Here is a 72,089-nt window from a genome sequence, read left to right on the forward strand (position 1 = left end):
TGGCTGATTCCGTCACATCACTCCTGGACTCCCGACATCGTGGTGGTCAGCTCCAATACCTGGTGTATTGGGAGGCGTACGGTCCAGAAGGGCGGTGCTGTGTTCCGGTGGACGACATTCTAGATCCCAAGATCATCCTAGAGTTCCTCCTTTGCTGTCTGGACCGGCCCGCTCCTCGCCCTCGGGGCCTTCCTCCTCCTGGCTGGCGTCATCCTGCAGCAGTGGCCGTGCGTCGGGGGGAGGGGGGGGTACTGCCACGTCTACTCCCACTACCCCTCTCCGGTGCTCGACATTGCCGGTCTACTAACCACCAGTCCTGGCATCCCATCATTACGCACACCTGCCAACCCTCATTACGCACTCTTGCGCCCCATCATGAAGCACACCTGGACTCCATCACTACCCTGATTACTCCCTCTTTATCTAGCACTCCCTAGCATCACTCTTCAGGCAGTATTGATTATGTTTCCTTTGTCTGACGTTTCTCTTGTTTTTGTATCGTTCTACCTTCATTATTATTAAACTCACTAACTGCACCTGCTTCCTGACTCCCTGTGTCGACATTACACTATAGCAAGTACTAAAGGTAGTATGGCACTGCACAGGTCCAGCACTGCAGTGCAGACTGAATCACAGACTGGACTCAGAGAGTTGGCCTCTGCTGTTGAATCTCCTCTGTTTTCCTCTGTAATATAATAACTATTCATCTCTGTTAGACTATGTCCTGCCAGGGACTTTCACAAAGATGTATTCTTTTTTTGATTACTATAACATGATTCTAAGAATTTCCCCAATCTAAACTTTGTGTCAGAGGAATTTGCTCCATTCCTCCCTCCCTCTGTCTGTCCCTAGAGGGTAAAACTTCAGCAAAATGATTTGCAAAGATACCAATCATAACAAAATATTACAGTCTAATAGTAAAGTGAGTAAGTCAATATACAGAATGACCCTGGTGATGAGAACATGATGGGGGTAAATACAGTAATAAAGATTGACCGCAACCCAAATCAACATGCTTTTAAGCAAGATTGTGAAATAGCTTTCTGACACAGGGATGAATTCCAACTGATTCAGGACTCTTTTATAAACGTATAGATTTTATCATATGATAGATTTATTATATAATAAATTGTTAGATTATTAGTTTTGAGCCATTACTATGTCATGTTTTTATCATCAATTTGAAATCAGGGTCCTTTACATATAAATCCTCTAATCTAGTCCATTTTGACCACTACTCAATCTGTCTGGTCATACATCTGTATGAGCGCTGTAGCTTTGATTGCAGCCCTGTCCTTATTAACTAGACCCAGACCTGCATGCTATAATACCACCATAGACTGTGTGAGTTCTTCTCTCTCTGTGAGTGAATGTATGTGAATTGGTGCAGTCCCCTGGTTGGTCCGTCATTGTCATTCAGGCAGCTGTAGCATGGCTTTGATTCCCCCGATAAACATTCCAGGCCAAACAATGGTTGTGTTTGTTTAGCCTCAAACAAACACCTGAGACAGGTACACTGTGGGGATCCCACAGGAAGTTATTGACGGCCTCCTGTCTCCCGTCTCTCACGGCCTCATTAGGGGAACAGGGACCAGTGCACCTGAAACCCCTCTAAACAGGACCCCAAGACCCCTGTGGCAGCCGGTACAATAGACTACCTAATGAGGGATTGAGGAGAGTGTACGAGAATGTGGTGGAGATGGTAGTGCTGGTGTGTGTGTGTCCTCCAGGTGAGCAGTAGTGAGAGGATGTCTCCTAAATCCTGTCCTGCTGAGAACACAGCCAACACACAACACACCAATGAGGGTTAAGACAATGTGGTTGGTCCAGACTCCTGTGTGAAAATCTGAGATATAATAGAGAAAAGACTCAGGGTGTAATTACTCATATTGCACAAACCCCTTGACAGACAGACAGACAGACAGACAGACAGACAGACAGACAGACAGACAGACAGACAGACAGACAGACAGACAGACAGACAGACAGACAGACAGACAGACAGACAGACAGACAGACAGACAGACAGACAGACAGACAGACAGACAGACAGACAGACAGACAGACAGAGAATGAGTCAACACATGGCACTTATTTCTCACATGGCTATATTAGGTATGTTTTTATAAATACCTTTTAAAAACTAGGCTATTGCATATTGTTAGTTTATATGGGACAATAGGCATCTAGCTTCCCAAGGGTCATTATGATCCAATAAACCAGTCCATAATGGCCTGTCAATGCTCTAATGTGATGGATGAATTAAACAGCACTAATGATATCCATCATCATTCTGTTTCTCACACCTCTGTGCTACTTGTCACTTTCACTCAGGTGGATTTCACACCTTGCACACCCTGCATCTGATAGATATAATAACACAAAGCCCACATAGTCAATTTATTGCACATAATAAAATAATATGTGATTACTGCCTGTGATATCAGTGTGATATGACATTTAGATTTAGAAGTTATGTGCTGGGCCCTTGGGGTAAAGAGTTACCAGCTTTATGTATAATGATACATAATGACAACATCTAACACACAGAGATCCTATTTAATTGGAATTGAATCATTATATCTGATCCTGTCTACCTATGTGTTCTATATCATTGTCATATTTCATAACAACATCAAAAGCAGATGAAATGTTATAAGGGCTTAATTAATGAATCTGTACTTAATTCCTTAAAAATGACTACACATTTACCTGCAGGAAGAGGCATCATCAGCTAAATCGCATGTCTGGCAATCATAGAAAGTCTCAGGGTTATGTGAAATGAAAGGAGACGGACAGTATGATTAATAGCTTTGAAGAACAAGCCTGACCTGACTGGTCTGGTCCGTCTGAAGAGATGTAATATTCCGTACATGACGGACTTCAGAGACAGGCTGTGACTCAGAAGTTGCTATAGTTTCTCCAGACAATTAATTTTAAACTTTGTGTCTACTGAGTGGCTTATTAAGTTGGCACAGTTGTAAAGAGTTGATTCTAATGAAGAAGAAAACACATTGTAGTTGTTGGCCTGGATTGGATCAGCAACATAAAGGAGAGTAGAGAGACAAGTCAAATATGTTGAAATAACAGGACAAAGTGTCTAGAAACTATGTTTATAGTTGTCTTTTTAAAATAAAAACACAAATGGGAATGTATCTTGCAAACGCTACAAAAATGAATTAAAATGAGCATGAGAATGAAATATTTGGATCCCTGCTACTCTCTCTCTCTCACACACACACACACACACACACACACACACACACACACACACACACACACACACACACACACACACACACACACACACACACACACACACACACACACACACACACACACACACACACACATACACACTTGGCATCCCTCTCCTGCACTTGGCTGAGGGATCCAGGCTCGTACCAGGAGGCGAATGAGGCGTGTCTGCCGCGTGAGCACAGAGGACAGCTCAGCTGGGAAATATTCATTGTTCGATGTGATCATGCCCATTCCCCATTCTGTCCTCTGAAGCCGGAGTCCACCTCCCTCTTGACATGACAGCCGTCTGGGGAGAAACAGAGGCGCCTGTCACCATAAACACGTATTTTAGTAGCGGCAATGCTGGCTAAAGCACTGGCAGCAAGGGCACCACACCTACATCACTGTTTGAACGTCAAACAAGCTACATGTAAAGATTGTCTCATGTTTGTTAAGCAGTAAACTGCACAACTGATGGAGTTTCATCCTCAATCTGTGTCTCCTCCATGTTTATTAGTGAAGGAATGGGATGTACTGTTGAGGAGAAAGCAAAAATATATGCCTAGATACATTTCAATCAGTAATAGGCTTTTTCATTAGAAGAACAGTTCATAGTGCTATACATATAGCTGAAGATGATTAACAGGTCATATAAGTAAGGCTTGTTGAGTTAGCAAAAAAAGTAGTTTCTACTTGGAAGACGACCGTAAAGAGCCACAGATAGCAGAGGGAGTAAGGAGGGTGAGCAGAGCAGGGGGGATGTTTGTGTGCTGAATGTATGTCCTCTGGTGGCTGATAAGGATGTGGGCTAGAAGGTGTGGAGGTGGTTTGGTGGGAGGTCCACAGCCATGTGCCAAATGGCCGCTTCTCCAATAAATCACCAGCAGGTCAAAGTCACTTCTGTCGTCCAAGAATTCCACAAAACTCCAGAGAAAAAGTAAAAAACCCTCCTTTTTGGCCGTGTGCTCAGTGTTACAGAGCAGTGTGCCAGAATAACTCAGAGTATGGGAAATTTAGATTTACTGCATCACAAACACCCTGTCAACAGCTGTATCAATCACACATACTCGCCTTGCCGCAAACTATGGAAACCTGGGGCTTGGCAAGAGTCAGGAAATCACTTTTCCCAAACGATGGGATCGCCTGGAATAGCTCTGGCGTGCATCAGCACCTGAGATACCACTGATGAGCTATCTGATAACGAGTGTCTGATAACGTAAGATAATAAGGTTCAAGGGTCAACCAGCGGAGAAAAATACAACTGGAGATGGAAGATATCCCTGATGTACCTCAGGAGATCCAACCCACACACAGTGAATGAACACATGGCAGCAATACTGTCCAAATGTTCTCCTTTCTTATGAAAATAAACTGAGGGTCTGAAAGCAAACAATCGTTTTCAGGGGAATACGTCCAATAAACTGGAAAACAGATCTCCTGAGACCCAAGTCAGACATTCACCAATACTATACAGGTCTATTAGGCCATGTCTTTTTCTGGTCTGTGAGAACCTCAGCTCAACTGGAGAGTATAAAGTATGAACTTTACACTCCATAGACCTAGCATGCTGTTGTTTGTTGGGACAATAACATTATGACTGGTAATCACCCTTAGTGCACAAATAGTTAGAGCAAGAGCCAAGGTGCTTATTAGCGTCTTAAGCTTGTAATTGGCTGCTAGCTGCCTCCAGAGGAAAGCATCCAGTGTTCCCCTTACCAAAGCAGAATAGGCAGTCTGTAATTGGTCAGGAGGGATTACAGAAATGACATTAGGACAGCAAGTTTCCCAAACAATGCAGGAAATTTGAAACGTGTAGTGCATTTGAGGTTTAAAAAGACTTCTGAAGTTTGTAATTTTGATTTTTTAAATTGTATCAACCTCTACAAAAAATGTCCATGAATTATAATCCACATAATAATTCACATTTCCTGTTGCTGCAGGATTATTTTCCTTCTGTAGCAAACTAGTTTAAATTAAGATCTTGCACCTGTACAATGTAAGCTAGTTTGATTGCAAATGCAGAGTATGCAATAGCATTAATTTCATTACACACAATCACATTACTGACCTTGATAGTACAGTCCTTCTACAGCACAGTCTGTAATTACACTGATTGTCTAGAGATTTGTCATAGCATTAAAGAGCTATCCCCATGCCCACTACTAATGAAAAGGGGTTCCAGGGTGACGCTTGGTGCCAAGTCCCTCTGTTTTTCATTCATCGTCATTTTAGCCAAACAATCCATCCGAGCATGAATCAGACCGGGCCAAGTGCTTTATGAAAATGTTCCCAAAATATGCCCATTACCTCTCCACTACTCTCATGAGCCCCATAGGAACAATGCATTCCTGCTATGAAGCAAAGACTAAAGAGATCCCTTTAGCAGAGCTGACTATTTTACTCTTGGAAGAAGTTAGCTAGCACACACAGAGCTGTGTCTGAAGGCCTTAGCGGATTCACAAGCAGTTTAATAATAAAAATGACGGCCCCTTCGACTGCAGTATCTCTGGACACTGAGCCAAATAGTGGATATTGAGGTTTTGTTGAACACCTGGAGGTGGATTGAGTCTGTGCCTGCATGCGTGTGTCTTGGAATGGAGGGATCTGTATCGGTAAAACAGTAATCATAGTCACATTCTAAGTGACTTGAGGATGAAGGCACAGTGAGAAAGCATCCTCTCATGACACAGGCTGCAATATGATCTCCCAATCATCCCAAAGGAAGGCAAATGAGGCACTAAAAGTCTAGGGATAAAATGAAACTGTGCCTTATGATTAAAGATGCAGCTATAATCAGGTCCATTTAGAGTCAAAGTGAAATTCCATATGTGGCTTTTGGATGGGTTTTCTCCTCTCATCCACAGTTGGCCCAGGGGCTGCTTCTACCGATGAATCAAAGGGAATGCCTTCATATTAGGGCCCAAAAGAGATGATAGAAAATCCCCACCACCGGTGTGTGTGTGTTACATTCAGATGTGCCTGCATGTATGTGTGTATGTGTGTGTGTGTATAGCAGACATTATGGCCCTCTTCTTCAACAACAGAAGAGAGGGGGTAGGAGGTGAGAGAGGGGAGGAGAGAAATGGGAAGAGAGGGAGAAAGGGCAGAGAAAAGGGAGAAAAGGTAGAGTTAGAGAAAAACAAAGAGAGAGAGAGCGAGAGAGAGAGAGAGAGAGAGAGAGAGATGGTGGGAGAGAAAGAAGAGTGCTGCCAATATGATCAGGATGCCATGGAGCCCCTGCCAGAACACAGATCCATGTGGGACTGATTAGGGTGTTACACCGTGCTGGGAAACCCCACTGGACAGGATCAATGTCACGCTCTCAGCTGCACACCAACCTAAGGGACGGGAGGGACCAGAGAGTGTGTGTGGAGAGGGGGATTCTCCATAAGCCCACACTACTCTCCAATAACAACCAAGAGTGTGGTTAGTGGAGAGTTCAGAGAGGACCCCAGTCCATTTGCTGTGGTCAACACACGCATGCACATGTAATGCACACACACTTATGCACACGTGTACAGATACATACATACAGTGCCTTCGGAAAGTATTCAGACCCCTTGACTTTTTTCACATTTTGTTACGTTATTATTCTAAAACAGCCTCATTCTAAAATTGATTAAATCGTTTTTTCCAATCATCAATCTACACACAATACCCCATAATGACAAAGACAATTAAAAATATTTTTTTTGCTAATTTATATAAAACATTTTTTTTATATATTACATTTACGCAAGTATTCAGACCATTTACACAGTACTTTGTTGAAGCACCTTTGCAGCCTCGAGTCTTCTTGGGTTTGACGCTACAAGCTTGGCATGCCTGTATTTGGGGAGTTTCTCTCATTCTTCTCTGCAGATCCTCTCAAGCTCTGTCAGGTTGGATGGGGAGCGTTACTTCACAGCTATTTTCAGGTCTCTCCAGATATGTTTGATCGGGTTCAAGTCTCTGGCTGGACCACTCAATGATATTCAGAGACTTGTCCTGAAGCAACTCCTGCATTGTCTTGGCTGTGTGCTTAGGATTGTTGTCCTGTTGGAAGGTGAACCTTTGCCTCAGTATGAGGTCCTGAACGCTCTGGAGCAGGTTTTCATCAAGGATCTTTCTGTACTTTGCTCCGTTCATCTTTGCCTCGATCCTGACTAGTCTCCCAGTCCCTGCCGCTGAAAAACATCCCCACAGCATGATGCTGCCACCACAATGCTTCAACGTAGGGATGGTGCCAGGTTTCCTTCAGACGTGACGCTTGGCATTCAGGCCAAAGAGTAGCGTGCTGTCATGTGCCTTTTACTGAGGAGTGGCTTCCGTCTGGCCACTCTACCATAAAGACCTGATTGGTGGAGTCCTGCAGAGATGGTTGTCCTTCTGGAAGGTTAACCCATCTCCACATAGGAACTCTAGAGCACCGGCAGAGTGACCATCGGTTTCTTGGTCACCTCCCTGACCAAGACCCTTCTCCCCCGATTGCTCAGTTTGGCCGGGCTGCCAGCTCTAGGAAGAGTCTTGGTGGTTCCAAACTTCTTCAATTTAAGAATGATGGAGGCCACTGTGTTCTTGGGGATCTTCATGATGCAGAAATGTTTTGGTACACTTCCCCAGATCTGTGCCTTGACACAATCCTGTCTTGGAGCTCTACGGAAAATTCGTTCAACCTCATGGCTTGGTTTTTGCTCTGAAGTGCACTGTCAACTGTGGGACCTTATATAAACAGGTGTGTGCCTTTCCAAATCATGTCCAATCAATTGAATTTACCACAGGTGGACTCTAATCAAGTTGTAGAAACATGTCAAGGAGGATCAATGGAAACAGGAAGCACCTGAGCTCAATTTCGAGTCTCTTAGCAAAGAGTCTGAATACTTAAGTAAATAAGCTATTTCTGTTTTTAATTTTTAACAAATTTGCTAAAATTCTAAATTCCGGTTTTCGCTTGGTCATTATGGGGTATTGTGTGTAGATTGATGAGGAAATTGTTTTATTTAATCAATTTTAGAATAAGGCTGTAACGTAACAAAATCAAGGGATCTGAATACTTTCTGAAGGCACTGTATGCACGTTCACGCACACATGCAAACATACATATGCACCACAGGGGGCTGCTGAGGGGAGGATGGCTGATAATAATGGCTGGAATGGAGTGAATGAAATGGCATTAAACACATGGTTTCCATGTTGATACCTTTTAATTTACTCCGTTCCAGCCATTACTATGAGCCCGTCCACCCCAATTAAGGTGCCACCGGCTGCCTGTGATATGCACACTGGTCCAGCTGCCTGCATTAAAGCAAAGGGGAGTTCCCGTCAGCTGGCTATAGTGTGTATGGTGACCTCAGTCTGATGCGTTCCTCTCTGGGCAGCCCAGCCCATCCCAGCCCAGCCCAGCTCAGCCCATCCTAGCCCAGCCCAGCCCAGCTCCACCCATCCCAGCCCAGCCCAGCTCCGCCCATCCTAGCCCAGCCCAGCCCAGCTCCACCCAGCATCCTAATTCACCCTAACAACACTGCGGCTAAGGCAGGCAGGTCACACCTGATACAAGTCAATATCTGACGTCCATCCATGTCTGAGGACGTTGGGAGATGACGTGGAAGACGGCCACTAGGGGCAACATTGAGCATTGTTACCTTCAAGTAGGTTTGGGTTTTGATAGGGCGTTGTGGATGGGATGGCGGATGGGCATAAGCATCTGCCTCTGGTTGAAAAGAAAAGTTTGCACGTTCGAATCAAGCGATAGAAAGTTGTTTTAGTATATTTTTGTTTTAAGCCTATCCCAAACCATAACACTTACCTTAACAATTCAGAGTTAATGTCTAACCTTAACAATGCAGAGTTAATGCTTAAACTTAACCATAACCTTAAAAATGTGGAGTTGATGCATAATTGGAACCTTAAACCACTTCGAAATTTGAAGTTTGAGAAACATGTATGAACGACTAATTCTGACATAAGACTGTGAGAGCTTGTTGGGCCTAGGACAGCACTGACGTCCCCCAAACAAGAATCCCTCTCCCCACTTTATGTATTTATTGCTATTTGCTGTGGTTTGGTATGCAGTCACTCTGACATTTAAGCCTGTCAGGGCTGTTGCGACATATCAAGATCAACAATTATTTACAACCAATCTAATAGAGGTAGAGCGATTGGAAAATACCCTGGTTCTGCTGGAAATCTTCTTCTCGCCATGCCTGGGCTCTCGAAGGATTTGGAATTGTGAGGGCGCCGCTGTTGTTGCAAAAATGTGAGCTAGAGAAATGGACTGTGTGTCAAATCTCTTTTCTCCTGTTTGGGTCTGGCTCTCCCTGGCAACAGCAAAACATGCACATTTTTTCATTAAGGCCTGAGATCCTCAACATATGAGCCAAGCGAGGAAATATGCACTATACGTTTCCTGGTGGTAATTAATTTGCTGGGCCGCATTTTCTTTTCGCCATCACATGCCCACGTGCATGCGGCTCATGTGGATTTGATTTGGATACCTGTTCCTCGTTCATGCAATATAAGGCTTGGATGATGATTTAACAGGGCAGGGCAGTAAAATCACTCAGTACCTCAGGCCTGCCTGCAAAGTGATGAGCACCTATGATTTACACTAAGAACCATAAAGCTGTCCCATTAGCTTAGCCTGGGGGCTAGCATTGGCACTCTGGCCTCTGATAATCCAGCAGTACTGTAACGCCCTGGCCATAGAGAGGGGTTTTTTGTTCTTTATTTTGGTTAGGCCAGGGTGTTACATTGGGTGGGCGTTCTATGTTCCTTTTTCTATGTTTTTGTATTTCTTTGTTTTGGGCCGTGTGTGGCTCCCAATCAGGCACAGCTGAAGCTCGTTGTTGCTGATTGGGAGTCACACATAAGGAGCATGTTTTTCCTTTGGGTTTTGTGGGTAATTGTTTCTGTTAGTGTTTGCACCTGACAGGACTGTTGGCTGTCGGTTTTCTTGTTTTTGTATAGTGTTCACGTTGTTCAATTAAATGATGAACACTAACTCCGCTGCGTTTTGGTCCACTCTCTCTTCAGACAGCCCTTACAAGTATGCACAGGTGTAGGATCTTAATTTGATCAGCCATGTTGTCGCAGGGTTCTAAAGTTTGTAATTTCCACTTTAAAATTACAGACTTGATTTGCCCTAACTAAAAATGTATCACAAAAATGTAAATTAATTATAATCCACAAAATAATTTACATTTCCTGTTGCTGCAGGAGTTTTTCCTGCTGTGAGAAACTGGTCAAATTAAGATCCTGGAACTGTATAACTGTTCTAGGGCCAATGTGTAATGTGGGGCCAATGTGTAATGTGGGGCCAATCTAGGGCCAATGTGTAATGTGTTTCTGTGTAACAGAAAGTCCATGTACAGTGCTGTACATTGCAGTGCCCGCTGTTCTAGCATCAGTGGCTATCCCTCTCTTTCACTTTCACTCTGTCAGATGAGTCCCTCTCGGCTGATCACAGATATCCTGTTTTAACATACTCTGCCTTCCCTGGGCTGGACTGTTTTTTATGTTAGGGGGAATAGGACTGGAAGGCAGCGGCTGACGCTGCTCAAGGTGCAGAGCTGGGTGTGTGTGTGGTGTGTGTGTGTGTGTGTGTGTGTGTGTGTGTGTGTGTGTGTGTGTGTGTGTGTGTGTGTGTGTGTGTGTGTGTGTGCATGCGTGTGCATGCACGTGTGTAGAGCCCAGGCCCAGGGGATGCCTGTAGGGAGAGATGGTGTTCTCAATACAGGGGAAACAGCAAGGCTGCTGGTGTCACATACAGAAGAGAGCTCAGGGGTCGAAGGTCAGGGGAGGAAAGGTAGAGCCATACCACTGTCCAGCGGTGCACTCTAATTGCCAGGTGCTGTTTGCCGCTGTTGAGCAAGCAAAGGCTATGAAATTGGGCTCCCTCACGGATACGCCTGGCATACATGTGACATGCAAAGACCTTGAGAAATATTTGACTGCCATAGCAATCACTTTCATTCAACAATTCTGTTTTATAAATCTGGACATGGTCCTCATGAATCCATTCACAACACAAAGTGTTATATTTTGCCAGGAAGTCATACAAAACACAATGAGGAATAAAACGGGTTTTATAAACATAATCTCTCCAATTAGATTATTTTCAGATACCAATGTTACCAGCATAGGTAGGCTTTTCAGCAATAATACCCTTTTGACTGAAATATGACTTTCTCCAGGGGTACTCTGTCTGTAAATGAGTTATGATAGCTAAATGCCTGTCGCTAGCAAACTTTGCTCAGCTTTGTTCCACGTGTGGCTTCTTTGACGATGCATATTGCTACTAAAGTATAACACAGGCATGCTCTGTTTGGAACTAGGGAAGACAGGATGATCTAAATAAATGCCAAAACTGAGGATGCCAAAAAGGAGGACAGTTTTATTTAAAGACTGACTGGCAAATCTAAAGCAGTAGTAGTAGGCTATACTATGCTTTAATGAAACCAAAGTCCAGGAATAAGAACACTCCAGACATATTGGTCTGTCTGACATTTTTCCCAAGAATATGCAAAGTTTGGATACAGAATTCAAACATTAATAGCCAAGGTATAAAAACATCACTTATAGAACTAAGTATAAATGCCGGTCACCTATAATTAACTGAAGAACTAAGTTTAGTGACTGTAATTGGTCTTGTCTAGGCATAGGGCTGTGAGGATACATTTATAGTTTACCGCTCTCTTTGTTTTATGGGAGGCCAGGATGACATCAGAGGCTTAGGGATCTCACACAGTCAGCCATTTGTAAATGCAGTCAATTACAGAAGAGGGTGCAGCCTTTAGGCCTAGAGAGAGCAGCGGTGACTACCTCGTCAAACCAAATTTCTCAAAATAATGAACTTCAGCTTCACATTTTAATGATATGTAGAGAGGCACTGTAAAACGTAGCCACTCATTTTCCAGGACTATAGGAATCAGGAATGGAAATATCCTATTTCACAATATTTGTACTTTCTGATCAAACCATAGATACACACAGAGTCAGAGTTGGGTTTGTTCTCACAGTGTTGCTACAGAGCACCTGTCTCTCTTGACCAGGGATGGGCAACTTTGATGGGGGGTGGGGGCCACAAAAAATCTGAACTCCTCATGAGGGGCTGCACTGGCTCGCGGGTCTGTGTACCCACATCGATACCAACACATGCAGTCAGAGCCGGCCCTAGCCTTTTGAAGGACCTAAGTTGAGACGCCAACTGAGACAGGAAAACCCCAGACAGACCCTAGCAAGTAAATGAGAAATGCATTAGATGTGTATTTTTGGGGGGGTTGTTTGTTTTTTGGGAGGTAAGATTGTTATATCACTTGGTTTTACTGGTAAAAAGGGGTTGGAAATAACCTTTGGAGGTATAATAACCTCAGGAGGGCCTACTTCATGGCCAGTTGGGCAAACTTTCTACTGGAAACCGTGGCTCTGCCAATTTAGGGCTTCTGCTATTTTCAGGTCCTTTTTGTGAGTGGCGTCTCCAGTCTGTCTGAAAGGTTTGGGGAGAAAAAGCTCTTAGCGGGCCTAATCTCCTAGTGTTACAGTGGGGCAGTTTGGATCGGAGTGTCTGATTGGCCGATTCCTGTCTGTGGGGAGATGTTATCATATGGGAAAGAAGACATGGCGCGAGGGCAAGGTGGGTTGAGGACGGTGTGGGGTGTGTGTGTGTGTGTGTGTGTGTGTGTGTGTGTGTGTGTGTGTGTGTGTGTGTGTGTGTGTGTGTGTGTGTGTGTGTGTGTGTGTGTGTGTGTGTGTGTGTGTGTGTGTGTGTGCGTGTGAGGGGAATCCTGATTGCTCAGTATTTACCTACAGTAGCTCTCTCGATAATTATAGAGGTCAATCTGACAGACTACTGGTAACAAATCACAATGGCAACCCCATTGGCTTTGAAGTTATCTTGGTCATTGCAGAGCTGAGCTCCCAATTTCCCAATGTTGTTAGCAATTAAGGTGAAAAAATACATATATTTGCTCCAAACACAGAAGCCCATTCTAATAAAGTTTGTTAAATTGCATCTTAAAACACACTGGTTCTTTTATGTTACTTGAGCCACTGGTCTTCCTAAAGCGAGCAGTTTGAAAGGGAATACAGTGGAAATCTATTTAGCGGCAAGCAGACTGGATTCTCTGAATCCCTGGTGTTGTTAGATTTCAGCAGGCTCTACTGACACACTGTAAAATCTGCCAGTGGTCTGAGAACATCAACACCGGTTTGTGGTGAACTATGTTGTTTAAGCGGTCCGAAGTAGCCTTATTGTTGCCCCTAATCATAAGAGCTCTCCTGGTTTCTGATGTTACACTCTTACAAAAATGGTTCCAAAATGGTTCTTCGGCTGTCCTCATAGGATAACCCTTTTAGGTTCCAGGTAGAATCCTCTGTGAAAAGGGTTTTACATAGAACCAAAAAAGGTTCTATATGGAATCCAAAAGGGTTTTACCTGGAACCAAAAAAGGTCCTCCAAAGGGTTATGCTATAGGGATAGCCGAAGAACCATTTTAGGGTCTAGATAGCACCTTCTAAGAGTGTAGGCTACTGGTGACTTAACCCTATCCAAACTAGGCAGGTTTGGTAAGTGCAACAACTGAATTTTTCCCTATAAAGAATTGACAGTGGTCAATGGACATTTTTATTTATTGGATTCTATTGCTTAGCATCCCTGTTTCGGTCAGTGGTTTAAACCCTAAATTAGATGAAGAATTTGATTTAAAAAAGATCGGAAACCATGTCCAGCTACTGTAGTTACTTATAAAGAGAGACATATGTATTTTAACTGGGTCTTACTGGATATGAGGGAAAATTGGTGAATATAGATATTTCCATCTGAAAGACCATTTTAGTTATTCAAATGAGGAAAGCATTTAACAGGTCAATCATGGAAAACAAACCTGCTTTGACTGTTTGAAATTCAAAACTGCTTTATAAACCAGTAAACCAGTCCCCCCCCCCCCCCCCCCCTCCTAGCCATCAGCAATTATGTCATTATACACACGTGATAGTTTTGTTAACCTGGACATCTGCTCCACATCTTTGGTTTAACCAATAGGTATTCCATTTTGGAAGGTCAAAAAGGGACCAAAACTGACATATCTTTTGTTAAGCTAACAGGGCATTTTCTGAGGGAGTTTCATGTCAAATCCACATTGATCAACCTAAAGCATATCATTTCACAGAATAATGGCAACATTGCTTAAGACAAGTAAAAGACAAAGTGTTTGTGGTTCCTCAAATATATTTGTCTCCTTGGGTATTGATGAGGTATGTGAAAGCTAGACCACACACATACAGCAGTGTAAACCAACTACAACAGAAGCACACCATGAAATATCACCAATATATGGTTTAAAATTGTGCACTGCTTTACATAACGGTGTGGAACGTATGTCTCCAGCAATGACATCCTTCCATATTCTTTAGTGTTCTTTAGAAGTTCCAGAGGTCCACCCATACCATTACAAAAACCCATCCTCTATTTCAAAATCCTCAGCACATCCTCAGTTTACTATTCTCTTCCCCCATTATCATGTTTCAAACTGGACATAAACCACTGGCACACAGCTGCAGTTTCATAGCAACTGCTTTGCTGACTGGTTGGCAGTGCCGTGTGTTTGTTGGTTTCTGTCAAATTTGGGCCAAGCTACAGTCATGGAGTTATTTGATCAAACATTGCAATGGTTCACCAAATATGGCCGCCGGCACACCCACCAGGCAGCGTCGATGTGAATTACAATGTCAGATCTATTTGTTTTTTTCCTATGGCTGCGGTATCTTTGTCCATGTATCTGTCTATTATTGTGTCTGTCTGTGTCTAAGTCTGCATGTGTTTGTACCAAGCCAATATCTTTGTCTCTGTCTATGTTCGCCCACTCCTCTTGCCATCCTGTGTGCAGTTGAACCTGGACTGTAGCTCTGCCATCCCTAAAGACAGCCAAACCAAATATTTTCCCCTCCGCAGGTTTCCAGTGGGAGTCTGTGGGAACCAGGCTGGAATCAGCTCACCAGGAAATGCACTGTCTGCTCTACACGCTCTCCTGTTTATTGTCTTAACCTAAACACTCCACACAATACCCTCTCTCTCACCCAGAACTCTCTCCCCCACCTTTATCCCACTATCTCCTCTCTCAGTCCCCCCCACACTCTCTTCATGCTCTTCTCCCCCTCTCTCATGTATCAGGATTCAGATCTCTCCTTCCCTTCACAGACCCACTGAGCCAGTATCAACAGGGGAGAAATGGAGGTGGTTTAGGGATTTTGCTTCTCATCAGCAAACACTTCCTTGAGAGCTGTGAGAGTGTGTGCAGATGGGCTTCAGGAGAGACAGGCGATGACCCGTAGGTCATATGACCTCACACACCGGCTTTAGTCAGGTAATCTGCTGAGCACATCGTTCCTGTTATAAAAGGATGGTTGAGGAAAAAACGCAACTTGGGAGGGATTCTGGAGAACTATAGCCCTGGAACCATGACTCTGAATTATCTCTGGCAGTGAAAGGGTCAAAGGAATCGCTGATTGGCCAGAGTTGGCATTTGACTTCCTCACACCCCTGCATGTATTTGAAATGTAAAGAGATTACAAAGACAAATGGGCCATAAATGCCATAAATCTCTATACCATCTCTATTGGCAAACAGTACAATGAGAGACATATCCTAAACCTTAGTTGAAGTATTTTGGAACCAAACTGGCAGATATGATACCCCTGAAGGTTACACTCTAAATGGAGACTAATACACAACCTTAACATCAATTAAGCTTTTTAAAACGAGAGTTAAATGGCTCACTCCATTAACTGGATTAAGACAATGATTTACAGAAAGATAAATTATGACACTTCCGTAAGACAAATGCTAGATGTAATTCACGTACCCTTTCCAACCTCAAATGTACTACATTTTCAGTTTGCATGCCTAATGATCATAATTACAAGGGTTCATTACATGTTTAAACTTCACTCAGTGAACAGAAGGACTTGCCTTCAAAGGAGTCATATGAGAAACATAACTCCTGGTGGCTGAGGAACAATTACACAGCTTCATGCAATGCCCTTTTCTCTCTCTTCATATCTGTCATTGTGGCTCTCATACATTTTCCCCCTGTAATTTCCAAAAGATAATTTCTTTGGCATTGATTGACTGAATAATAGCGGGCCTTCCGTGTCTCAAGCTTTGTAATCAGTTTAGGTATTTTAGTGTGCTCGGGACAAAATAATTGACACACCAGGATCACCCTGTTCTCATACCACACCATTCTCCCTGAAGGCCAAATAGCAGTCAGATGGGTTGTGACATGGGATTTATCCATTTTACATGGCATCAGCACGCTACCAAGCAGAACTAAGATGATACCAGACAGGTAGTTATGGCTATACATAACTATTTATCTGCTTTCTTTAAAAATTAAAAAATTATATTATTACATCAGATGTGAGGACTTGTTGCCCAAAATCATGTAGATTGTCTCTGAAAGTGATTTATTTCATATTCTAAATACCTCCTACTCCTAAAGCATGACTAATCAATTAGTTAGAACTATTACTCCACCCTTGAAAACATTACATAGGAATGCTAACAAAATTAGCACTGCTGATAAACTGCTGTCAACGTCTACCATTAATTTTGTATTTATTGCGGACGCCTCCGAGCAGTCTGGAAGGTTGTTTGGAGTGTTGATCGGACTGGATATTTTTATTTATTTTTATAATTAAAAAAAAAATGTCCCACTCACTTCTAAAACCAAATTTGTATTTTTTTGGTATTTTATTTAACCTTTATTTAACTAGGCAAATCAGTTAGAACACAACGATAAGAGAAAGAAAACACAACACTACATAAAGAGAGACCTAAGACAACAACATAGCATGGCAGCAACACATGACAACACACCATGGTAGCAACACAACATGACAACAACATGGTTGCAGCACAAAACAGGGTACAAACATTATTGGGCACAAACAACAGCACAGAGGGCGAAGGGAGAGACAACAATACATCATGCAAAGAAGCCACAACTGTCAGTAAGAGTGTCCATGATTGAGTCTTTGAATGAAGAGATTGAGAAAAAACTGTCCAGTTTGAGTGTTTGTTGCAGCTCGTTCCAGTCGCTAGCTGCAGCAAACTGAAAAGACGAGCGACCCAGGGATGTGTGTGCTTTGGGGACCTTTAACAGAATGTGACTGGCAGAACGGGTGTTGTATGTGGAGGATGAAGGCTGCAGTAGATATCTCAGATAGGGGGGAGTGAGGCCTAAGAGGGATTTATAAATAAGCATTAACCAGTGGGTCTTGCGACGGGTATACAGAGATGACCAGTTTACAGAGGAGTATAGAGTGCAGTGATGGGTCCTATAAGGAGCATTGGTTGCAAAAGAAGCTGGTGTCCATAAAGTTAATGTAGGTCTACTGGCTCTATAAGACCTTAACTGACCTTCTACTGTGAACCTATGGCCTTAATACTGATATGTTAATTATTACAAGTTTGTAACCAGAGTATTACCTTATCAGAACAGGTGTTTTTTTTTTACAGATACAACTTTTCTCCATTCATCTTTTCCAGTAATATTTTTGTCATGCAAACATATCATTCAGCAGTGCTAAAGTATAAAGGGGTTTATTTAACTTTTCTCTTAGATATTTGATGTGTCTCTGAAGTTGGTTATGTGTGATGTTGATATGAATCATATTAATGATATTAGCTCATCTTCCTCTCTTTCTACTGGTACAGGTTTGACTATACGAGGGGGGGGGGACATATCCTCTTCCCAGTTTTATCATTGGAATGTGATACAAAACGAGGCAACAGTGTGCTTTAGGACCATGCGGACCACTCCGAGCATTCTGGAAGGCTGTTTGGAGTGTTTATCTGACTGGATAAAAAAAATAGATAATTAAAAAAAATTAAATGTCCCCTCCACTTCTAAAACCAAAGTTGCTCCCCTGCAATTAGAGCAGTATAATGAGTTTAATCAGAGTATCATCTCAATGAAAGGATAGGCTTCCCAGTGTGCTCATTCCCATGTAATGTAATTCCTCACACACAGCAGAGGCGCTGATGCTTTCACGTTCATAATGCTGGAGGACTGGAATATCTGTTACCTTAGACACCAGAGGCCTTGCTGCTTTCCTCCAGGATTAGGAAATAATAAACATGACATGCACCAAATGACCAGCACTGACCTCATTCACTGCAAATAGGTATAGTGATTACATACATAAAGATTGATTTATATATTATTTATGTTAACTTCAACCAGTACTTTAGCATCTTTAAAGTACAACTTATGCAGAAAATGGGACATACACACATACCCTATTATCAAAAGGTATATGAAATATTCTTATTTTACATTTTTAAATTATATTATTTCTTATTGTTGTTGCATTGTCAAGAAGGAACCTGCAGGTAAGCATTTGGTTGGACAGTGTATACCATGTGTATCCTGTAAATACAACTAATGCGATTTGAAACTTGAAACTATTGTGTGTTCACTTATTGCTCTATGTAAATTGTATATTTTGCATCAGTTCATAACAAAGAGCTTGATCAAGTCAGTTTGACCTGAAAGACCACGAGGATGTCTGGAGTTACCCCACTGCCCATACAACTCCAGAGGTAAAGCAGTGACATAAAAAATGGGTCTGTTTTGATGACCTCGATTCAGTTGTGAAATCTGTTCTTGAGGGAAGTAAAGCTTCACTGATGCTAGCATTCATTTATTTGTATCTGTGCTTTTAGCACAAGATCTTTTGTCAAGACAACACACTTATATGTCTCCAACAAACTGTCTGTTTATCAGATCTGTTGATAAGACCAGATAAACAACTCTTGATCAAATAGTATTTGCAGCCTTGGAAACCAGATCATAAAAGATAGCCTATCTGTTCAATTAATTATCACCATATAACACCATAAATGCCTTCAATAGTAGGCCTGTGGGACATATGCAGTAGCTGACTTTGAGTCTGTAGCTGTGCCTACCTTTCACAATACCCACTGCAACCTCCCAAGCCTACCCTCTACCTGTCCTCTATTCTGTTTTGGGGCTGTGTGGTCCTGACTCCCCTCTCCCCTTCCTGCTGTGATCTCCCAGGCTGCCCCAGGCTCTCTCTGTCTGGGAAGTCTAAGCCCCGGGGTCACCCTAACTCTCAAGGGTCAGCCTCCACACACTGGGGAGACAAGAGAGCATGACAAAGCTTTGGAACTAAACAACAGCCAAAGCAAAGCTGCTGTCAAATCTGGGAAAATACCTACAAATCCATTTCACCAAGAGAGGAGCCTCTCCTTCACCTCCCTCTTCCTCCAGAGCCAGTCTGAGAGATGGGGGAAGGTAGGTCTGAAAGCCAGACACTACTAAATTACCTCCAGAGCCTTCCTCAGGCTGACTACACAGGCTACAGGCCTTTAGAGTGGTGGAGATTATTGTAAACAGGGATTGGAACAATCTTTTGGATAGACTGACAGAGCTTGTGAAGTACTTCAAGACTGACATGCTTCATCAAAGTCAGAATACCAAATCAACACCTTGAGGTCCAAATAAAAGCTGGGAAAGTGATTTAAGCAAAAGGTAGTCTGGCTCACTGCATAGAAGAGCCTAAAAGCTTGGCATGCGAGGCAAGAGGAAACTGAACCTATTTGACTGAAGAATAAATGATACTGACCCTAAAAATACAGTTTTAAAATAAGAAATCAAACAGAAATAACCTGTTACGAGAGCTGATTATATTTCTGTGGATGTTCATGTATGATAGCTGTTTTTATCTGAGTTATCTGTGGTGTTGGGCTGAGAAACAGGAGGACCACAAGGCTGGACAGGCCGATGGACCAGCCTGCTGACAAAAATCTTGAGATGAAGGGTTGACTTAATTTGCTGTGGAGGAACTCATGAGATACATTGATAATATCTTACAATACTTAGAAACTCAAATGCGTCAATTAATCAAAGAGATTTAGAAAGTTCTTCGTGATAGTTTTTAAATCCCTTTAAGAAACCTTGTGTCAGTGGTGACAGATAGATGGATAAAATTCATATACACCAATATCTATCGCTACCCGAGGCATGTTATATAATTAAACATCAAAACTATGTTTTATGTGAGAAGTAGGGATTGGTATGAAGCCAAAAAGGAAAGGAAATTCACATGAGCACCACAATGCCTACTTCACCCATGACCTAACAAGGTTTTCCAGCATACAGTTTTGACCAACTACAGTAGATACGTTGGTCTAATGTACTTCAAATGACGTGTAGGCAGGTTGCTTAGTATTCAAACCTTCTCAAATGGCCTAATTCATACTGTTCAGACTCAGAGGGATAATGGACTCGAGTGTACTGCTATTAAAATAATATATATATACAGTTGAAGTCGGAAGTTAACATACACTTAGGTTGGAGTCATTAAAACTTGTTTTTCAACCACTCCACAAATGTATTGTTAACAAACTATTGTTTTGGCAAGTCGGTTAGGACATCTACTTTGTGGATGACACAAGTAATTTTTCCAACAATTGTTTACAGACAGATTATTTCACTTAAAATTCACTGTATCACAATTCCAGTGGGTCAGAAGTTTGCATACACTAAGTTGACTGGGAAAATCAAAAGAAATCAGCCAAGTCTGTTTCATCCTTGGGAGCAATTTCCAAACGCCTGAAGGTACCACGTTCATCTGTACAAACAATAGTACGCAAGTATAAACACCATGGGACCACACAGCCGTCTTACCGCTCAGGAAGGAGATGCGTTCTGTCTCCTAGAGACAAAAATAAAGTGGTGATCCTAACTGACGTAAGACAGGGAAATTTTACTAGGATTAAATGTCAGGAATTGTGAAAAACTGAGTTTAAATGTATTTGGCTAAGGTGTATGTAAACTTCCGACTTCAACTGTATATACAGTACCAGTGAAAAGTTTGGACACACCTACTCATTCAAGGGTTTTTCTTTATTTTTACTTTTTCTACGTGTAGAATAATAATGAAGACATCAAAACTATGTAATAACACATATGGAATCATGTACCGACCAAAAAAGTGTTAAAAAGCCACCCTTTGCACACTCTGGCATTCTCTCAACCAGCTTTACCTGGAATGCTTTTCCAACAGTCTTGAAGGAGTTCTCATATATGCTGAGCACTTGTTGGCTGCTTTTCCTTCACTCTGGGGTCCGACTCATCCCAAACCATCTCAATTGGGTTGAGGTCGTGGGATTGTGGAAGCCAGGTCATCTGATGCACCACTCCATCACTCTCCTTCTTGGTCAAATAGCCCTTACACAGCCTGGAGGTGTGTTGCATCATTGTCCTGTTGAAAGACAAATGATTGTGCTACTAAGCGCAATCCAGATGGGATGGCGTATCGCTGCAGAATGCTGTGGTAGCCAAGCTGGTTATGTATGCCTTGAATTCTAAATAAATCACAGACAGCGTCACCAGCAAAGCACCCCCACACCATCACACCTCCTCCTCCATCCTTCACGGTGGGAACCACACATGCAGAGATTTTCTGTTCACCTACTCTGCGTCTCATAAAGACACTGCGGTTGGAAGCAAAAATCTCAAATTTGGATTCATCAGACCAAAGGACAGATTTCCACCGGTCCATTGCTTGTGTTCTTGGCCCAAGCAAATCTCTTCTTCTTGGTGTCCTTAAGTACTGGTTTCTTGTCTCCTCTGAACAGTTAATGTTGATATGTGTTTGATACTTGAACTCTGTGAAGAACTTATTTGGGGTGCAATTTCTGAGGCTGGAAACTCTAATGAACTTATCCTCTGCAGCAGAGGTAACTCTGGGTCTTCCTTTCCTGTGGTGGTCCTCATGAGAGCCAGTTTCATCATAGCGCTTGATGGTTTTTGCGACTACACTTGAAGAAACTTTCAAAGTTCTTGAAATTTTCCATATTGACTGACCTTCATGTCTTAAAGTAATGATGGACTGTCGTTTCTCGTTGCTCATTTCAGCAAGGCAAAGGGTGGCTACTGTCACACCATGATCTGTTTCACCTGTCTTTGTGCTTTGTGCTTCAGGTGTCACCCCTCTAACCCCAGTGTATTTATTCCTGTGTTCTCTGTTTGTCTGTTGCCAGTTCATTTTGTTTCGTCAAGCCTACCAGCATTTTTCCCATGCTCGGGTCTTTCTCTAGTTCCTGTTTTCTTGTTTTCCCGGTTTTGACCATTTTGCCTTCCCTGACCCTGAGCCTGCCTGCCGCTCTGTACCTTGTCACACCACCCTGGATTACTGACATCTGCCTGCCCTGACCCTGAGTCTGCCTGCCGTTCTGTACCTTTCGGACTCTGCTCTGGATTATTGACCTCTGCCTGCCCTTGACCTGTCGTTTGCCTGCCCCCCTGTTTTTGAAATACACTTTTGTTACTGCGAAACTGATTGCATCTGGATCTTCTCTTGAGCTTTGATAGTACTAACTGGCCTTGACGGACCCAACAGACTCGGACCAGCTCCACAACACCGTCTCCTCCCAAGGAGCCACCCTTGGAAGACACGAAGAGTTGCTTTATGGTCTTATGGAGGGGTTCCAGACCTTCACCGAATGCCATGACCGCGCATTGAACACATTTCTGGAACAATTCCGCAGGTTGTCCGTCAGGCAGCCTACCACAACGGTAACCTCTCAGCCCCTCAGTAACACAGCTGTTTGCATCCTGTCCACCCCGGTTTCCTGAGAACCCCGTTTACCTCCCCCAGAACGCTTCACTGCAGAGTCGGGAAACTGTCGGGCGTTTCACGCTCAGTGTTCTCTCATCATCGAGCTGCAGTTCTCCTGCTTTCCCTCGGACCGCTCAAAGATAGCGTACCTCATCACGCTGTTGTCCGGGAGGGCTCTCGGCTTGGCTACAATAGGCTGTATGCTTCAGTCTGGAGGAGTTCATGTAGGAGGTGAAGAAGGTTTTTGATTCTCCATTGTCCGGGAGAGAGGCTTCCCGGAAGATACTCCAGCAAGACTCCGACAGTGTGGCAGACTATGCAATGGATTTCTGCACATTGGCAGCTGAGAGTGCCTGGAACCCGCAATCGCTGTTCGACACATTCCTGCACGGATTATTGGAGGAAATGAAGGACGAGCTAGCAGCCCGGGAACTACCGACGGATCTCGACTCGCTCATTGCCTTGACCATCTGGATCGATGGGCGGCTAAGGGAACAAAGGAAGGAGAGGAGGTCCAATTCCATCTCGCCTCCGAGGCATCCTGGAAGTCCCCGACGTTTCCGAGGCCGAAAGGACCCGAGGCAACCCGAGTTCCCACGAGAGTCTCCGAAGTCTGCCGATTCACCTCTTCCTGAGCCGATGCAACTAGGCAAAGCTAGGCTGTCCGCGGCCGAACGTCTACACCGGCTTTAAAAGTTGCCTGTAATGCGAGACTACTGGTCATTCAGTGTCCTCCTGTCCACTAATAGACCAGGCTCACCTGTAGGGGCGAGTTCGCTGGTAGGGCATACGGAAAGCTTTTCCTCGCTCCTTACTCGCACCCTTTTCCATGCCATCCTGCTGTGGGGGAACCAGTCGAAATCTCTCTGGGTACTCATCGACTTTGGGGCCGATGAGAGTTTTATGGACGCACCCTGGCATCCGAGCTGGGCATCCCCATTCTGCCCCTCTCCGTTCCTAAGGACGATAGAGTGCTGGACGGGCGCTCTATAGTCAACCACAATACCACTCCCATCAACCTACGAGTGTCAGGGAACCACAGCGAGACTCCACCTTCGCCTCTCCCGAGCCCGTTGGGGAATTAAAGCGATGAAACAAGATCAAAACTGGGGAGAAAAAGGGTGGTAAAATACAAAGAAATAAAAAGAAATACCTTATTTACATAAATATTCAGACCCTTTGCTATGAGACTGTGAATTGAGCTCATGTGTTTCCATTGATCATCCTTGAGATGTCTCTACAACTTGGAGTCCATCTGTGGTAAATTCAATTGATTGGAAAGGCACACACCTGTTTATATAAGTTCCCACAGTTGACAGTGCATGCCAGAGCAAAAACCAAGCCGTGAGGTCGAAGGAATTTTCTGTAGAGCTCAGAGTATCACGGCTCAGGATGAGACACAGATGCAGACACAGGAGGTGGATAGTTAGAATCTCAGATATTTATTATAACACAGGGGGCAGGCAAATGGCAGGTTGAGGGCAGGCAGAGGTTCGTAGTTCAGGTCAGAGTCAGGCAGGTGCAGGACGGCAGGCAGGCTCAGGGTCAGGACAGGCAGAAAGGTCAGAACCGGGAAGATAAGAAACAGAATTTGAGAACAGGAAAATGGGAAACACGCTGGTACAACCTGTCAAGACAAGACATACTGGCAACAGACAAACAGAAAACCCAGGTATAAATAGACAGGAGATAATGGGGAAAAATGGGAGACACCTGGTGGGTGTTGGAGACAAGCACAAGACAGGTGAAACAGATCAGGGTGTGACATTATCCCCCCTCTAGGATACAGAAGACAAAGGGCTGTGAAAGAGAGGTTTAATCCTAGACACATGAAAAGTGGGATGTATACGGAGGGTGCAGGGCAACAGAAGATGAACAGCAGAGGGGCTAAGGATTTTAGAGATGGGGAAATGGAGGGAAAGTTTACGGGACTCCACACGGAGGGGCAGATCCCGAGTGGAAAGCCATACCCTTAGCCTGAGACGAAAGCGGGGAGCAGGGATCCAGTGGCGGTCCACTTGTCGTGATTCCTAGAGGTGGTCTTAAGAGTGGACCGGGCTCTCTTCCAGGTATGGCGACAGCGGCGGACGAACATCTGGGCAGAGGGTATGCTAACTTCTTCCTCTTGCTCAGGGAAGAGTGGGGGCTGATATCCCAAGGAACACTCGAAGACCGAGAGGCCAGTGGCCAAGCATGGAAGGGTGTTGCGGGCGTATTCCACCCACACAAGTTGCTGGCTCCTGGCGGTGTGGTTGGCAGAGACGAGGCAACGTAGAGCCGTCTCTAGGTCCTGATTGGCTCGCTCTGACTGGCCGTTAGACTGGGGATGAAAACCGGAGGACAGGCTGGCCAACGACCCAATGAGGGTGCAGAACGCCTTCCAGAACCGGGATGAGAACTGAGGACCGAGATCAGAAATCATATCAACCGAAAGTCCATGGATCCGGAAGACGTGCTGCTTGGAAAACTTATCCACCACTGTTAAGATAGTGGTGTTGCCATCTGACGAAAGGAGACCAGTGACAAATTCCAGGGATATATGACCAGGGACAGTGAGGAATAGGGAGTGGTTGATGGCCAGCCGGAGCTTGCCGCATAGTCTTATTCAGCACACACACAGTGCAGGCAGCACCAAATGTGGAGACGCCACGAACCATGGTGGGCCACCAAAAACGTTGTCGGACGAAAGCCAGGGTCTGACAGGAGCCGAGATGGCAGGTAAGTCTAGAGGAATGTGCCCATTCCAGGACCGGGGCACAGGCGGATTCTGGGACAAACATCCGGTTAGCCGCCCCCTGGTCTTACGGACCAGTCTCAGTGAGGTTAAGATGATGGGAAAGGAAAGAGCAGGGATGCAGCTTTTGGTCCTGGGCAGAACGCTGAGACAGGACGGCCCACACTCCGACTTCCGAGGCGTCAACCTCCACCACGAACTGACGGGACGGGTCCGGATGGATTAAGATGGGAGCTGTAGTGAATCGATGCTTGAGGTCCGAGAATGCCCGGTCAGCTGCTGGAGACCAAGTGAACAGAACCTTGGGAGACGTGAGTGCTGAGAGGGGGGAAGCCAGGTTGCTGCAACCCCGGACGAAACAGCTGTAGAAATGAGCAAACCCCAGGAAACGTTGCAGCTGCACTCTGGATGTGGGTTGATACCAATCCACCACCGCTCTCACCTTGTCAGAATCCATCTGCATATTTCCTGCAGTGATGACGTATCCTAGGAAGGAGATGGTGGAGTAATAGAATTCACATTTCTCTGTTTTCACAAAAAGCTGGTTCTCCAGGAGTTGCTGGAAGACCTGTCGAATGTGGAGGACGTGTTCTTGAGCTGAACCGGAAAAAACGAGGATGTCGTCGAAGTAGACAAGCATGAACTGGTTCAACATGTCATGGAGCACATCGCTGACCAGGGCCTGGAACACTGCGGGAGCGTTGGTCAGTCTGAATGGCATCTGAATGGCACAAAGTACTCATAGTGCCCACTAGCCATGTTAAAGGCTGTCTACCATTCATCTCCTTCCCATATCCGAAACAGATGGTAGGCGTTCCAAAGCTCCAACTTCGGGAAGATAATCGCCCCTTCAAGAGGATCGAAAGCCGAGGAGATGAGTAATGTTTTTTTAAGGCCCTGGAAGTCGATAAACGGGCGCATGGTTTTGTCTTTCTTCAGATACGAATACTCCCTTCAGCAAGAAAGTCCTCAATATACCCTTCCATCGTCTTGGTCTCCGGACCCGACAGGGAATAAAGCCGCCCCCGAGGTGGTGTTGTGCCCGGGAGAAGGTAGATAGTGCAATCATAGGGTCGATGCAGAGGAAAAGATGTGTTGCGAGCCTTGTTGAAAAACTCCTGGAGGTCCTGGTACTCCGCAGGAACGGAGGAGAGATCAGAGGCTTTTCCCAAGCCTGCGAATTCATCTTTAACCACCTCCGATAATCCATGAAGGAACATGTCGAACAGGGATTCCGGGTTCAAGGCGCTCTTGGCGGCCAAAGTGCAAAAATCTACCATGTAGTCTGCCACACTACGGGAGTCTTGAAGCAGTTGGATTAGCTTCCAAGCAGCCTCTCTCCCAAACAACGGAGAATCAGACACCTTTCTTACCTCCGCCATGAACTCCTCCAGACTGAGGCAAATGGTGGATTGTTGCTCCCACACCGCCATAGCCCAGGTGAGTGCCCTCCTGGGCATCAGCATAATCAGGTACGCTATCTTCAAGCGATCCGAGGGAAACGAAGAGGTCTGCAGCTCGAAGATGAGGGCGCACTGGGAGAGAAACACCCGGCAGGTTCCTGGATTTCCAGCCTAGCAGTCCGGAGGAGGTAAGCATGATTCTCGGGAAGCAGGGGAGAAACGCCGCTGGTAGCGGAGTCTGGGAGGTTACCATTGTGGCTTGCTGCCTTGTACATAATCCGAGGAATTGCTCCAGCAATGCATTGAAAGCATGGTCATGGCGTTCCGCCAAGGTCTGGAGTCCATCCATAAGGTTTTGAAGTAACTCCTCGTGTCTTCTAACGGTGGCTCCTTGGAAGGAGACAGCGTTGCGGAGCTGGTCCGAGTCTGCAGGGTCTGTCATGGCCAGTTCGTACTATCACGGCTCAGGATAAGACCCAGATGCAGACACAGGAGGCGGATAGTTCGGGTCATGACGAGAGGCAGGGTGTGTGTTGTGTACCTCGAATCAGGTTGATTTGCAAAGTTTCATCGACATTGGTGTCATATTGGCTTAAATATGATGGTACAAAAATACATGCCTTATACATGTTGTCCTTTATAGTGTTCCTTCATCCAATGTTTATTAAAACATAAAGACTATACCATGTAGTGTTGCCCACCACAGAATCCAGCGAAGCATCTAGTCATGCCACATTGTTCATACCTCTCCATCTCTTCGTTCCAGCAACATGCCTTTCATTTCAGGGAGCTGCATCCTGTCTGTCTCCCTCTGTGGTTTTCTCCACCTGTAATCTACTTATTATTATTTAGATGTACAGGAGAGAGAAAAAAAACATGAATAGCCACTGGAACGTAGCTCCCCCCCTCAAAATTGGACACACTTAAAAGGAAGAACATTACGGCCCGTAACAGGAGACTGGTGCATTGAGTCCATACAGTAATTATGTGTCTACACTTGACTTGAGAAATAAAGAGGAGACAAGGGGTGAAGAATTGTTTCCAGAGCCCACCAAGGTTGAAGCAGCAGGAGAGAGAAAAAAGCTAAGCGAAAATGACTTTTGCTGCAGCAGACACGTATGAAAATGTTTGCTTCACTGTTGGGTCCAAACATCTCTATGTAAAAACATTATGGTAATTACACTTATTTAGCTAAATATAGCCGTCACAATCAGTTACTTAGAGAGTGTATGACGGTACTGGCTAGACGACTGCAACTGAGAGAATGAGGCCATCCATCCTGGCTCTGCATACTCAGAGAAAATAACTATCAGACAATGAGTCATTGTGAACTTGTTGCTTTCCATAATTTCTATCAGAAATGGTACCTTATTTTATCAGAACTCTAAACACGACCCATTTCACAATTCAACACACAAGTCCAAATGAAATACATCATATCATCGCACTCAAACTCTCTTTGAGGTAGGTGAATTATTTCAAGCATGACAAAAAACCTTGACCATATTTGTCCATATCAATCAGTCAGTAGGACAGATTAATCAAGATTAGAACTCAGAAGCGATGTTTACTTAAATGCATGTGGTTGCCATATAGTGGAGCTCACATTTGGCTGTCTCAATATTTACTACATTTACGCTAGATGTAAATTCCTTTCAGCACCACTCCAAAGCCAGAAAAGTCTCCCACCTCCATCCCTCTCTCTCTCCCTTCCTGCTTTGCTCGCTCGCTTTCTCTCCCTCACTCTCCCTACCTCAGTTAAAGCTGAAACTGTCAAATAAAAGCGTTACCAGTTTCTGAGTGAGACCCAACATACTCCATTGAGGTTGAATTCCTTTAGCCCTCTGTATAGTCTAAGCTCCTCTCTCAGGTGGAGGGGAATCCATTGTGGCAACCCAGTGCCCTCCTGGGGTTCCTAGTAGGTTCTCACAGAGAAAGTCAGTAGCCAACAGAGTCCAGTATAATGGGACAAATATGAGCTGAGGGCAGTCATTCTGGTCCTGGTTCATTCAGTTCACTGCAGCCCAGGGTGCTCACTGTAGGGACAGGCCTGGTGTGGATTGGATGTTGTGTTTTGGCTATGGAGAACTAATGCTTAGGAGCTGTAATAGATCTTATCCTGGCCTCTTGAGAACCCACAGGTAGGGGTTGTCTTCAGCACAGGCAAGAGGTCTGCTAATGCTCACAGGATTAGTATGGATTAATTAAGGTACTGGTGGAACTGAAGTTAGCAAAACTTTGGAGCATTAGCTTATACACGATAAGCCATGTTTGTGTGCTCTGAATGCATAAAAAAATGATGAGATGAGTGCACTGATCCCTTTGTCCAAAAATGTGCCCTGTTGCATAAGCCCATTTACCTGGAGAAATATAAATGAGGTCGTAATCATGAACTCTCTTTCAGGTAGACAGAAAAAGAGGGAGGCAAAATTAACAAAATAATCTGAGGGAGTTATAACTGTCTGCATAAGGTATGTCCTACAGACAACTGACAACTTCAACCAGAAGGTAATGTACACAATGAGACAAGACATTAAACATTTAATTACAAAACCAAAATAATGTCAATCAAACATGTTGCGTTTACCACATGATCCAACCTAAAGTGTTACCAAATTGACAACCAGAAACGAATTGGTTTTGCTTAGTTTCTGCATTGTTCTTTTACACCATGATCTTATGGCCTTAGGATATCTCTATTGTCTAACTCAGGGGTGGGCAACTCCAGTCCTCGGGGGCCTGATTGGTGTCACACTTTTTTTCCCTTCCCTAGCAAACACAGCTGATTAATCAAATTGCATTCTAAACTGAAGATCCTGATTAGGTGATTATTGGAGTCAGGTGTGTTAGCTGGGGCTGGGACAAAACTGACACCAATCAGGCCCTCGAGGACTGGATTTGCTGATGCAGAATACGACACTGAATCCGGCATTGGGGCCAATCCGTTGGACAGTCCAAGGTCATGGGTGCACTTAGAGCCAGGAGTCAAACACATTTAGATCTAGTGATGCACCTTACAATCCTCCATAAGCATTTAATCATCAACCTTAAACCATGCATGTGTGATCAGTAGTGACTTGTAAATATACAGTGCCTTCGGAAAGTATTCAGACCCATTTACTTTTCCACATTTTGTTACATTTCACCCTTATTCTAAAATTGATTAAATAAATACAAAAATCCTCAGCAATCTACACACAATACCCCATAATGACAAAGTGAAAACAGGTACGTAGGAATGTTTGCAAATTTATAAAAAATTAAAAAACAGAAATACCTTAATTACTTAAGTATTCAGACCCTTTGCAATGAGACTCGAAATTGAGCTCAGGTGCATCCTGTGTTCATTGATCATCCTTGAGATGTTTCTACAACTTGATTAGATTTGACATGATTTGGAAAGGCACACACCTGTCTATATAAAGTCCCACAGTTGACAATGCATGTCAGAGCAAAAAGCAAGCCATGAGGTTGAAGGAATTGTCCGTAGAGCACCAAGACAGGATTGTGTTGAGGCGTTGAGTGGCCCAGCCAGAGCCCGGAGTTGAACCTGATCGAACATCTCTGGAGAGACCTGAAAATAGCTGAGCAGAAAAGCTCTCCGTCCATCCTGACAGAGTTTGAGAGGATCTGTAGAGAACAATGGGAGAAACTCCCCAAATACAGTTGTGCCAAGCTTGTAGCATCATACCCAAGAAGACTCAAGGCTGTAAATGCTGCCAAAGGTGCTTCAACAAAGTACTGAGTTAAGGGTCTGAATACTTACGTAAATGTGATATTTATTTATTTTTTAAATATATAAATTAGCAAAAATATCTAAAAACCTGTTTTTGCTTTGTCATTATGGGGTATTGTGTGTAGATTGATGAGGGAAAAAATGATTTAATACATTTTAGAATAGGCTGTAATGTAACAAAATGTGGAAAAAGTCAAGGGGTTTGAATACTTTCTGAAGGCACTGTATCCGTTTGAACACGTGCCCTGTGACACATTCTGTGTAATCCTGGGGTGGAGTGCTCTCCTCTGAGACACTTTGGAGAGAGTGTGAAAAATGCATGGCTATTATCTAGAACCTAAAGGTGCTATCTAGAACCTTAAAGGGTTCTTCAGCTGTCCCCATAGGAGAACCCTTTGAAGAACCCTTTTTGGTTCCAAGTAGAACCCTTTTGAGATCCATGTAGAACCCTTTCCACAGAGGGTTCTACTTAGAACCCAAAAGAGTTCTACCGGGAACCAAAAAGGGTTCTCCTATAGGGACAGCCGAAGAACCCGTTTGGAACTTTTTTTCTATGAGTGTAATGTTGGACAATGTGATTTCGGCCAATGTGATTACCTTGATAACGAAATGCAGATTACTCATGGCGGGGAAGGCCTTTCTGAAGTCTTTGTCTGAGCACACAAAGGCTCAGGTGCAGTTGGTGATATTGAAAGCAAACATGCACACACACACTCCCTCCCTCCTTCTTATATCAGTTATCCTCCACTGCACCATATTTTTGGTTCTACAGCACTTTGCCCTGGAGGCTACTTCAACCTCACACAGCCCACAGCTCCAGTTCACTCCAATAGAGTATCCTACTGGGGACACAGTAAACAGAGATCGAAATCTAACCAGAAGATGCAAACACAGACACAAAACTATCTTTCAGGATCCACTGTCCACTCAAGTGGTTTGGGAAAATTAGGCACACGTGTCTTCTCAAAGCACTTGAGTGTTCCTATCAGAGAGAGGACACACGTGAAAGATTACCTCTGACCTATAGGATATTCCTCTACATCTGAGGACACGCTGGGGGAATAGTCTGGGTCACATAACCTTCAACAAGGACTCTGGACTTGGGAGGTGCAAGTGTCAAACGTATGAAAAAGTATGAAAATGTATCCACTCACTACTGTAAGTCACTCTGGATAAGAGCGTCTGCTAAATTACAAAACATTTAAAACATTTCAACACATGTTAGTTTGCAATTTCGTCATGAAAAATTGCAAAATTATTTCAGACACACCCCTGAACCTATAACACGTCAGGTTTGTTAAAATAGAGCACTCTGTCTCTCTCTTCTGCCGCCAGAGAGAATATGGATGGAAATCATTTAGTTGCAGATAATGGTAGAACCACATTGCAGGTTCATGCAGAATATTTATGCTGTATGAGAGGTGTTAGAGGAGTGAAGAAGGACAGAAGCTCTGTTATACAGTCATATGATAGACACCATACGTTCTGAAAATACAGCAGAAACATTCTGAGTGAACCTGCAGTTCTGTTGTTTTCCTTATCTGCAATTGATTGGATTGAGTCCTAAGAACACTCTGCCTGACCTTAAGGAAATACTACTTATTTATGCTGAACATTTCTTGCTTGTGACTAGATGGAGTACAGCTATGACCGGAATTGACTTTTCAAAGCAGGTTAGGAGAGCATTTTAGCTAACCCTTACCCTAATCCTAACCTTAAGTTCTTCTAACCTGCTACATTCATTCTCCTAACCTGCTGCGTGAGTTCTTCTAACCTGCTACATTCATTCTCCTAACCTGCTGCGTGAGTTCTTCTAACCTGCTACATTCATTCTCCTAACCTGCTGCGTGAGTTCTCCTAACCTGCTGCGTGAGTTCTCCTAACCTGCTATGAAAGAAATGACTTCCAGTCATAGCTGGATGGAACAGAACACAGAAGAGTTGTCAAATCTTGTCAACTCTTCTGTGTTCTGTTCCATTACACATTCAGCAAGACCTTAAATGGATCTTGTGTTTTATTAGCAGTCCAAGCGCTGTTCTTTCTTCACTGTACATGCCACAGTTATAGAGAGCGTTAGTCCCAAATAATGGCCTTTAATGATAATGTAACCTGTGTACATCCATTGCTACTTACAATAACCGCCTTTCTACCCATGTTTCTATAAAGTTAACTAGTTCAAAAGATCACAGAAGATTGCACTGATTATCTTATAAAAACCACAGTGGCAAATAACGAAACAGTTTTACAACTGACTTTGAGGAGTCGGATATCAGATAAAACTCCTCTCAGCAGGCCGTAGTCTGTCAAAAGGTCAAACTGAGGTTGCGAAAATATTGGTCTCTTCAGTAAGACCACTTTGAAAGAATATTCGTCAGGCCTTCATGTGAGTTCTCATCTAAAAGGAATCAAGTGTTTGGGAGCAGAGGGGTTTCTCGTCATGAGACTACAGGTTTGCCAAGAACAAGTTCACTGATGAAATGTAAGATCTGTGTTGATTGGCCAATGCACAACAATCTGTATGATCAGGCTGAAAAGCATACATAGAGTGAAGGGATTATTATTAAGTGATCCATATATTCAGAAAAGTCTTTCCAATGACACAAATGAATTCCTCTGAAAGAATGTGTGACAGTAGAACACGGCTGTGTGAAAGTTCCAACAATAACACAAGTCTTGTCTTGGGGCCCTCCCCACCCACATCTCTCTAATCAGTGAACTTGACCTTAACAAAGAGAAAGCAGCACAAAAGTGGTAGAGCCTTTCCTCAGGTTCACTAACCGCCAGCACAACGGCACACAACAGATCTGAGGAGAGCATCTGCATTCCACAGGACCTTTATGTTAGGGAAAGCCCTCCCATTCACAAACTCTGAGTATTATCAATATTGCCTCTACAAAAACACCACTGACGTGAACGGCCGTTGACAATGAATCACTGACTGACAGGTACACCGAGATGTTAAGCAACGATATTGTAACACCATTCAACATAGCTGAAAACATACTTACTTGACGGGCAAGCCAATAACACAGGCACTTGAGCTGATTCAGAGAAAAGTGGTTCAACTTAGATATATATCTTTGCACAAAGTTGAATCAAAAACCACCTCGATCATCTGTAATGTATGTATGTCACATACACTCCAGTCTACGCAACAAGGTTTCTGAAAATGGGTGTGTTGGCATCAGCCTTAAACTGTAATTGGACCAGAAACACTATTTATAGTTTGATGTTTGCTGCGAGTCTAAAATGTGTCCTTTTACACCTCATTAAAAAGAGCTTTTGCTCACGGCTGGTTGAATAGCCCCCAATCTTCTTTGTTGTTTATGAGTAAGTCAACACTAAATAGCCACCATCAGAGTTTGCTCTGAAACGGACCCTGGGGCATCATTTATCCCCACGGGTGTATTTACACAGAGCTAATGAAAGGTCTGAATACAGATGAAGCAGTGTATTAGAGACACAAAGAGACCAGAGCTTTTACCACCTGGGAGGTACACAACTGGACATCTACAGCACAGATACTGAAGATTTGGAACAATGAACTTTAAAAAGAGGAAAATGGCTGTGTGTACCTCTTTCTTAAGGGTTGTCACAGTGGGATGTGTTCAAGTATTAGTCAACTGTTATTATGCTTGAGTTGTTGTGTGTGTTTGAGACAGACTGTCTCACATTCCGAGTGGTTCCTATTCTGTAGGGGGCGAATCCTAACTTGAAAAATGTGCATGTTTTGTGTAAATCGTGCACTGACGTCCATGGGAGCTTTGAGTTTTAATTGTGTGCACATTTGTCAAGTTAGGATTCAGCTCTATCACAGACACTCTCTAGTTGTGGTTTCTCCATTACATAACATTATTATGATGTGTTTTTCAGACATTTGGGGGGTTTCATTACTCTTCGGATGCCAAAGGATTTCCATTGCGAATTGGCGATGTAAAAGCTCCAAAATGTTGTGCACCAGTCAGCCAGTCTCGGGGAAGTCTTGATATATGACTGTCTTTGGCTCTGACTCCCGGTGCCTGCATCATTCTCCATCTGTTTTGCTTTAGAGGAAATATTGTGTTATGATGAGAAACTGGTGTGGCATGTGTTGCAATTTAAAATTGTTGATGAAGTCGATTTGGACAGCCAAAGCTTAGATTAGTTAGTTTGGTCCTGGCCTAGGAAGAGGGATGTCGCTAAATAAATTCAATTTTCCACCTCTGACTCACTAAATGTACAGTAAGAGACGCCTGGGACTCCGGAGGGGAGCGGGGGATTTCAAGCAGTTCCACAGGAAAATTCAAAGCAGAACAACCAGTTATGAGAAACCATTCAACAGTGGAGGTATGACTTAGCAATAACCATTCCGTTAGAGCCTCAACACAAAAAAAAATGCAACTAAAGGGATAATGAATTGTCAATATTCAGGAATCCATTGACAGTAATCCAACATTCTGTAGCAATAACTCCACTTTATATCTATTCCCAGTGGTTGTTTCATAACTCTGGTCTGTGCTAATCAGCAGCAGGAGGCTGATAGAGCCCAGGGAGATAGAGACTGGTCGTAGAAACTGGTGCCGCTCTGAGCCACCCACACTCACGTACACCACAGCGCTCCAACGATCTTTATCAGCACAGCTGCTCTGGGGAGCTGTGCATGACACACACACACACACACACACACACACACACACACACACACACACACACACACACACACACACACACAGTAAACATTTACATTTCAGTCATTTAGCAGAAGCTATTATCCAGAGCGACTTATAGGATCAATTAGGGTTAAGTGCCTTGCTCAAGTGCACATTAACAGATTTTTCACCTAGTCAGATCGAGGACTCAAACCAGCAACGTTTTGGTTACTGGACCAACGCTCCTAACCACTAGGCAACCTTGTAAAGGGATTAGGGTCCTTCCCAGTCACATATGGAGTCAGTACGGGGATTTACAATACAAGTTCATATTACCATACTTCACTGAGACTACACTACATCTCCCACAGTAGGCCCGTGTCCTTCCCTCATTCTTCTACATGCAACACAGTGACCCCAAACACTAAGGGTCAATACAGTCACGAGGCCACCCCCCTCCAGCACCACAGATCAAAGAGGACTATCAAGCCCCTTTCAAACAGGTTGGTCTCTTCAGAGCACACATCACTACACTGTTTGTATGTTAGAGCCCCACCCTTCAGAGCACTGTGTGTGTGTGTGTGTGTGTGTGTGTGTGTGTGTGTGTGTGTGTGTGTGTGTGTGTGTGTGTGTGTGTGTGTGTGTGTGTGTGTGTGTGTGTGTGTGTGTGTGTGTGTGTGTGTGTGTGTGTGTGTACATGTACGTGGCATATGTGCATGTGTACGTGTGCATGTATGCATGTGTGTGTATCTAGAAGTTCCTCCTGGGCTTCCTGCTCAGAAATGTTATCGGTGGTGTGATTGTGAGCACTCTGTAAATGTGTACTCTATCTACCACACCAGTAACCCACTCGATAAACAAGAGAGAGGGAAAGACGCAATTTTTCACCCGGAGTGGTTCCCATCGAGCTCTCTGAAGGAATGTGATTGTAGATGGTGAAATTATGTCTTCGCAGTTTATGCTTGTTTTAGTTCCGGATCCTTCTCTTTTTTCTCTGGTCTTAGATTGTGCCTTTGAATGAGAACCAAAACAGTCTCCAGGTAACCAGGTAACACAGAAACAAGTTAGACATTGAACACCTGGAGCGGTGACAGAGGACCTTTTTATTGATTGTTTTACTGCGTGGCAAACTTTTAATGCCTTTCTAATCACGTAAGCACTATACCTCAGATAAGATTGTCTTAAAGGGGCAATCAGCAGTTGCGACATCCATTTTTGGACATATAAATTAATGTTATATACCCATTGATTCTTAAAGAAAATAACTTATAAATGCCTCATGAGCTTAGTTCAACTGTCGTCCCCCATCAGAACCCAAAATATAAGCTATCAGTGCTTGTATCCATAGCTCTGTCTATGGATTTGAGTGGTCATATTTCTCCAGGCCCATCCCTCAGCTTTTTACCAAAACAGGGGCGGGGATGACGCTTTGTAATTATTTATACTGCTGATTGCCGCTTTAAGGGACAGCCTTCTAATAAAAGTAAATATAGTTAAAGATCTACAGAACCCGGACCAGGAAGACTGTACAGTAGTTGGCAACAGTTCAGAATGTCTTTCTGTCTTTGATTTCTTCTAAACTTTTGTCACAGTTGGAAAACACCAGAAAGTTCACCACATGAAAAATATTTTTTTGTCTCTCCATCTGATTATTCTCTTTTATTCTATTGCTTGTTAAACGTTGAATGACTCCCTTAGCTGAGTCAGAGGACAGTCTGCCAAGGTCTGTGGTAAGGAGGGGTCTATCACAATACTACAGCATGCTGTAAATCAAATATAATAATAATATGATAATATATAACAAATAATATAATAATAATCATTTATGCCATTTAGCAGACGCTTTTATCCAAAGCGACTTACAGCCATGCATGCATGTCATCTGTTCATACTGTAAGTCCACTTATGAACAGATAACATTCCAAGGGACTGCTCCAAAACCCCAGATCCCATCGCTCCTATTTCTCTGACAGCAGATCCTGAATGCACTGATAGTTGTGACTTGAGAATGGAAACATGCACAAGACGGCCTGTCTCAAAAGCAGACGTTATTTCTCTCTAGAGTCCTCATACGTCTCCATTAAATCCTATGTGTCCTAAGGCTGTCTCTATCAGTGCCATTTCAACCACAGGAACAGTGTTGCTCAACAGAGCATGTAGATCTTATTACATTCTTCCTGGTTTAATCCAGTTACAAAGACTAGGAGATTGGAATAACAGCTTAGTCTGGCTCTCCTCTGTTTCCCACAGTGACATCATTGAGGATTGCCAGCTAGATAGATAACTTTTCCGAACAAACAGATGAAAGATAATCAGATGAAGGCAGCTGGTGCACGTAAATTGGCTGTGAGAATACGATAACGGACTGAAGCAAGAGTGCACAGCCAGATTCTTTTAAGACAATGTTTCAACTCACGCCTTGGCAATTCAGGTGTGCAGTCCTCAGTCTAGAATATAACTCTCCCAAATCAGAGTGCTACAGTCAATCATCTCGCTAAGAACCCAAATGAGAGGACCACTGAAAAAGAAGAGAGAGAATCAAGTAGTAGCAGAGGTCTATTAAAAGAAAAGGTTAAGGTTGGGATGGAGTGGAGTGGAGTGGAAGTTACGTATGTTCAACAACTGTCACTCACCCTTTATTTGGATAATCCCAAATATAGTATACAGTGCATTTGGAAAGTATTCAGACCCCTTGACTTTTTCAACATTTTCTTACGTTACAGCCTTTTTTTTAAATGGATTAAATTATTTGTTTTCCTCATCAATCTACACACAATACCCCATAATGACAAAGCGAAAACAGTTTTTTTATGTTTGCAATCAATTATTTTTTTACATTTTAAACTTTTACCCCTTTTTCTCCCCAATTGGTAGTTACAGTCTTGTCCCATCACTGTAACTCCCTTACGAACTCAGGAGAGGCGAAGGTCGAGAGCCATGCATCCTCTGAAACATGACCCTGCTAAGACGCACTGCTTCTTGACACTCTGCTCACTTGACCCGGAAGCCAGCCGTGCCAATGTGTCAGAGAAAACACCCTCCAGCTGGTGACCAAAGTCAGCTTACAAGCGCCCGGAATGCCACAAGGAGTCACTAGAGAGCAATGGGACAAGGAAATCCCGGCTGGCCAAACTCTCCTGTAACACGGACAATTGTGTGCCGCCTCATGGGTCTCCCAGTCACGGCCAACTGTGACACATCCTGGGATCAAACCTGGGTCTGTAGTGACACCTCAAACACTGCAATGCAGTGCATTAGACCGCTGCGCCACTAGGGAGGCCACTAGAAATAACCTTATTTACATAACTATTCAGACCCTTTGCTATAAGACTCAAAATTTAGCTCAGGTGCATCCTGTTTCCATTGTTTATCCTTGAGACGTATCTACAACTTGATTGGTGTCCACCTGTGGTAAATTCAATTGATTGGACATGATTTGGAAAGGCACACACCTGTTTATATAAGGCCCAACAGTTGACCCTGTCTATATAAGGCCCCACAGTTGACAGTGCATATCATAGCAAAAACAAGGAATTGTCCGTAGAGCTCCGAGACAGGATTGTGTCGAGGAACAGATCTGGGGAAGGGTACCAAAACATTTCTGCAGCATTGAAGGTCCCCAAGAACACAGTGGCCTCCACCATTCTTAAATGGAAGAAGTTTGGAACCACTAAGACTCTTCCTAGAGCTGGCCGTCCAGCCAAACTGAGCTATCGGGGGAGAAGGGTCTTGGTCCGGGAGGTGCCCAAGAACCCGGTGGTCACTCTGACATCTCTGCAGCACTCCACCAATCAGGCCTTTATGGTAGAGTGACCAGACGGAAGCCACTCCTCAGTAAAAGGCACATGACAGCCCGCTTGGAGTTTGTAAAAAGGCACCCAAAGGACTCTCAGATCATGAGAAACAAGATTGTCTGGTCTGATGAAACCAAAATTGAACTCTTTGGCCTGACTGCCATGTGTCATGTCTGGAGAAAACCTGGCACCATCCCTAGGGTGAATCATGGTGGTGGCAGCATCATGCTGTGGGGATGTTTTTCAGCGGTAGGGACAGGAAGGCAAGTCAGGATCGAGGGAAAGATTAACGGAGCAAAGTACAGAAAGATCATTGATGAAAACCTGCTCCAGAGCGCTCAGGACCTCAGACTGGGGCGAAGGTTCACCTTCCAAGAGGACAATGACCCTAAGCATACAGCCAAGACAACGCAGGAGTGGCTTCGGGACAAGTCTCTGAATATGTCCTTGAGTGACCCAGCCAGAGCCCGGACTTGAACCCGATCGAATATCTCTGGAGAGACCAGAAAATAGCTGTGCAGCAACTCTCCCCATCCAACCTGACAGAGCTTGAGAGGATCTGCAGAGAAGAATGGGAGAAACTCCCCAAATACAGGTGTTCCAAGCTTGTAGCGTCATACCCAAGAAGACTCGAGGTTGTAATCGCTACCAAAGGTGCTTCAACAAAGTACTGAGTAAAGGGTCTGAATACTTACGTAAATGTGATATTTCAGGTTTTTTAATATATACATTTGCTAACATTTCTAAAAACCTGTTTTTGCTTTGGCATTATGTGGTATTGTGTGTAGATTGATGAGGGGGGAAAAAACTATTTAAACCCCTTCAGAATAAGGCTGTAACTTAACAAAATGTGGGAAAAGTCAAGGGGTCTGTATACTTTCCAAATGCACTGTCTGCTCTACACATGGTCATACTATCTGTTGATATGCAAATGCTTGCTAAGGTTACAGTAAGGGTTGGTGTTAGGTTTAGAATAAGGCTTAGAATTAGGGTTTGGGCTAAAGATCAAATCAAATAACATTTTATTAGGGCTAAGTTTAGGGTTAGGATAAGGGTTAAGGTTAGTCCGTTTGTTAATTCAACCTGACGTCTGGAATCAGTTCTGCTCTGCTGCTAAGGAATGGGTTCAGTGCTTCAGCCCTCAAACTTTCCAGCTTGTAACCTGGCATGACACCCCCCTGCCCCAGGCCTAGTGACAGAGCGGTTCACACCAGACAGTCTTATTCACTCTACAGGAAATGTGCCAACAACCTACATACTATCACAGCTGATTATGGGAGACAGATGTGCTCATAGGCTGACTGATTGGCATGGCCTTGGGTTAACTGGTGCAGCTCAGTGAGTACTGTTCATGTTAGTGAGTGAACTGGTGCTATCCTTCAAAGGAATACTTTGGAATTTGGGCAATGAAACCCTATAGGGGCGGCAGGTAGCATAGTGGTTAGAGCGTTGGACTAGTAACCGAAAGGATGCAATATCAAATCCTCAAGCTGACAAGGTAAAAATCAGTCGTTCTGCCCCTGAATAAGGCAGTTAACCCATTGTTCCTAGGCCATCATTGAAAATAAGAATTTGTTCTTAACTAACTTGCCTAGTTAAATAAAGGTCAAATAAAAAATAAAAAAATGTACTCCCCCAGACTCATGGGTACCATTTTATTTATATCAGTGTTCCTTACTTGTCGTGTTTAATGTTTTTGTGTGGACTACTGGAAGAATAGCTGCTGCTTTGGCAAAAGCTATTGGGGATCCGAATAAACCAATAAACCGGTCAAATATTATCTATCAGTCATTTCTCTCATTAGTCATGTACAAAGCTTACAGTCCAACCGGGGATAATATAAAGTCAATATTTTTGTAACATTGTTGACATACATTTAATTCACAGCCTTCCACTGTACTGAATTTCTCTATCTGTTTACATTCTACACCTGTGGTACTATACATACATTCACTAACTGGGATCTAACTGGTATGCCTCCACCTGGGTACAGTACAATACAGTAGAGTACGGTGGCCAAGTTCTGATAGAAGAGGCCCTGTTCAGGTAATAAAGGTGTTTGAACCAGCTGTCAGGCCTTTTCTTCTGCTCACACAAAAGGCTTCGTTCTGTTAGCATTGCCAAGATTAACATCCTCCTATCTTCAATACTCTAGTTTTTTCAGCCGCAGCGTGCCAATATTGACAGGCTATGTGGACTGTACAGTAATTAATTTCCCAATAGGACCTGTGTGGCATTGCACAACCCATCAATCAGGTAGATTTTGTAACTGGGTATGTCTGGAGAAAGGCAAACAGTGTAACAAGCAAATGTCGACACACAGGTTCAGAAAATCTAACAGTAAAGTGCCTGTTGACATTAATGCCCTGACGGATAAAGGCCTCAGATGAAGATTTCTTACGAGACAAGAGAGATTTACAAATGGAATTCACCTTGGCCATTAGCTGCCTTTCAGCATGTTTTTAACATGCCTTTAGCACAGCAGAACTGGGCCTACGGTGTTATCCAAGCCTTATAATGTGTGTTAGTAATGCACACTTCAATGTGATGCTGAGTGTACATACAGTTGAAGTCGAAAGTTTACATACACCTTCGCCAACTACATTTAAACTCAGTTTTTCACAATTCCTGACATTTAATGCTACTAAATCCTACTGTCTTAGGTCAGTTAGGATCACCACTAAAGTAGTATAGAGAATGAACTAGCATTAGCAATTCTTCACAAACACCTCTCAAAGTCAGCCACTACAGGCCTTGGGGCTTCACAACTCCTTTGTTGTTGTAATAGTAATTTCTGTCCTAAAACAGTGGCCCCTATAAGCCTATGAGGTGTTGTGCGATTTTTCCACAAGGGCTTTGTGAATACAAACTACACTTCTGTCTGCCATCAATGGTATATTGAAAACCCCAGGTCTAGAGAGAAAAAACAGTCAATGGTTGGTGGTAGGAGCAAAACTTAGAACAAGGACTCATATTCAGCCAGGATTGAGGTGTCTTCAGTGATTGCTACAACTGACAAAGTGGGGAATTTGAAGCCACCTGAGTAACTAACAGCACAGGACTGTGGAATGTGGAGCGGAAAGGCTCAAAACCACAAATATTCAGGAACATTTTGAATTGGCTGGTATTTTACAACTTGGGCTTTATGGGCAGGTACTTAGAAAATCGAAGGTAAAAAACAGGTTATAATTATTCACACACTTACTGCATTCCTTTGACGCAGTTTGGACTAATGAACAATGGACTGAACTAAATTCCCTACACAGAGCCATGTCTCCAGTTATATACTACAAAACTGCAGTGCAAATGAAAGCATTTGCCAAAATTGTAACAGTCCATAAAACATCAGACTAAATCAAATCAACCTATTCTTAGAACAAGTGGCTAGATGATAAAATATAGCAGGAATATAACTGTTTAAGTTATGCTGTAGTAAGAATATTCTAGAAGAGAGAGCCATCCAAGCAGAGTGATTTGCCATGTTATACTGAGGCACGATAAAGCGTTATAATTGTAAGCTTGACACTGACACTTCACCTGCGTCTGCATTTTCTCACGCTTCGAGGACAGCAAGGACACTGAGCAGTCGAGGAGAGGACAACGAGGGCTACGTACTTATGGTCTGCACAGAGGACGTATGTAAGTCCTTCAAACGTGTTAACCCTTGCAAGGCTGCCGGCCCAGACGGCATCCCTCTCCGCGCCCTCAGAGCATTTGCAGACCAGCTGACAGTTGTGTTTTCTGACATTTTCAATCTCTCTCTAGCTCAGGCCACTATCCCCACCGGCTTCAAGATGTCCACCATCATCCCCGTGCCCAAGAAAAGGAAAGTAACTGAACTGAATGACTACCGACCCGCAACACTCACTTCCATTATCATCATCATTATCATCAACTGCTTTGAGAGGCTAGTCAAAGACCACATCACCTCCTCCCTCCTGGACACACCTGATTCTCTCCAATTCACCTACCGCCCTGACAGATCCACAGACGATGCAATAGCCATTGCTCCGCACACTGCCCTCACCCACCTGGACAAAAGTAATGCATATGTGAGGATGCTGTTCAGCTTTAAAAAATCTGATTTAAAAATATACCTTATGGGGGGACTGTGAAGAGGCACACAGACAGGCACACGCATACACAGACACATGATAACACACACATTTACACATGGATTTTAGGTTGTAGATATGTGGTAGTAGAGTAGGGGTCTGAGGGCACACACTTAATGTGTTGTGAAATCTGTTGTGAAATGTAATGTCATGTTTTTGCTGGACCCCAGGAAGAGTAACTGCTGCCTTGGCAGGAACTCATTTTCCAAAAACATTTATTTCACCTTTATTTAACTAGGTAGGCCAGTTGAGAACAAGTTCTCATTTACAACTGCGACCTGGCCAAGATAAAGCAAAGCAGTGCGACACAAACAACACAGAGTTACACATGGGATAAACAAACGTACAAAAATCTATATACAGTATGTGCAAAAGTAGTAAGATGAGGGAGGTAAGCCAATAAATAGGCCATAGTAGCAAAATAATTACAAGTTAGAAATTAAACATTGGGGTGATAGATGTGCAGAAGATGAATGTGCAAGTAGAGATACTGGGGTGCAAAGGAGCAAAGAAATAAATAACAATATGGGGATGAAGTAGTTGGGTGGGCTATTTACAGATGGGCTGTGTACAGGTGCAATGATCGGTAAGCTGCTCGGACAGCTGATGCTTATAGTTAGTGAGGGAGATATAAAACTCCAGCTTCAGTGATTTTTGCAATTCGTTCCAGTCATTGGCAGCAGAGAACTGGAAGGAAAGGCTGCCAAAGGAGGAGTTGGCTTTGGGGATGACCAGTGAAATATACTTGCTGGAGCGCGTGCTACGGGTGGGTGCTTCTATGGTGACCAGTGAGCTGAGATAAGGCGGGGCTTTACCTAGCAAAGACTTATAGATGGCCTGGAGCCAGTGGGTTTGGCGACGAATATGAAGTGAGTCTGGAAGGAGAGTTTACAGTCTAACCAGACACCTAGGTATTTGTAGTTGTTCACATATTCTAAGTCAGACCGTCCAGAGTAGTGATGCTAGACGGGCGGGTGGGTGTGAGCAGCGATCGGTTGAAGAGCATGCATTTAGTTTTACTTGCATTTAAGAGCAGTTGGAGGCCACGGAAGGAGTGTTGTAGGGCATTGAAACTTGTCTGGAGGTTTGATAACACAGTGTCCAAAGAAGGGCCAGATGTATACAGAATGGTGTTGTCTGCGTAGAAGTGGATCAGAGAATCACCAGCAGCAAGAGTGACATCATTGATATATACAGAGAAAAGAGTTGGCACGAGAGTTGAACCCTGCGGCACCCCCAAAGAGACTGCCAGAGTTCCGGACAACAGGCCCTTCGATTTGACACACTGAACTCTGTCTGAGAAGTAGTTGGTGAACCAGGCGAGGCAGGCATTTGAGAAACCAAGGCTGTTGAGTCTGCCGATAAGAATGCAGTGATTGACATAGTCGAAAGCCTTGGCCAGGTCGATGAAGACGGCTGCACAGTATTGTCTTTTATCGATGGCGCTTATGTCATCGTTTAGGACATTGAGCGTGGCTTAGGTGCACCCATGACCTGCTTGGAAACCAGGTTGCATAGCGGAGAAGGTAGGGTGGGATTCGAAATGGTTTGTTAACTTGGCTTTCAAAGACTTTAGAAAGGCAGTGTAGGATAGATACAGGTCTGAACAGTTTGAGTCTAGAGTGTCTCCCCCTTTGAAGAGGGGGATGACCGCGGCAGCTTTCCAGTCTTTAGGGATCTCAGATGATACAAAAGAGAGGTTGAACAGGCTAGTAATAGGATTGCAACAATTGCGGCGGATAATTTTAGAAAGAGAGGGTCCAGATTGTCTAGCCCAGCTAATTTGTAGGGGTCCAGATTTTGCAGTTATTTCAGAACATCAGCTATCTGGGTGAAGGAGAAATGGGGGAGGCTTGGGGAAGTTGCTGTGGGGGGTGCAGAGCTGTTGTCTGGGGTAGGGGTAACCAGGTGGAAAGCATGGCCAGCCGTAGAAAAATGCTTATTGAAATTCTCGATCATAGTAGATTTATTGGTGGTGACAGTGTTTCCTAGCCTCAGTGCAGTGGGCAGCTGGGAGGAGGTGCTCTTATTCTCCATGGACTTTACAGTGTCGCAGAAGTTTTGGAGTTTGTGCTATAGGATGCAAATTTCTGTTTGAAAAAGCTAGCCTTTGCTTTGCTAACTGCCTGTGTATATTAGTTCCTAACTTCCCTGAAAAGTTGCATATCGTGGGGGCTTGGGGATTGTGGGAATCCTTAATAAATACAAATACCATAGTGCCCTCTAAGCTCACCACAAAGCTCACAGCCCTGGGACTGAACTCCTCCCTATGCACCTGGGTCCTGAACTTACTGACGGACCATCCCCAGGTGGTGAAGGTAGGCAGCAATCCCTCCTCGACACTGATTCTCAACACGGGGGCCCTATCCTCATCAACGGGGCCGCCGTAGAGACTGTCAAAAACGTCAAGTTCCTCAGCGCCCGCAAACCACACAGACAAAAAGACACGACAGCGATTCTTCAACCTCAGGATGCTGAAGAAATGTGGCCTGTCCTCAAGGGCCCTCACAGTGTTCTACAGGAGCACCATCGAGAGCATACTGTTGGGCTGTATTACAGCCTGGTACAGCAATTACACGGCCAGACAGGAAGGCGATACAGAGGGTGGTGCGCTCAGCCGAACGCACCATTGAGGGCACACTGCCTGCCCTCCAGGACACCTACAACACCAAGTATAGGAGCATCATGACAAAAACTATAAGACTGGCCAATAGCTTCTACCACCAGACCATCAGGCTGCTGAATAGCCACCACTAGTTAGCTGCCTGCTCCCCTTGTCCCCCTCCTGACCCCCGGACTTCCTACCAGTCCAACTGACATTTATCCTGCCCCCACCCCAATGGACATGTATCATTTACACAGTTGTTAATATGTATATTATTATAGTGTTTAATTTGTAACATGGGTAGTATAAAGGGGACCAAGGTGCAGCGTCTAAAGTGCTCATATTTCCTTTTAATGATAACACTTGAACAAAATAACAAAAACGACAGCCAACAGTTCCGTCAGGTACATAGACAAAACGGAAAACAACTACCCACAAAAACCCAGGAAGAAAATCCCCTACTTAAATATGATCTCCAATCAGAGGCAACGAGGACCAGCTGCCTCCAATTGGAGATCAACCCAAAAAACAACAACATAGAAATAGAAAACCTAGAACACAAACATCGAAATAGAAAACATAGAAAAACACAAAACACCCCCTGTCACGCCCTGACCTACTCTACTATAGAAAATGACATCTTACTAGGGTCAGGACGTGACATTATTTCACTTTGTCCTGCATTGTTGGAGCTCAAGAATTTCACTGTATCCTGTAATTACACCTGCAACCCTGTACATGTGACTGTTAAACTCTCTAATCATGTTCCTATGATTAATTTCAGTTACTGATGACATAGACCCCAAGAAAACTGTTGTGTTCACCATTTGCTAACATACTGTAATACCCTTTGGATGATCAGGTGAAATACTGCTCCTTCTGTTTGTGTGCAGCAATAGTATTCGTTTTCACTATGTGTGTGAGGATTCACTATCATGGGACCCAGCCTCTTGTAATCAATTTAGTAATTCCCATAGTAGGTTGCAATAAGGAGCAGGTCAGTGAGTTCGAGATACACGTTCATGGTGTCCTACATATCTCATTGTCAAGTGTTGTTGTTTTGAATGTGTTGTGTGTTATGAGACATTTTTCCATCTTATGTACATGATTTTATGAACAATGTGGGATGGAGATCAGACGAGTGGTAAACTATGAATGACTCCAACGCCAGAGGCCAAGCAGGGATCATTCCCAGCAGGGTGAGAGTGTGAGTAACCCTGACATATTAGGCTACTGTAATACACATCATTCCGTTTGAGGCATGTCACTAACCAGAGGCAATGTGTCTTTGCATTCCCATCTCTATTTGAGTCAGAACAACACCTGATAGATGACATATCATCTATTATTCATAAACATTCATAATGAATTAATTTAGTAATATCTTACAAATACAGGCTTGCAAGTTGTGGGTAAAAACTATGAAGCATTAGTTACCCATTATTAATAACAGTTAACAAGTTAATTAGATTAATAATACCAATGTGATATTTAGTGCACATAAAAAAATATATATTGTTTAAATTCAGAGTCATAGTAAACAGTTACCAGCACAACATACAACACACAATAGAGAATAACAGTAAACGGTGTACACTTTCTAAGTATTGTACCTTGAAAGGGCTCATAGAAAATAGTTTCCTGAAATACAAAAGCAGCCTTTGCACTACAGTGGTCTCTTTCTGCTGTTGAGGAGAACCAGGGCCAGGGGAGCCATGTTTGGCTGATTAAGACACTGAACACAGGGGATCCTATGTTGGGAGACCCGCTGCAAGTTTGTTTCAGTGGCTTAAGCCGCACACAGAAAACAGAATTCGGTCGAATTTCCTGATTCCAGGGCTTCCTGTCAAGTTTTGGTTGAAGGATAAATCGCAGCGATTCTTCTCGGCTTCTTACAAGTTTCAGTTGTAAGTACTGACTCTGAGTATGTATAGCAGAAAGTTGAAAAAGTCAGACATACACAGAGGAGAGTGTGTTCTGAACTCACGGAACTCATTCGTTGGAGACTGTAGGCCAACTCATTTTGAGTGTGCGCGCGCCACACACACACACACACACACACACACACACACACACACACACACACACACACACACACACACACACACACACACACACACATCATAATGTCACAAATTCTTCTGTGGTCTTAGTTACTGTAACGCCCACCTCAGTCCTACCACAACAGCTCAATTCCCGTAAAGGTTGATCACTAGTCCTACGTGACCAAACAGATAAATCATGATCAAACCACTTCCTACACTTCCAAACACATAATTAATGGCAAACGCAGTACTGTATATGTTCACGTGAAGATGTCCGTCCGTTGACAAGTCGAGGAAAACCATGGAACAATAAGGGAAGCTGGACAATCAATTACAAAATATTACATAAAACCTATCCTAGGGGGGAAATTGATTTTATTTCACTTCCTGAAAATGATTCTAGACGTAGACAACTGCTGTTAGTGGACAGGGTGGTAACATGCAGGGTATGAAGCATTCTGCACCTCTACAGCCAATGAATCTGACTTAGAGGAGTTCAACTGTAGTAGCTCATAGACTGAGTGCTGTCTGGGGTCTTCAAGAAAGGTCCTGCAGGCAAAACTTCTTAAGGGACAAGAAGGAAGTTGAAGTTGGGGGTGTGCTAGGAAGATAAAGAGAGGTGTGTGCGCACCAAATCCCCCTTCCAGCTTTTTGGCCAGGCCTGCACTATTTTAGTTGATGCGCGATAAGCACAACACAATCAAAACTACGTAGACGTTCTTGGAAGAGCCACCAAGAACGTCCAACAATAGCGAAAGATATGGGCCATCTATCTGTGCTGTTTGAGTGCAGTTCTGGGAAAGTTTGCTTGGGCTGAGGCGCCATGCCGTGTTTACTTTCTGACCCAAACACTGATTCTCACGCGTCCGCACAGGCCATGTGCCGATACACACCGCACAGCGCTATCACCATCAACGTTTCCGCAGGGCTCACAAAGGTCACGAAAACACTGCTAGCTTGCCAATGGTTTGTCCCCCGACACTTAACTATCAACAGGAAACATCTTTCACAGAACAGGAAGTGCTACTCTCTTATTGGCCCAGTTTGATTCAGTGAGAATCCTCTCTCAGCCAATGGGAAGGCAGCTATTTTAAGGAGTATAAAAGGAGAGAGCACAATCATTGTGTACAGTCATTCTGAGCCAAGTTGTCCCTCTGCAAAGCTCTCGGCTAACATACTGTCTGTGTTCAAGGAAACAAAAGAGTCTGCTGGTAGCTGAGTCACTCTAATACAATGTTCTTAAAAAATAGTTCCAAAAGCCAAGATATGTTAGACATCACTATAATATGGATTCATTTCACGGAAATCCACAGAATAGCTCTCTGCACTCCAAGCTGACTCTTTAACATTATGCAGTGCAAGCAGATGTGCATAACATTGATACTTGACTGGTGAGTGGATTTATCTGGTCATGATTCCAGTACACTACAAGGCTCTTCTTTAAAGCCCCAAGACGTGGACATTTGACCCTCTCTGACCATGGTGAGGTGGGAGCATGGTCTGCTAAACAACTGGGAATATTCTAAGGTCCATTAAAGTCTTCACATGATAACGTTCAAAATTCGGTAACTATTATGGCATTTATCCGCTATAATAAAATCAACGCCAGGACTTTTATTGTACACAGCAACAATTAGATTGTAACTACAGTATCACTAATAACAACTTCATACTGTATACTGTCACATCAGAGAGGGTATGGTGGTAATCTAAATGTAATAGCCTTCCCTGTGGCTCAGTTGGTAGAGCATGGTGTTTGCAATGCCAGGGTTGTGGGTTCAATTCCCACGGGGGGCCAGTATGGGGGGGGGGGGAATGTATGAAATTAATTGAAATGTATGCATTCACTACTGTAAATTGCTCTGGATAAGAGCTGCTGCTAAATGATGTAAAATGTAATTTGGAAAGCACAAGGAAAGATCAGATGAATCTAAAGCACTTTCCCTCTGTCTTGGACCCTTTTAAAGCTGCAGACGTCAGAGTAAGATCCGTGTGCACAAGTCTTTCAACACAAGTAGAACTGTGATCAATACCCTGCCAAATTGCATAGAAACCACTCGCTGTCCATGGCAACAGCAATTACTCTTTATCAAAAGGGGGAATTCCAACCGCTGTTTTATTATTATGTTATGCAAGCCTCGCCATCCAAACCTGGAGTGGAAATTCACGCCGACCCTGCCAAAAAGAAAAGTGACAGATTACGAAAGTGCAGGAGAGTAACAGGGGTCTTTGACAAAGTTCCCCAATTAGCAAGCCGCTGACAAGAGACAAAGAGACTCGGAAGATGCCTGATAGACAACAATTACAATGTGCATGCACATTCCAAGAAAAGCACTGTTCATAATAACAATCACTGAGCCTTCCGTAATCAAGAGGTGGCTGCCTTCCCTGCTAGAGGGGCCGGGTTCTCCCCAGCTCGCAGCTGCTCAGTCTATAAAACACAAAGAAGTAGGCATCCAGGCCCAAAACATACCCAGTACTTACAGTAATAACCAGATAAACACAATCTAAACACACACATGCTCAGATCCTGGTTAGGCCCTGGCTTAATTTGTCAGAATCAAATTAATCAGAATTGACTTGATTTATTGGGTGCATCAGAGGCTCGATGTTTTGTTTTCGTCTTGTTTTTATGTTTTTTTCTTCTTTATGGAATGAGGGATAGTGGATGGGGTTCATTGCAGGCTTTTTACGATTTGTAACAATATTTGGCTCTGTTCTAAAAAAGACTAATATGGGAGAAAAAAAGAAAAAAAATCTCACTCTCATATGTTTAACGATAGCTCAGTTATGCACATGTGTAGGCCTACTGATATCTGCCCCTACGATAGGATGTGAACCTTCTCAATAAAAACTTTATCTAGTGCCTTCAAAGTCAACTCTGGACCTCCGAAGCCAGTGCCACTGCGTTTTTTCATTATTCCCCACTAATCAGAGACTGATTTAGACCTGGGACACCAGGTGTGTGCAATTAATAATCAGGTAGAACAGAAAACCAGCAGGCTCCGGACCTCATAGGTTAAGAGTTAAATACCCCTGCTCTAGTGCTTACTCCAGGGTTGAATTCCCAAAGGTTTTTAGATGAGGCTCTCACAAACCAAAAATATGTGCGCGCTAAAACATACCTTCCTGTATGATATTTAGCTGTGAGTGGGTGGACCTGAAATACACTTGGTTCCTTTTCTATTTATATTTTTACCAGCAAAGTTTCAACATGAAGAAGGTAAACAAAGATGACAGCATGAGAGACTGCAGCTTCATTTGTAATTTAGAGGAAAGATAAAGACACAGTAGCATCCACTGAAAACAAAACTTTACTCAAAGTATCCCCCATATGGAGAAGAGACAATCTGGGCCCAAAATGACGTTTCTGGATCTATAGGTTTAACAATCCTGATATAGCCTACTAGATATATGCTATAAGTACAGTCAGGAGGATATGACTGTACATGTAAGAACAAGGGAATATAGTATGGAGTTCAGGTTTGAGGCCTGATGGTCTGGGGTCAGAGTAGTTGGAACAACCCTCCTAAGTGCTGTGATGGTTGCCTTGGTCGAGTGGAAAGCATTGTGGGCTAATGGGGCCTTGCGTCACTCTTTATTGGCCTACACCTGGACCCAGGAATTTTTACTGCACTGACTAATCTTTTGCCGACCCCCGTCTCTGAACAGGGTCACTTTCTGTGACCTCCCCTTTGGTACCGAATCATGTAAAACATTGACCCAGGTCGTGCTTCACTGCATGTGTGTATTAGTGCATACGTGCCTGTGTGTGTGTGTGTGTCTCTCCAAAGCAGTACCCTTGTCTCAGTGTTTGGCAGTACTCCATGCGCGATGTCTGGAGCATTGCCAACTCTTCCGGCACGCGATTCCCTCCACACTCTTTGGTGGAGCGTCCATTGCCCATCAGATCTCTGACTGGGCCTGGAGGTTGTGATGAATGTGCTTTTGTGAAACTGCCAGAGTCTAACAAGAGAGCGAGGCCCCATTTGGGCTCCTTTATTAGGGCTGGCAATGTTTTCCCAGAAGCTTTATGTGGCACCTGTTGGGACGTTTTCTGGCAGAGGCAACAGGTGAGAGAGATCAGCCGGAGGGGCCGTCCATGTATGTCATCCCATACTGTTTTAACAACGCCACTGAGGTTATGATTAGAATGTATATAATGAGCATACGCTAGATTACTGTTGCATATTCATCCATTTACATGCCTGTATAGCATGTACACACACTCGTTGTGGTCAGCACTTACATACAAATAGGTTCTTACAGAGGTTGCAAAAAGTCACAAACCAACTAGGACAAAAGCAATCCTTGATTTTACAAGCTCAGGTTTTTCTCTCTGATACGCATTCACAAGAAAGTAAACAATTCAAGAAAGTACAATAATGTGTGTTCCAGTAAAGCTTAGACTTCTAACACTCCAATCCTTGATCTCACTCTGAAGCACTGACAACAGACAAGCCACATGCTGTGCAATAACTATGATCGGCAGGGCTTAAACTGTATGACACTTAAATTTCTCCATCAAAATCCCTCTCTGTCTGTCACCAAGTGTCAACGATGGTCATCTCCACTGTCAGCCAACCTGTTACCAGAGACATACGTCTGCACTAGGCCTCTTAGAGACACATACCGCAGCATACATTTCAATGGGGAAGTCAAGTTACTTAACCTAAAGATTGACGGGAAGGCAAACACTGTGTTGCAGCCAAACCCCAATGTCCCTCAGAAAGTGAACTGATAGTAGTGATATCATTAATCAATCAATCAAATGTATTTATAAAGCCCTTTTTACATCAGCAGATGTCAGAAACTGATTACAGAAACCTAGCCTAAAACCCCAAAGAGTAAGCAATGCCGATGTAGAAGCACGGTGGCTAGCAAAAACTCCTTAGAAGGGCAGGAACCTATGAAGAAACCGAGAGAGGAAACAGGCTCTGATGGGTGGTCAGTCCTTTTCTTGGTGTGCCTGGTGGAGATTATAAGACTACATGACCATTAAGGCCAGATTGTTCTTCAAGATGTTCATAGATGACCAGTAGGGTCAAACAATAATCACAGTGCTTATAAAAGGTGCAACAGGTCAGCACAGGAGTAAATGTCAATTGGCTTTTCATAGCCGAGCATTCAGAGGTTGAGACCGCAAGTGCAGTAGAGAGAGAGGGAGAAAGAGATAGAGCGAGAGAGAGAGAGAGAGAGAGAGAGAGAGAGAGAGAGGATCAAAACAATAGGTCCGGGATATGGTACACTCTTAGAAAAAATTATTCCAAAATGATTCTTCATCTGTCCCCATAGGATAACCCTTTTTGGTTCCAGGTAGAACCCTTTTTAGTTCCAGGTAGAACTCTTTTTGGTTCCATGTAGAGCCCTCTAAGGGAACCAAAACGGGTTCCTCAAGGAACCAAAAACGGTTCTTCAAAGGGTTACCCTATGGGAACAGCCAAAGAACCGTTTTATGTTCTAGACAGACCCTTTTTTTCTAAAAGTGTAGCACGTCCGGTGAACAGGTCAGGGTTCCATAGCCGCAGGCAGAACAGCAGAAACTGGATAAGCAGTAGGACCAGGTGGACTGGGGATGGGGACAGCCAGGATGATATCCCCGGAAAGGGTCAACCAGGCAGGATATAACCCCACCCACTTTGCCAAAGCACAGCCCCCACACTACCAGAGGGATATCAACAAACCACTACCATCAGACAACGAAAACCAACAAAGATCTCCCCCACCACACGAGCCTGAGGGGGTGCAAAACCGGACAGGAAGATCATGTAAGTGACCCAACCTACTTAAAGTCGAGTATTGCAAAAAAAAGCCTGCCAATTCTAGGAACAATAAGGGACCTACATTTTGTGACCGTAGCGTACGGGTAGGTACAGTGCCTGCAGAAAGTATGCAGACCCCTTGTACACATTTTGTTATGTTACAGCCTTATTCTAAAATGGATTAAATAAAAACAAATCCTCAGCAATCTCCACACAATACCCTGTAATGACAAAGTGAAAACAGGTTTTTAGGAATTTTTACAAATTTATAAAAAGTCAAACACAGAAATACCTTATTACATAAATATTCAGACCCTATTCTATGAGACTCGAAAGTGAGCTCAGTTGCATCCTGTTTCAATTGAGCATCCTTGACATGTTTCTACAACTTGATTGGAGTCCACCTGTGGTAAATTAAATTCATTGGACATGATTTGAAAAGGCACACACCTGTCTATATAAGGTCCCACTGATGTCAGAGCAAAACCCATGCCATGAGGTAGAAGGAATTGTCCGGACAGCTCCGAGACCGGATTGTGTCGAGGCACAGATCTGGGGAAGGGTACCAAAAATGTCTGTAGCATTGAAGGTCCCCAAGAACACAGTGGCCTCCACCATTCTTAAATGGAAGAAGTTTGGAACCACCAAGACTCTTCCTAGAGCTGGCCGCCCGGTCAAACTTAGCAATCGGGGGAGAAGGGCGTTGGTCAGGGAGGTGGCCAAGAAACCGATGGTCACCTTGACAGAACATTAGAGTTCCTCTGTGGAGATGGAAGAACCATCCAGAAGGACAACCATCTCTGCAGCACTCTACCAATTAGGTATTTATGGTAGAGTGGCCAGACGGAAGCCACTCCTCAGTAAAAGGCACATGACAGCCCACTTGGAGTTTGCTAAAAGGCACCTAAAGACTCTCAGATCATGAGAAACAAGATTCTCTGATCTGATGACATGAAGCCTGAATGCCAAGCGTCATGTCTGGAGGAAACCTAGCACCATCCCTACGGTGAAATATGGTGGTGGCAGCATCATGCTGTGGGATGTTTTTCAGTGGCAGGAACTGGGAGACAAGTCAGGATCGAGGCAAAGATGAACGGAGCAAAGTACAGAGAGATCCCTGATGAAAACCTGCGCGCTCAGGACCTCAGACTGGGGCGAAGGTTCACCTTCCAGTAGGACAACGACCCTAAGCACACAGCCAAGACAAAGCAGGAGTGGCTACGAGACAAGTCTCTGAATGTCCGGGACAAGTCTCTGAATGAGTGGCACAGCCAGACCCTGGACTTGAACCCGATCGATCATCTCGAGAGACCTGAAAATAGCTGCTCAGCAACGCTACCCATCCAACCTGACGGAGCTTGAGAGGATCTGCAGAAAATAAGGTGAGAAACTCCCCAAATACAGTTGTGCCAAGCATGTAGCATCATACCCAAGAAGACTCGAGGCTGTAATCACTGCCAAAGGTGCTTCAACAAACTCCTGGGTAAAGGATTTGAATACTTATATAAATGTCATATTTCATTTTTATGTTGTTGATGAAATTAGAAAAAATATGTATTTTTTATATTTTTAAACAACTTAATCAATTTAGAATAAGGCTGTAACCTAACAAAATGTGGACAAAGTCAATGGGTCTCAGTACTTCCTGAAGGCACTGTATGCTTGGCAGGACCAAATCGGAGCGATAGGTAGGAGTCCATGTAACGCTTTGTAGGTTAGCGGTAAAACCTTGAAATCATCCTTAGCCTTAACAGGAAGCCAGTGGCTAGCAGTGGAGTAAATTATAACATTTAGTCAAGATTCTAGCAGCCTTACTTAGCAATAGCTGAAGTTTATTTTGTGCTTTATCCAGGTAGCTAGAGAGACGAGCATTGCAGTAGTCTAATCTTGAAGTGACAAAAGCATGGATTAGCTTGTCTGCATCATTTTTACAAAGATGGAACAAAGGGGCTCTTTAAATATTCTTGATATGTTCGTCAATAGAGATATCAGGGTCCAGAGTAATGCCAAGGTCATTCTCAGTTTTATTCAAGTACAATCATCAAGATGAATTGTCAGATCAAACAGCACATCTCTTTGTTTCTTGGGACTTTAGTGTCTCCATTGATCTGAGGTCCTGGCAGTTCTGTGCAGACTCAGGACAACTGAGTTCTGGAGAAATACGCATATTCAAAGAGGAGTCCGTAATTGCTTTCTAATGATCATGAACTTTTCGTCAAAGAAGTTCCTCACTGCTGAAGTGAAGGACATCCTCACTTGGGGAATGCTGCTTTTAAGTTAGCTTTGCGACAGTATCAAAAAGAAATGTTGGATTGTTTTTATTCTCCTCAATTAGGTTGGGAAAGTAGGCTGATTGATCAGCAGTGAGGGATATTTGATATTGCACAGAACTGTCTTTCGAAGCTCATCGGAAGACTTTCAATTTGGTGAAGTGCCATTTCTGTTCCAAATTTCTGGAAGCTTGCTTCAGGGCTCGGGTATTTTCTGTATACCAGGGAGCAAGTTTCTTGTGACAAATGTTTTTTGTTTTTAGCAGTGTGACTGCATCTAGGGTATTACACAAAGTTAAGTTTAAATCCTCGGTTAGGTGGTTAACAGATTTCTGTACTCCGACGTCCTTGGGTAGGTGGAGGGAGTCTGGAAGACCAAAATATCTATTCCACAGGACAAAACTAGATCCAGGATATGATTGTGGCAATGTGTAGGTGTCGAGACATTTTGAACAAAACCCGTCGATGAGTTGATGATGGCTCCGAAAGCCTTTTGGAGTGGATCTGCGGATTTCTCCATGTGAATATTGAAGTCACCAAAAATATGAATATTATCTGCCATGACTACGAAGTCCGATAGGAATTAAGGGAACTCAGTGAGGAAAGCTGTATGAGGTCTGTAAACAGTAGCTATAAAAAGTGATTTAGTAGGCTTCATAGATTTCATGACAAGAAGCTCAAAAGACACTCATGAAGACCTAAGACAAAGGGAAAGTTCAGCAATAGACATCACACCCTTTCATAACATGAGTCCCTTAAAACGGTTAACATTTCTTTGGTTAGTCATAAACAATAAATTATACTCACTATTTAATATTTGGGGATTAACACACCACACAAACAAAACTGCTTTTGCACAGGTTTATATTACCACACGTGCACTGGTTCATGCCCCCTTTTCTTCAACTTTAAAAACCACAGTGGAGCTTGACTCTGAAGGCAGGCAGGCTAGGTGACCCTGTTGTTCTGGGTTGTGGCAGGTGTGGCCTACCAGTGTGGTGTGTACTGTGCAGATAGCCCCCTCAACACTCCCTGCACACATACCCAACTCTCAGCTTCTCTGTACTCTGCCTTCCTGGTGAGGAGCAAAACATTTCTAAAAACCGCAAGCCCTGCAGCAAAAACATCACACATCTACCCTCAGTTCCAAAGACTGATTTGTACTGTAGTATTTCATCTCTAAACGAATTACTATGATTTGTTAGGTACTAATGGATTAATGCATCTTGCATAAATGCAGTTTCCAACCAAGACTCATAAAAAACAATAACAAGTCTAAATTCCCACCATATACATGTCATGTTTGATATGGTCAGCTCATGGTTCACAAAGTCTATCAAATGAGTAAATACATACAGTATGTTACTAGGCATGATGCGGGACAAAAGTGAACAGTGTTGTTAAAGGACTGGTGTGACATGGAGGGAGTAATGTTGTCCATAGAGAGAATTAGCTCACCGCCATCTGTCTGATAACTATGTGGAGTGACTTCACTGAGACGTCAAGAGACGCTCGCCGCACAGATACATACAGTATGAAGTAACATTCTGGAGAAAATAGCAAGAAAAAGAAGGGAGAGGGAGTGAGTGAGTGAGGAGGGCCAGATGAATAAGGGTGGCGCGAGTGAGGGTTTGTTTTGTGAGGATACTGGTCGTCATGGTTACAGAGGGGGAAACCCACACAGCTGTTAGCAGCCAAAGTGTGAGTGTGTGGGGTGGGGCGGGGCGGGGGGCGTCCCCTCCAGGCTCCTGGCTGCCGATTGGCTCCTGAGAAGGGGGGGCAATGGCAGGCCCTCCCTGGTTTCATCATGCGAGGGGCCCTAATGCGCTGCAGATGTGGAGCCGTCAGGAGCTGTCAGCCAACTGACAGCCAGGATGGAGCAATCCCCATTACTCCCCTCCTTCTCCTCTTCCCACTCCCCACTCCTCACTCCAAAACCCTCCGCTCTTAGCTCTCTATGGGACGCAATCCCAGGCTTTGTTTGCTAGGCCAATGAGCCCTAGATTCAGTTGTGTTTGAATGCTATACAAGCAGATGCTTTCACTCTCGTACTATGTTAACACATGTACTATACAGTCCGACACATCGAAGTGTTTACACACATCCAAAATACGCTCACAAATACAGTTGAAGTCGGAAGTTTACATACACCTTAGCCAAATACATTTAAACTCAGTTTGTCACAATTCCTAACATTTAATCCTAGTAAAAATTCCCTATCTTAGGTCAGTTAGGATCACCCCTTTATTTTAAGAATGTGAAATGTCAAAATAATACAGAGAATGATTTATTTCAGCTTTTATTTCTTTCATCACATTCCCAGTGGGTCAGAAGGTCACATACACTCAATTAGTATTTCGTAGCATTGCCTTTAAATTGTTTAACTTGGGTCAAACGCTTCAGGTAGCCTTCCACAAGCTTCCCACAATAAGTTGGGTGAATTTTGGCACATTCCTCCTGACAGATCAGGTGTAACTGAGTCAGGTTTGTAGGCCTCCTTGCTCACACACGGTTTTTCAGTTCTGCCCACAAATTTTTGATAGGATTGAGGTCAGGGCTTTGTGATGGCCACTCCAATACCTTGACTTTGTTGTCCTTAAGCCATTTTGCCACAACTTTGGATGTTAGGAATTGTGACAAACTGAGTTTAAATGTATTTGGCTAAGGTGTATGTAATGCTTGGGGTCATTGTCCATTTGGAAGACCCATTTGCGACCAAGCTTTAACTTCCTGACTGATGTCTTGAGATGTTGCTTCAATATATCCACATAATTGTCCTTCCTCATGATGCCATCTATTTTGTGAAGTGCACCAGTCCCTCCTGCAGCAAAGCACCCCCACATCATGATGCTGCCACCCCTGTGCTTCACAGTTGGGATGGTATTCTTCGGCTTGCAAGCCTCCCCCTTTTTCCTCCAAACATAACGATGGTCATTATGGCCAAACAGTTCTATTTTAGTTTCATCAGACCAGAGGACATTTTTCCAAAAAGTATAATCTTTGTCCCCATGTGCAGTTGCAAACCATAATCTGGCTTTTTTAATGGCGGTTTTGGAGCAGTGACTTCTTCCTTGCTGAGCGGCCTTTCAGGTTATGTCGATATAGGACTCGTTTTATTGTGGATATCGATACTTTTGTACCTGTTTCCTCCAGCATCTTCCCAGGGTCCTTTGCTGTTGTTCTGGGATTGATTTGCACTTTTCACACCAAAGTACGTTCATCTCTAGGAGACAGAACGCGTCTCCTTCCTGAGCGGTATGACGGCTGCGTGGTCCCATGGTGTTTATACTTGCGTACTAGTGTTTGTACAGATGAAAGTGGTACCTTCAGGTGTTTGGAAATTGCTCCCAAGGATGAAACAGACTTGTGGAGGTCTACAATTTTTTTCTGAGGTCTTGGCTGATTTCTTTTGATTTTCCCATGATGTCAAGCAAAGAGGCACTGAGTTTGAAGGTAGGCCTTGAAATACATACACAGGTACACCTCCAATTGACTCAAATTATGTAAATTAGCCTATCAGAAGCTTCTAAAGCCATGACATAATTTTCTGGAATTTTCCAAGCTGTTTAAAGGCACAGTCAACCTAGTGTATGTAAACTTCTGACCCACTGGAATTGTGATATAGTGAATTATAAGTGAAATAATCTGTCTGTAAACAATTGTTGGAAAAATTACTGTCATGCACAAAGTAGATGTCCTAACCGACTTGCCAAAACTATAGTTTGTTTTAACAAGAAATTTGTGGAGTGGTTGAAAAACGAGTTTTAATGACTCCAACCTAAGTGTATGTAAACTTCCGACTTCAACTCTTCAGACTCACATATACATTTGTAAATAACAAAAATCACCTGTGAACATGCAGTGTTTCTCCAACCAAGACTTGGGCAGGTTGCCATGCCCCACTACCAAGCCACCTAGTTCAGCAGACCCCGACCAAATGAGTAGTGGTTTCAGTTGAAAACCTTTGTGCTCCCCAGGTAGATTTTTTCGGGCCTACTGTATGTGCCCCCGCTAGGGAGAAAGTATCGAGAAAACACTGAGATCCTTACCTGAGAAATTCTGAAGACAGAGCACCCAACCAAGGCATACAACCTCGAGAAGCGTACATGTTGCTCCCTTTTGGCAGATCAAGGCCTTGTTTGACTCAAACCAACCAAAACAACTCCTACCTGACCCTTTGAACTTTCACATTACGTTTGAGTGCCAACTAAAAACAAGGTCCGTCCTCTAACCAGCCATATGTGAAGCCTCAGGGAGGGAGACGGCTCTTTGTGCTTTGCCCATACAACTACAGGTTCTCTCTCTGTACCAGCCTGTGGAAGCCTCCACTTGTCAGTGCTTGCATAACCTCCAGCTGTTACCCACAACAGTAAACGCTGCCTCAGTGACTACAGGTTGTCTTACTGCTTGTCCTCCTGTCATTACCATGGTATTAACACTCTTTTATTTGAACTCTTCAGCTGTTTATGCCTCTTGGCCGTTATTGTGAATGAGAACATGTTCTTAAATGACTTCCCTGGTTACAGAATGGTTAATAACTTGAGAAACACACAGGGAGGAGAGATGACTAAGGGTAGCCTACGCATTAAAAATGTATTCCAACCTATGGAATGTTCATCATAGAATAGTCTCATGGTGCAATGTCAAAGGCAGCCATCACTAAAAAGACTTGTGTGGGAGCCAACTGGTGTTATCCAACCATTCTACCAAGCTGAGATGAAAGTGGGGGAAAAAAGTAGTAGCTAATCAATTTTCAAAACAAACACGCATCATACTGTAGTGATAACTGTGCAACAGGGTTGTGGTCCATTCTCAGGAAGTAAATCAAAATTCCAATTGAAGAATTGACAAATCTTGATCGAAGAAAATGGCACTTTCAATCATTTAACTAATCTAAATTATATCTATTGATCTCCTGAATTGACAAATGGACTTGACCCCAGATCCCGCTGCAGGACTCCAACAGAAAAGCCCTACTTCTATCCCAGTAAGTTCCATTGCAAATAGTTGGCATCCACAGGGTGATTATGGTTGGCCCTGTCCCTGGACCCTGTCTGTGGTGGAGGACTCTGGGTAATGGCTGCCTGTAAAGACTGGGGATTTTGCAGAAGGGGGTTTGGATCCCTGACACTTCCTCTTGGGAGACCAGCTCCAAACAAAACAGCAGGTGCTACTGGCGAGTCTCAAACCACTAATCAGCCCTTTGCAATAAAATATGTTCCACTTCTTCTAAACCAGAGAGAGCAATTTGACTCATTTGAAACGGCTTTACACTATTCAGCTCAACTGTTTCTGTGTGGCTGCTCTCTTGTCTCTCAGTGTCACTCACAAAGCAGCCTTACCTCTGTGTGTTTACTCACAGCATGAGAAAGAATGGGTCCTTGCACAACATCAATGTTACTCTGTGTGTGCTCTCCTCCCCTCCCCCCCTCTTCTATCTCTTTTTAATCTTCTCTTCAATGGCACCTAGCGATTACATTGTGATGACTGTGTGGAGTTGATGAGTTGAAGCTGTGTAGTGAATGGATGGGTGGTATGGCTAAACAGGACAGGAGTCAGTGAGAAGAGGAGGGATAACAATGAATTAGTGGCAAAGGAGGCTGGTAGAACAGTCCTAAAAATGAACCACTGTCAAACATCCTTGTTTTTCTGCATGACTGTGGACAGCAGTCTGGCTCTAGGGCATCACCACACTCCAGTAAGTCAGAGTCCTTCGTTCTACATTTCCTTCCATCATAGGAAAACAAAGGCCAGAAGACCAAACAGAGAACTAAGAATGTGATGGTTGATGTTTTATTTATTCCATTCTGACAAACAGATGGACTTCACTCTCTCTTTCTGTGAGCTGTACCAAAAAAGGAACGTATGCTGGGACCTCATAGTACTGTCTGCAAAATAGACACATCATGCAAAGGGACCTCGATTAGTCATTCTATGTGAAAGGGTGAGGTTCCTGGGTGTTGTTGAGGGGTTTGATGAACAATATTGAGAGAAGAAAAGAGAACAGAAAAAAACAGGTCTGTTCCTGCACTCAAACACTGCACGATTCATGTAAAGTGAATCATGTGAAGAAGAATCGTTGAAAAGGAAGTGGTTATAGTAGAAGAAGAAAACACCACAGATGCATGTTTTTTTCACTTTTGAAAAAAAAACAACTGTTGCTTTAAGCCAACTGGTTGCAAAACTCATCTTGGCTTGTGTCTTATCAGACCTGAGCGTGATTTTTTTAAATTTAACTGGGCAAGTCAGTTAAGAACAAAGTATTATTTACAATGGCGGCCTACCCCAGCCAAACAACGCTGGGCGCCACCCTATGGGAGTCCCAATCACAACCGGATGTGATACAGCCTGGATTTGAACCAGGGACTGTAATGACACTTCTTACACTGAGATGCAGTGCCTTACACCGCTGCGCCACTTGGGAACTACTTCACTGTTATGAAAAAAGTACTCTGACTTGCATTGAAAAGATAAAAATGTAATCGTTAGGCACTCAAAATAAATCTCAGCCAGACAGCCAAACACTAGGAGTGACACATTTTGCTTGGTTGCACATCCTTTTGAAACCGTTTCACTGACAAATCTGGTGCTTGTTAACTCATCTTGAAAGAGGTGAAAGACATTTCAACAATAACTAGAGTTGGAAAGTGTGATTATGACTATAAATCACAGTTACTGATTGTAAGGGGATTTTTGGTAACTGTCTATCCAGTCTTTTTGTCACGTCTGCTCCTGCTCTTCCCCCCCGGCACTTGAGGGCGCCAGGCTGCCCTGCATCACGTACTCCTATCATCCATTAGTACACCTGCCTTCCCTCGTCACACGCATCAGCGATATTGGACTCACCTGGACTCACGCATCACCTGTTATTACCTCCCCTATATTTGTCAATTCCCCAGCTCTGTTCCCCGCTTCTGCATTAATTGTTTTTTGTTTGTGTTACTCGTTTGCTGACGCTGTTCCTGTCTCGTTCCATGTCCGTTATTTATTAAATGTTTAACTCCCCGTACCTGCTTCGTCTCTCCAGTGTCATCACGTGACAGAATGCAGAAGCCAACACACAAAGCATCGGGGAGTACTGGCGTTCCGGTTGGTATGGTGGCATCGGCTCTGGGTTGTTACAGATGGAACCGGGGGTGCCTAGCCAGCTCGTTGGGCTTCCACGCCCTAGCTGGCTCGAGAGGTTTCCTTGCCCCGGTTGGCTCGGATGGCGCCCATCCCACGTCAGGCCTCAGCTAGATCATCAGTTCTTGTTCGCCCAGCCGGTTCAGGAGTTTTTGTTTGTTTTTTGTTTTGTTGGTGACGTCGGGGTGGATCCCGCTTCTGATGGAACCGGGGGTGCCTAAGCCAGCCCATCGGGCTTTCACGCACTGGCTGGCTCGAGAGGTTTCCTTGCCTCGGTTGGCTCGGTGGCTTCCCATCCCACGTCAAACTCCACCGGATCTTCGGGCTCCCTCTCTGCAGCGGGATCGACAGGAGTCTTACCTCAGCTGGATCGTCGGGCTTCCATGCCTCAGCCGGCTCGCCAGGCTCTCACGCTCCTGCCGGTTCGTTGGGCTTTCACGGCCTAACCGGCTTGCCCAGCGCCAATGTCTCGGCCGGTTCACCCAGGTGGGACGCCGGGTGGCGCCCCTAGGGGGGGGGGTACCGTCACATCTGCTCCTGCTCTTCCCCCTCTGGAGCTTGAGGGCGCCAGGCTGCCCTGCGCCCCGCACTCCTATCATCCATTACGCACACCTGCCTTCCCTCGTCACGCTCATCAGCGATATTGGACTCACCTATCACCTGTTATTACCTCCCCTATATTTGACAGTTCCCCAGCTCTGTTCCCCGCTTCTGAATTAATTGTTTTTTGTTTTTGTTACTCGTTTGCTGACGCTGTTCCTGTCTCGTTCCATGTCCGTTATTTATTAAATGTTTTACACCCCGTACCTGCTTTGTCTCTCCAGCGTCATCACATGTGACACTTTTACCTTTACATTTGTCATTTTAGTAATTTAGCAGACGATCTTATCCAGAGCGACTTACATTAGTGCATTAATCTTAAGATAGCTAGGTGAGACAACAACATTTTTCCTCAACAAAGTAACACGGAACCCAAACCGGCTGCGCGCGTGCGCCATCAGCATAAATGTATTTTGTCCCCCACACCAAACGCGATCACGACCCACAGGTTAAAATATCATAACAAACTCTGAACCAATGACATTCATTTGGGGACGGTCGAGAAGCATTAAACATTTATGGCAATTTAGCTAGCTAGACTGCACTTGCTAGCTAATTTGTCTTATTTAGCTAGCTTGCTGTTGCTAGCTGATTTGCCCTGGGATATGAACATTGAGTTGTTATTTTACCTGAAATGCACAAGGTCCTCTACTCCGACAATTAATTCACAAATAAAACGGTCAACTGAATCGTTTCTAGTCATCTCTCCTCCTTCTAGGCTTTTTCATTCTCTTGACTTTATATTGCGATTAGCAACTTTCATAAATTAGGTGCATTACCACCACTGACCTCGTTCGTCTTTCAGTCACCCACGTGGGTATAACCAATGAGGAGATGGCACGTGGGTACCTGCTTCTATAAACCAATGAGGAGATGGGAGATAGAACTGACTTCACAAATAGAACTGACTTCTATTTTAGCCCTTGGCAACGCAGACGCTCGTTTGGCGCACGCGGGCAGTGTGGGTGCAATAATTGGATAATATAGATTTCTACATTTATTTTGCAACGCTCGCGCACATGACGCGAGCGTTGTAGTCAGCCTGTTACTGTCAGCGCAGACTTGGTAAAAATGGGCAGACCAGTTGTGGCTCCACTACACTGTGGCTCACAGCTACAAACTGACAAGACCAATGTTATCTGTGAAGACTTGAGGGAGGTGGACAGAAGAAGCCATTAAGGTATTATACCTGTGATACAGTTTCCAAATCTGCACAGCAAAGGATAACCAACAGATGGCTACCAAAGACTGATGAGACCGGCAAACTATGTCCTACAGCAATGCATGCTGTTACCAAGCACCCAGCTTTTGAATGTGAAAAACATTCCCCTACACACATACAAGGAGAGTATCCCGTGATTATATGAGTGCTGACATCCCAGCATAATGAATACAAGACTTAAGGGCCTCAGGTTGATGATGTCAGAGGTCTCCAGTGAAGGACATATGTTACCATAGAAACAGACGGAGATTGGGCCAAACACTTTAACCCTATTAGATCAATACTGTAACAAAGGGGACCAGGTGCACTGATCCAAGATACAACACAGCTTGACACTAGCTATGGGACTAAGCCCCCCAAAATATTTGTTAACATACAGCAAGGGTCCTCTGTGCCCTGTGCCTGAGAGAGATCTGTTGCGTTTCAACACTCCTTCAAGGGGAGGTAAGTCTTTGCTTGCTTACCAAGGTTATACTCTGCTTTCTATCCATAGCCGCAGGAAGTAGTTCAGTGTTGCGATTTGGGGGGGGATGCAGTAAAAATTGCCCGCACTCAAGGCGTCTATATCGGTCCAACAATACAGGACTGGTAAAGGCCTAGTGCACTACTTTAGTGAAAACATTTTAACTAAATGTATTTGAGTGTTTACCAGCATCTGATAATTATCTGTACAAAACAGTTAATCTGATAATAGTTGTTGAATATAAAAATACTTGCTTGATATATGTTTTCCAGTTTCTTGAAATAATTAGCAAATGCAACTTATTTCTATGTGAAAACTGAAATGGTCTATTCATTCCTTTTACAAGATGCTCATATACAGTGCATACATCTTCATACTGTTCCCCTGTGGGAATTGAACCCACAACCCTAGCATTGCAAGCACCATGCTCTACCAACTGAACTACATCATCACATCACAACAAACCACTTGATATATCAATGTACTCAATTACTGTATTGTGCATTGTTTTTCTTCACAGTGATGAAAAGTCTACAGGTACAAACCTAGATGTCCAATGTACAATACAGTAATGTACATTTACATTAAGTGGTTTGTACGGATGGTAAAACATGTTTTAATTTGATGTGGATGTTTTGTGTCTTTGCCCATAATTTTGCACCTTTTGATGTAAAGGCCCAGTGCATTACTTTTAATTCGATTTGTTATAATATTTTTTATAAATATTTTTTTGATGTTGTTGTTTTCACAGGGTGCTGCAGCATCCTCAGCACCACTACTTCCTGCGGCTATGTTTCTATCTGGTACTTTTCAATCACCAACTCTGGCATATAGGAGACAACACAAACTGAATGTGTGTTTGTGTCATGAGACAGATAAGTGAGCAAGACATAAACTGTTTAACGTCTCTCCTGCCTTGTTTTGATTTCATCTGATTCACCCTATAAGGCACTGACATTAAAGGCCAAATTGGTGGCTTTATAGTCATAACAAACGGCGGTTACACCAGTAAGCACGACAGGACGGGTGTAGACTACTCACTTTAATCTCTGATATCTTTTGACTTTTTAACTTCACGACCAACACACTCACATCACGGTGGCCGACAGACTTGCAACTCCCCCCCCCCCCCCCCCCCCCCGGACAGCCTGATTGAGAAGATTTTAGTGAAGTTACAGTAACACCTTTAAACAACACTAAGACAAAGTCTCTCCTCCTCTATGTACAGTATTGTTCCCTATCCTATCATCCAGACAGTAAATCCAGGCTGCATCACATCCGGCCGTGATTGGGAGTCCCATAGGGTGGCGCACAATTGGCCCAGTGTCGTTAAATAAAGGTTAAAAATAAATACATTAAATGATCCCATAATCACTGATCTGGGATGGCCTGGGCTCTGCAACAGGAAAAGACTGATGTGTTCTAGATAAAAAAGAGGACACCTGAGCTATCAAAGCCCCAGAAGCAAGGAAAAGAGCACGTTTGGTTGTTTGAAGTCATCAAATGAAGACGTTGATGTGAGCGGTAATGTGAGGCTGAGGTTTGTCAGTAGTAGCTGAGTAGCTGCCCCCCCATATAGACCGTGTAATTACCCCCACTAATAAAACTGGCTGTCTACCGGCAGCATGAAAGCAGCACGGACGCCTAATTGATTGCCCTGAGGAACACCCAGCGCTTTAAACAGCGCCACTACCGTAGTGACATTAGTTTGTGTCTGTGTGTGTGCGTGCGTGCGTGTGTGTGTGTGGCAGGTCCTGAGCATTCATTTTACATTCCTAATTCCTATGTCCACCATTGGCAGGCTTGTCATTTGGACCTTCCACCGCTATACTTTGACTTGTCTGCACCCTTCATATCCATTGCCCGTCTTTGCTGAGTTGCGGTTTCAGTTGAAACAGACTAGAGGTGGTCTGAATTCAGGGGACTTTTGGAGGGCTCTTTACATCCGATGTATGTGTGAAAATGTTCTCTCAATTTCCATGAGGATATATATATATAGATTGACACAAACACCGTTCTAGAGCTGCACATACCAGCATATACAGCATCTGTTTCATCAACACCAAAGTGCTAGTCATCTTCTCACCCATAACATCAATTTATTTTAAATCAATATGAAATATAACATCAGTATTTTATTTGACTTTTGAGCTTGTTCTTGATTCTTTACCACATTGAACTTTTTACATGTTGGATGAACCTATTGACCAGAGAAAGGAGATAAGGAAGAACAGGATATTTTAGGAAAAAGACAACCAAGCATCCTGGACCACAAAAACACCACAAACACAGACAGCCTAACTGGTACTTTACAGTTCCCTGGCTATCATGTAGCACTGCTCCTACCCACCTTTATACTGGTTCAAATGTTCCATGCAGGGCCGGCTCCAGGCATAAGCGACATAAGCAGGCCCCAGGTTGTAAAACTTACATTTGTTTCTCTCTACCCCATGGCAATATATGTAGAATTGCATGAAAGGTGCAAATTTTGCTCTATGCCCCATGGCAAAATGAGTAGAACTGTAGGAAACTAGCTGTAAAACTGGATTTTTTTATCTCTGCCCCATGGCAAAATTTGTAGAATTGCATGAAATGTGTTATGAAATTGCAAAATGTTCTCTCTGCCCCATGGCAAAATGTGTAGAACTGCAGAAAACTATTTTAAAACTGCAACATTTTCTCTATACCCTATGGCAAAATGTGTAGAATTGCAGGAATCTCGCTGAGGGCCCCTAAAAGACTAGTGATGGCCTTGATTCAATGGCTTAAAAACAATAACATGACATTATGTGTAAGTTTGAAGGCCTAAAGCCACCCACCTGCAGTTACATCTATTTTTATTCCATATGCTCCCTGTGTTTGGACTGTGAGAGACCACCCTGGAAAAATCACCATTTATATCTCTACATTACCACGACATTGGATGTTTCCTGGCATGTGGTTATGAACTAGGATACCCACCAAGCAGTCAATTAAATGCAGTATAAAGTTGGTCTTTGTATTCTCAGGTAGGCCCTATTATTGCCTCGAAACTAGGCCTAGCATAGCAACGATGGTGAGTGTGGGTTTGTGGGTATACAATACACAGAGTGAACCAACTCAACCATTGTGGTAATGATAATTATGTTTAAATAACTTTTTGAAATAATGCAACAATTTATTTCTGAAGTTAAACTATCTGTAAGGTGTTCATGTCAGTTTTCTTCTTAACAGTGCATATCTGTGAATTATCTGGTAAACATCTATCTGCACGGTGTGTGAAACGTTGGCGTGTGTCATAAAGCTAGAAAGCCCGGCCACGAGAAAAGGGGAGCCTAGTTGTAACACCCTCTTGTGGTTTAACAGACCACACATCCTGTATCTGCTGCTACGCTGCAAACCTGGCCACTCTGTTGTGTGTCGTGAAGAAGTGTGAAGCGGTGATACCAGAGGCAGAGCTCACCGCAGTGGCATCTGGGTTCACCACTCAAAGTGAAAAACACAGGTTTAGAGCCTCTGTCACTGACATTTACATAACCTAACTGTCACACTGTCATTTCAGTTTCTTAGTTGGTTCCAACTGAAAGCCAAGCAAGATAAGTCAAATATTTATGACACACATTTCATTTTTTTGCACCGTTCTACTGTTTTAGATGACACAGCATGCCTTAAGGTACTAGGGTATGCTCATGAAAGGAACATTCACATGGATAGTTGGGGTAGAATAATACCGACGATGCTATTCACAAATCAAAAACGTGTGTTAATCTTACACACACTGTATAAAAATTAAGGAAAGTCTCACACACACACACACACACACACACACACACACACACACACACACACACACACACACACACACACACACACACACCACCACCCCCCACTGGAGAATTACCACTAACATTATCATGCACGGTTTCTCCGCGTCCCAGAAGAGAGGGCTCGTCACACTTAACTTCGACCCCCTTCCAAATCAAATCAAATTTTATTGGTCACATACACATATTCAGCAGATGTTATTGCGGGTGTAGCAAAATACTTGTGTTCCCAGCTCCAACAGTGCAGTAGTATCTAATAATTCACAACAATACACATAAATCTAAAAGTAAAATAATGGAATTAAGAAATATATCAATATTAGGACGAGCAATGTCCGAGTGGCGTTGACTAAAATACAGTAGAATAGAATACAGTATATACATATTAAATGAGTAAAGCAGTATCTAAACATTATTAAAATGACTAGTGTTCCATTATTAAAGTGACCAGTTATTCCATGTCTTTGTATATAGGGTAGCAGCCTCTAAGGTGCAGGATTGCGTAACCGGGTGGAAGCCGGCTAGTGATGGCTATTTAACAGTCTGATGGCCTTGAGATAGAAGCTGTTTTTCAGTCTCTCGGTCCCAGCTTTGATGCACCTGTACTGACCTCACCTTCTGGATGATAGAGTGGTGAACAGGCCGTGACTCAGGTGGTTGATGTCCTTGATAATATTTTTGGCCTTCCTGTGACATCGGGTGCTGTAGCTGTCCTGGATGACAGGCAGTGTGCCCCCGATGATGCTTTAAGCAGACCGCACCACCCTCTGGAGAGCCCTGCGGTTGTGGGCGGTGCAGTTGCCGTACCAGGCAGTTATACAGCCCAACAGGATGTTCTCAATTGTGCATCTGTAAAAGTCTGTGAGGGTCTTAGGGGCCAAGCCAAAGTTATTCAGCCTCCTGAGGTTGAAGAGGCACTGTTGCGACTTCTTCCCCACACTGTCTGTGTGGGTGCACCATTTCAGATCATCAGTGATGTGTTTTCCACCTTCTCCACTGCGGTCCCGTCAATGTGGATAGGGGCGTGCTCCCTCTGCTTTTTCTTGAAGTCCACGATCAGCTCCTTCGTTTTGTTGACGTTGAGGGAGAGATTATTTTCCTGGCACCACTCCGCCAGGGCTCTCACCTCCTCCTTGTAGGCTGTCTCGTGATTGTTGGTGATCAGGCCTACTATGGTTGTGTCGTCTGAAAACTTGATGATTGAGTTGGAGGCGTGTGTGGCCACGCAGTGGGTGAACAGGGAGTGCATTAGGGGACTGAGCACGTACCCTTGTAGGGCCCCTGTGTTGAGGATCAGTGAAGTGGAGGTGTTGTTTCCTACCTTCACCACCTAGGGGCGACCTGTCAGGAAGTCCAGGACCCAGTTGCACAGGGCGGGGTTTAGACCCAGGGCCCCGAGCTTGATGATGAGCTTGGAGGGTACTATGGTGTTGAAGGTGGAGCTATAGTCAATGAACAGCATTCTTACATAGGTATTCCTCTTGTTCAGGTGGGATAGGGCAGTGTGCAGTCCAATGGCGATTGCATCGTCTGTTGATCTATTGGGGCGGTAAGCAAATTGAAGTGGGTCTAGGGTGTCAGGTAAGGTAGAGGTGATATGATCCTTAACTAGTCTCTCAAAGCACTTCATGATGACAGCGTGAGTGCTATGGGGCGATAGTCATTTAGTTCAGTTACCTTTGTTTTCTTAGGTAGAAGAACAATATTGGACATCTTGAAGCAAGTGGGGACAGCAGACTGGGATAGGGAGAGATTAAATATGTCCTTAAACACTCCAGCCAGTTGGTCTGCGCATGCTCTGAGGACGAAGCTATGGATGCTGTCTGGGCCGGCAACCTTGCAAGGGTTAACAAGCTTAAATGTCTTACTCACGACGGCCACGAAGAACGAGAGCCCACAGTTCTTGGGAGCGGGCCGCGTCGGCACTGTGTTATCCTCAAAGCAGGCGAATAAGGTGTTTAGCTTGTCGGGGAGCAAGACGTCGGTGTCCTCGACGTGGCTGGTTTTCCCTTTGTAGTCCATGATTGTCTGTAGACCCTGCCACATACGTCTCGTGTCTGAGCCGTTGAATTGCGACTCCACTTTGTCTCTGTACTGACGTTTTTCCTGTTTGATTGCCTTACAGAGGGAATAACTACACTGTTTCTATTCAACAATATTCCCAGTCCCCTTACCATGGTTAAATGCGGTGGTTCGCGCTGCCCTTCTTCCCAGAGAGTTTTTTATTCCTGTCTGCGCGATGTACTGAGAACCCAGCTGGCTGTATGGACAGGGACAGTATATCTGGAGAGATCCATGATTCCTTGAAACAGAGTATGCTACCGCCCCTGATGTCTCTCTGGAAGGAGATCCTCGCCCTGAGCTCGTCTACTTTATTGTCCAAAGACTGAACATTTGCAAGTAATATACTCAGAAGCGGTGGATGGTGTGCCCACCTGAGTTGGACTAGAAGTCCGGCGGTGTCTCAGAGCAGCCTATGGGATAAGTTCAATTGCCCGGGGGGTGTGAACAAAGGATCCAATTCATAATGCCGGTGAGTTACTGTCGCTCTGCTATCCAAAAGTTATTTCCGGCTGTATGTACACAAAAAAACGTTCCTGGCTAATAGTGTAAGAAATAACACAACAACAAAAAAATACCGCAAAGTTAGGAGGAGCTGGATGCAGATCGGCCATGTCTGCCGGCGCCATCTTACAACTGATACCATACAATACACTGACTACTGTAACATTAATTCAAAGTATGACATGTAGAGCTAAGGTCTTGTTAGTAGTCATGGATCTGGCCTATACCTACAGGATCCATTGCTGTAAACATATACAGTAGAAGTGACCTATCTTATTGCAGATAAGTAGGCCTGTGTGTCAGAAATAGGTTGGCTATATGGTTAACTGGGTATCACTAACTTGCAGTCCAAC

The sequence above is a fragment of the Salmo salar genome, chromosome 16 (assembly GCF_965601325.2).
Source record: "Salmo salar chromosome 16, fSalSal1, whole genome shotgun sequence".
Classification (NCBI taxonomy): domain Eukaryota; kingdom Metazoa; phylum Chordata; class Actinopteri; order Salmoniformes; family Salmonidae; genus Salmo; species Salmo salar.